Genomic DNA, 70491 nt, shown 5'->3' on the forward strand with positions numbered 1-70491 from the left:
CTGTCTCATTTGTAAACAGTTGTTATTGTTTAATTTGTTGTATTGTGTTCTTTACATTGTTTACTTCGAGTGCAAGCTGCAGCTTAACTGTATTCAAAATAATTAAAGTAGCATTTAAATTTGTGGCTTAGCAGCCTTCAACTTGGATAGGAGAAATAAATACTTAAATGAAGTCATTTACTGATTTAATCCCAAGGTTTTAGGGAGTTAAGTGCTTTCCGTGTAATAGTGAGATATTTTTTTTTTAATTGTGAACATCAGACTGGTACATGTTGCTAAGTTCTTCATTTGGCAAGTCCTTCCAGCAAGCACAGCTAAGAAATCTGTATTGCTTCTTTCTATGGATTTTATCTTGTTTCTCTCTGAAGTTAGAAGACAGGAAGAAATCAATGGCTTCTGACTATGATTTATTGAGAAAAGAGTAAAATTTACTTTTTTCACATCGTAGAGAGAATGGTAGTTGCCGAAAATTTCTGACTTCCTAATGGGTGCAAATATGAGTGGTGTTTAAAACATGAGTTATTTTTCTTCCTCTTTAGTTGACATAATGTTAGCAAATAGGTTTTGATATGGTTAAATTAGCTGTCACAAAAAGAATGAGGAAAAGGTATCCTGTTAATCATCATAAATTAAAATCCCTTCTCAGTTGACTGCAGAAGCTTATTATAAGATTGTTCACTTGGTGGACAGCATTTTTATGTGTAGTCACCTCTAATGACTCTGTGTCGTAGACTTTGTCAAGGCACACCCATGTATTAAATCATGCTGTACAGAAAAAGTTTTCAGGACTGAGATCTGATACCTGTATAACTTGTTAGCTAAACTATGTGAGCAGACTTTCTGCTTTTTTACTCCTCTCCAAGATGAATGCAAATTGCTGTATGGTTAACACTGGACTTTTACAAGAGAGTGCTGAAAAATTTATGGCTATTTTGGCAAGAATGAGTGAGTTTGACAATCCACCACGTGTCTTTCCATTTCGGGATATCCGGAGATTCCTCTTCCCTGTAATAGTCTGAGCTACTTTTCTTCCTGTTACTGGAACATTTGATGAAAAACCTTCTCCAGAGGTCTGCATGTCTTTTTCCAAGGAGAGAAAATGAAGTTGATTGTTAAGCTCCAGTGACAAGGATAGTCTTCTTGGGGGAGGGGGGGGGCTCTGAGTGACATGTAGCCAACCTTTTCTACATCTCCATTTTTCATGGTAGTTGTTTCTTCCTTACTAAGTTCAGTTTCTAGAGACTTCTGCTTTTTTTAGAAATTTCTCATTTTCACGGATGAGTCTTAGAATGGGGATATGTTCCTCTAGACCAGGGGTGGGGAACTACGGCCCTTTTATGACTTGTGGACTTCAACTCCCAGAATTCCTGAGCCAGCCATACTAACTCAGGACTTCTGGGAGTTGGTCCACAAATCATAAAAGGACCATAGTTCTCCACCAGTGGTGTAGACCTTCCACTTTTTCTTCCAGCAATCTGATCAGTCTGCACTTGGTGCACATATAATTGAGGTTTTCAGGCAGGAACACAAACACAGCACCACATATTGATGTGGTGACCCCACACCACCTCTTTCTCCATGACTTCATTACTATTAACAGTTGTGCAGATCCAAATAGATAGTTCCCTTGTAGAATTCCTGATTTAGATTCTTAGTTGTAAGATTTAGTGCACAGGTCACTAGCTTGATCCAATGAGATTTACATGTTGCTCACAGTGAGCTTGTCACACTCCAAAAATCTTCTTGTGGTATGCTAATGCTCCCAGTGAGCCAGTTCCCAGTGAATTTGCACTAGTCTATTGCTCACAGTGAGCTCCTCTTCACTCTCCTAGATGCCTCCAATGGTATGCAAATGCTCCCAGTGAAATACATATGCAGAAGCAATTTGCATTGTGAATATTTGAGGCTTTAGTTTACAACTATCAAACATAAGTTCTAATTCTATAAAACAACATTTTAGTTTAAAAATCATATTAATCTAAAATAATTATACCGGTAATTGTTTTTCTCGATAGCCATTCTCAGCTGAACTAGCAGTCTAGAGAAATAGTTTTAACTGTTTTAGATAGATGCATTTAGAAATGAAGAATAGATTGGTCTCATTAGTCTATCAGAACTAATATCCTATTAAAAGATTATGTAGTCACAGCATTCAGAGTTATATTTGCATCTGTTTAATGCTTATTTATTTATGTAGAGCATTTATATCACCCGTTCTGTTCCATTTGTACACCCATTGTTTTGTTTATACTCAAACATTAGAATGGGTATACAAAGATCACCCATCAACAAAAGCAAAAAACCAAAACAACACATAATACTACAAACTAACTTAAAAAAATATTGTGGCCAAAATATTCTCTGCTCATCCTGATCCAAAGACCTAAGGAAAAAGCCAAGTCTTGACTACCTTCTGGAAGCCTGCAGGATCAGGAACAATATTTATTTATAATTGTTTAATATTACTAATTATTCTGTTATTTATTTTTTATTATTTAAAACATGCTCTTGTGACGAATAAAAGCAAGCAATATTTATAATACTTAGAATTTTAGCATTTTTGGGTTTAGCTTGGTCTAGGACAGGGGTGTCAAATTGCCGGCCCACAGGCCGATTTCATCATACCAAAGCCACGCCCACCCCATTGTCAGCAATGCAAAAAGAGTCACGATACATTGCGATACATCACGTGATGTGGTGAGTTTGACACCTGTGGTCTAGGATGTTTCTAGTTTACCAGTTGAAACTATGATTGAGTCTGTCCATATGTTGCAAGATTAAGGTGTTTACATTGATTACTAATTGGTTTTCATAGATGCACTGTGCTAATCTAATGAGGACCCAGATTGTTGGGGGCAATTAAGCTGACTTTGTAATAATGCCGCTTGGGGTGTGTGAAAGCCCTAATAAGCAGGCATATACATAGAATGAAGGCTACTGCTAAGCTTGTAAGCCGCCCTGAGACTTCGGAGAAGGGCGGGATATAAATGGAATTAAAATAAATAAATAAAATAAATAAATAATCTTCTACCTGACTCTCGTACATGGTGGCTGTTACAATCCTTAACACTTGATATTATATTTGAGTCCTTTTTCTTCTTCTTGAACTACTGGGTCTTTTGATTTAGTTGGGGTGTTTTGGAGGGCTTTATGTTCTTAAGTAAATAAAAATAAAAAATCCAACTGACTGTGAGCATCCTAGACCACACTAAACCCAAAAAACTGCTAAGGAATTCCCTGAAGCCTGGTATTCAGACAAATCAGTTATAATCTCTACATAGAGATAAACCATATTTACACACTATTTAAAAGAGACATTAAAAAAAAAAGCTAAGAAGGAAACCAAAAGACCAGAGCACATTCTGTCCAGCAACCAACACTCAGATGAGCAGGGATTAACACCAGATTAATCATCTAGCACAGGGGTGTCAAACTCAATTTCATTGAGGGCCGCATCAGCATTGCAGTTGCCCTCAGGGGGCCGGGTGGGTATGGCCTGGGTGGGCGTGGCCTACTGGGTGGGCATGGCTAGAGTGCATATGGCCTACTGGGTGGGCGTGGCCAGCTCTACATTGTTCGCATCAAGAGTGCCTATGGAGGCCTGGGCAGGAGTGGGACAGATCTGAGGGTCTCTGGCAGAAGGAGGGTCTCTGGGCCAGGGCCCAGGCAGAGGGGGCTGTTTCCAGGATGGCTTCGTGGGCCGCATGAAACCACTTAGCGGGCCAGATCTGGCCCCCGGGCCTTGTGTTTTGACATGTCTGATCTAGCAGGATAACGTACTCTAATCAGCGTACTGCAAGGTGAAAACCACACATACAAATACTGGTAGGGCAAGCTACAGTATATACACAGAAAGCAAACCCCACAATCAAATAGCACTGATGATGTTACCTAATCAAGGAACATTTGCAAACAAACATCCAAGCTCAGAGAGCACCAGGAATTCCACCATAATGATTTAGTTCAGACTAGTTCATTTTGCTCTGCAGGGACCACTTGGGGAAATGTTTTGTTTCTCTACTTCTATGGAAGAAAGTAGAATGAGAATGCATTATTTCTACCAGTTAAGATATTTATATATCGTTGATTGCTTATGTTGATACTAAGGATGTGTAGACTGTTTAAAATCTAATTTGAAATACCTCATTTCTAGTGTAGAATACTCTTCTTGCAGAGGAAAATGAAAGTCTTGTGTGCTCAGTGGATTGTTCCAAACACTTTGTAACTGTATTGTTCTCAAAGACAATGAAAAACTCGGAACAGAATTCTACCTTTCATTTACAAAAAGGAAAAATGGGAGCAAAATTGTTCCAAATTGTCCTTCTCACGCTACTGTCAACAGGGCAGTATTTCACTTTCCACATCATAGTCCCAAACTCCAATATTCAGTACAAACATGCAGGAGCTGTAATATATGAATGCATAGATGTCAAGGACTGTAGGCTTGAAAGACTTTAGGTAAGATATATTACAGTCATGAGTGCATTACAAGAAATGAGCAATTTGCAAACAGTCCATATTGCTGCGGGATTTATTGGCCAGGTTTGTTGGATAGTTCCAGTTGTTGAATGAAGCTATGACTGGCAACTTAATCTCTTGCAAAGAAGCTGCTGTACAACTGAGAGGTTTTTTTTCCCTTTGCTGCAGAATTTCTTTTGAATGCAAGAGGGCTCACCTACAGAGTAGTTGACATTACAGGGAATAATCGTTCTAGAGCTCCCTTTGGATAGTTACTTAATGCTATAATCAGCAACCATTAACACAGTTCCTATATAAATAGGAAGTTGGAAAAGATGATATTCTGATTCATATTTAAGAATTTTAATACTAAGTTTGTGATTTAGTCAAATGTGGATTATTTTAATAAGATACATATGATCAAATATAAAAATATGTGTAGCAGTCTGTGAGAATTATATTTTATGTATCAGAACTAGGACTTTATTTGGTGTGTTTTTTTCCCTACTATTGCAACAGGCATCCCGGGCCCAAATCCTAGATAAAGCCACAGAATACATCCAGTACATGCGCCGGAAAAACCACACACACCAGCAGGATATTGATGACTTAAGGCGCCAGAATGCCCTGCTGGAGCAACAAGGTCAGTATGCCCAAGTTGAGGTCTTCATATTCATAGTTATGCTAAAAGTTATACTATCTCACAACAAAGCCCTCTATATGAGGTTTATGGATCAGCATCTAATTATCTGTTGAATAAAATGGTGTTGGTGTTTAAGAAGCTTAAAGTTTTTATATGTTGGCAGCATGTATAAGTTTTCATGCAGTCACTTGGTCTTTCTTCCCTGGAATGATACTTTATACAAGATAGAAGTGGACCAATAAGTTATCACCAAACAGCTCCTGGGCGTCCAGTCTGTGTGTGTGCATGCCTGTCATGCAGACATAAAAGTATTTCAGATCTATCCTTGCCCCGAAGAGGTTAATTTGAAACACTTGTAATAATAATTCAAGTGTAGAAACATATAACAAAAACTATAACTGTGCATAAGGGGTATTAAAAAAAACATTCAGTGGACGGTAGAGTGCTTATATAGAAATATTGTAGGGGAAAAAACCCAGGCATCATTCTGCACTCCAGATGCCACTACAGAAACAGCTTCCATTTTCTCTTCATGCAGGTTGGATTTGTTGCTTTTAGCATCAATCTCAAGTAGGCTGAGATTGTTTCAGTCCTCAAACAAAAACATTTTGTTTAAAAAAATAAAATACACAGACTTCCACAGCAAACTGGGCTATTTACCTATCTAAAGCTTGAGACTAGATTGAGTAAAGTAAATCAAGTATTACTACTGTGTGCAATTATTTCTATTTGCTGTCCTTTCTACAACTCTTGGGACTTCGGTAGAATGTGAAATTAATTATCCAGTGCTTATGCCAGATTATCCCATTTCATATCCTTAAGATGGATCCATTAATGCAGCATTTCATATCCTCAGTTGAATTGATATTTTCCATTCACACGCATAGCTTCTGTTCCATTGTTTCCTGGAACACCTAAAGCAGGGATTCCTAAACTTTTTGCCAAGACACTTCCCTTTAGTGTGCACACCTTCCCTAAAAATCCAAATTCCAAAATGAACTCAAATGAACAATGAAAGCACTATAATGAAACTTTGGGGAAAGCAGTTTTATTATATATAATGTACAAACATTTCTCCATAACATCTTATGAGTGAGCAAATTGTAATTGGTTGGGGGAAGGGGGAATAGGTATGCAAATGTTGAATAGAAAATGTCAATGCTATAGATTGGAAGTAAGAGGCGTTGTTATTAAAATAACTTCTAGAAAAGTGGCATTAAAGGGGCCAAGTGATTGCCCCCATATCGGTTACCTTGTACACTTTGCCTGCCTTTCCCACATCCATTTCCATATTCTTGGTCTTACCTTTTAGTTCGTGCACTGGAGAAGGCAAGGTCAAGTGCTCAGCTGCAGGCCAACTATTCCTCTTCAGACAACAGCCTCTACACCAATCCCAAAGGCAGCACCATCTCCGCCTTTGATGGCGGCTCTGACTCCAGTTCGGAGTCTGAGCTGGAAGAGCCTCAGAGCCGGAAGAAACTTCGTATGGAGGCCAGCTAGAAGAGGCCTTGGTTCCCGCTGCCATTAGACACTTGCTGGCTGCTTAAGGACTTTCCTTTTTCTTTAGTAGAGGCTCTCGGACTGCAGCTTCCTCTCTTCCTTGTCCCTTTCTGGCCCTTTTAAAGTTAACCCAACTCTGTGGCTTGGTAGTTTACCGTCTGGATGACTCCAGCCATAGCAGAATGCAATTCTGCCCTGTTGCTACCAGTTTCTTGTACCAGGAAAGCCCAGACCATTTGATTCAGCTGATGTCTCTGAGATTGCCTGGCATGTGTGGAGATAGTGAACTCTCCATTCTTCCACTAGAACTGCACCAGCCTCTGTTGCTTTTATCAAAATGTTGTTATTTATGATAATAAATCCAGATAGCCCCAGAAGAATCTTGGTCAAGGAAAGAAGCGTGCAGATGCATGCATGGATGGTCCTCCTTGCCTGAAGGGATGATGCAAGATTCATGGTGAGGCACAGAAATTCATTTCCTTGTTGTATTTTGGCAAATGACGAATTGGTATTTATTTCCTCCAGTGGAATCTCTGTCTGGCCAGATTCCTCCTCCTGCTACGGACATTGGTAATGTGAAGCTACAGATACAAACCATGTTAAATTCTTCCCTTTTCTGTTTTGAATTTCTCAGAAACGGAGCCAGCTTTTTTAATGTAAATACACACAAGCTTTGTTACTTGGTACTAATACATGCATTTAAAGTGTGGACCTGTTCTCTGGCAAATGGGCCAGTTTCCCATGTGAATTATGGAGGCCTAGGCTGTAAGCAAGCAACGGCCTCTTTGCGCGTAGGTGTGCGTGTGTACACACATATGCATGGATATGCACATGCATGTGTGTGTGGTATGTGTGATTTTTTTTTGTCTTCTTTCCACACTTGTTTGTGATGTTTTCTGAATTTAGTGTGTACAAATGTAGCTTGGTCTCTGTCCAGGTGTGAGTCTATTCCATGGAACTGAAGTATGTTGTACATACTGCCCAAGAATTGTCTTGCAAGTTAAGGCTTCCCTTTACTATAAGACTATAAATAAAAAAATATTTTATCCTTTTGAGTGGTACTGGTGTCTTTATGGAATGGTTGCAGTTCTCTTGTGTTCTCCGGTACTAAATGGTACTAAATACTTCACAGATTCCAAAACACAAGAAGCTAAATCTAAAGAGATTTTTTTTGGGGGGAAAAGATATTGGTTCTCATTTACTTAATATTTTTCTCACTTTTTTAACTGGGCTATTTCTCAAAATGGTTCACAATATTTATTTATTTATTTATTTTATTTGTATACCGCCCTTCTCCCGAAGGACTCAGGGCAGTACATGTTAAAAGACAAAATACAAAAATTAAAAAAGATTAAACAAAATGCCCACAACTCTTACAATAAGTTAAAACACATTTAAAAAGTAGGTTAAAACACATTAATAAAACCCAACCCCATCCCATCAGGCCAGGCCAGCTTGTTTGAAGAGGTAAGTTTTTAGTTCGCGCCGGAAGGAGCGGAGGTCAGGCGCCATCTGGAGCTCAACCGGAAGATGGTTCCATAAATCCGGCACGCCCACAGAGAACGCCCACCCCCTGGGGGCCACCAGTCGGCATTCTTTGACCGGTGGCACCCTGAGGAGGCCCTCTCTGTGGGAGCGTACTGGGCGGAGGGAAGTTGACGCCGGCCGCAGGTGCTCCCCAAGGTATTCCGGACCCATGCCATGTAGGGCTTTGTAGGTCATTACCAACACCTTGAATCTCACCCAGAAGACAACTGGAAGCCAATGCAGCTCGCGGAGCAGAGGTGTGACATGGGAGTGTCGGGAAACTCCCAACACAACTCTCGCGGCTGCATTCTGTACCAGTTGGAGCCTCCGAGTGGTCTTCAAGGGCAGCCCCATGTAGAGAGCGTTGCAGTAGTCCAGACAAGAGGTCACGAGCGCGTGAGTGACCGTACGTAAGGCATCCCGGTCTAAATAGGGCCGCAACTGGCGCACCAGGCAGACCTGGGCGAAGGCCCCCCCTAGTCACAGCTACTATATGGTCTTCTAAAGAAAGCTGTGAGTCTAGGAGGACTCCCAAGTTGCGAGCCCTATCTACGGGGGGTAATAACTCACCCCCCATAGAAAGAGATGGGATATTCACCAAAAGTAGCCAATGCACATACAGAACAATTCAGTAAACAAAAATTCAGTTTGGTGTCGCCAGGAGTAGGTGTCCAATAGTTTATAAAAAGTATTTTTCAGCTGGGCTCCAAGTTTCATCTTCTTTGCCTGTCTGGAAATTGTGTGGATTCATCAGTCCTCTTGCAGACCCCCAGAACACACACACATGGATAGGATCAAAGTTGTTTTGATTTTGTGGGGGAGGTTTAAGATGCAACATGTCTTAAGATTTCTTGCGTTTGCAAGAAACTATTACCAAAAAGAGTGACACAGAGAGAGATAATCCAGGCTTCATATATTTCGTTTCTCCACAGGTAACTCACAAAGTCGTTAGCCATATTCCTTGTGGTTTCTTTTTAATAAAGAGAAATTTTGTTTTTTCCATGTATTTTACTGGATTATTCGGCATTAGATCAGATATAGGATAACTGAGAACTTGATAACATTAAAAAAAAAGCTTTAGGAGTTTGCAGATTTATGACTGGAATTTTACAAATTTATAGTAGTGAGATCTGCAAGACTTGATCCCCAAACAAATGTTGCTAGATTACAACTTCCAGGAGAGTTTGGGCTAGACAGAGACAGTTTGGGCTAATGGTTAAGGCACCAGGCTAGTAACCAGGAGACTGTGAGTTCTGGTCCTGCCTAAGGCTTGAAAGCCGGCTGGGTGACTTTGAGCCAGCCGCACACTCAGCCCAGCCAACCACACAGGGATAATTATTGTGGGGAAAATAGGAGGAGAAACAGATATGATCTCCGTCTTGACTTATTTATAAAAATAATAAAGGTGGGATATGTGTACGTACATGCATACGTTTCTCTGTCTGTGTGTAACAATATATTGCAAGCCAGACCAGGTTCATGTGAGGCTATTAGGTCAGCACAATGTCATCCTTAGAACTAATACGTTTAGATTGCTTGAGGTTGTATCAGACCCTGTAGTGATTTTACAATTATTTAGAAAACTAATTTCATTTCAGTTGCTACTCTTGCTTTATTGCCACATTGCTTCTAAATAACCTATATTTATAATTTTGTGCCAGTATATCCCTTTTGGTTAATCCTGAAAACATAGGATATGGCTTCATTGATCTTAACTTTTTATTAGAAAAAAAGATAAAAGTCTACTGAAGGCTTTGTGAGTGTCTGAAAACCTGGAATCCAGGGAGAATTTATTGACTAGATACCATGATTCAAGGCTAGTGTTGAAATGCAAAAAGTCTTCACTTAATATACTATTGGTAAAAGTGTTGCTGGAACTAAAGAAAGTAACATGTAATTTCCATTAGTTTAAACAAAAGACATTTAGTGGGTATATTTAGTGGACAGGTATACACTGATAGATTCTGAGCTTTTAAAACAGGGAACATATCCACATTCACTAGTACTAACTTACTAGCTAGTCAGGTAATGAAGCCTCTGCAATTAAACAACCAGCTCAGAAAGCATCACGGAGTCCACAGTTCAACCCTGAGTTGCAAATATTCTTTTGCTGAGCTTTTAATCATTCCATTCTAATGGGAGCAGCCTAGAATGAGTTAATTCTTGTGCTGTGCCGGAAAGCTGGGTATTAAAGCTGGCTCTTATTGCATCTTTCGAATGCCACCCAGCAGCCCTGTTTAGGGTCACACGGACCTTTCTTTGGAAGGGTGGCCCTGAGATCCATCTTCACTGCCACGCAGAGGAATTTTCAAAAATTGAGGATAAAATCGCTCCGAATCTCAGTTGGACTCGTGCAAGTCCTGTGGAGATGCCCAGGGAAAGGACTTAATTATCTGGGAACAGTTTGATTCTGCTGGGCCTAAGGAAGTGAACAGGGTCCGGAGAAGCGCAAACCCTACTGCCTGTATATTAGATCCAGGCCCCTGCTGGGTAGTTAAGGCCTCTCAGGAGGTGACATGCAAGTGGGTCCAAGCAATGGTGAATTATTGATTCTTGTCTGAGGGTGTTTCTGGCTACTTCAAAGAGGTGCGTGCAGTTGTGTCCCATTTTCAAGATGCTATTGCTGGACTCCACCATTCTGGACAACTTTCATCCAGTATCTTTCTAGGAAATGTGGTTGAAAAAGTGGTGGCACTGCAGCTCCAAAGGAGCCTGGAGGAAATTGATTATCTGGACCCTTTTCTGTCGGCTTTCAGGTCCAGATATGGGACTGAAATTCCATTGGTCATGCCTATGGAGATCTCTGGCAGGAGCAGGATGGAGGTAGTGCATACATCTTGGTCTCCTTGACCTCTCAGCTGCTTTCAATACCATCAGTCATGGTATCCTTTTGGGCGGACTTAAGGAGTAGGAGATGGGCAGTGCAGTTTTGCACTGGTTCTCCTCCTTCCTACAAGGCTGTTTCCAATCAGTGTTAATAGGAGTGAAGTCCAGCCAATGGCCCCTCCTTTGTGAGATGCTACAGAGCTTGGTAGTCGCTCCACTCCTCTTTAACATCTACATGAAACTGCTGGGCAAGATCATCCGGTACCATGGGGCAAGGTATCACCAATATGCTGATGATACCCAGCTATATATCACTGTCCTGGGTGAAATGAGTGATGCAGTGGACACTCTTTTGCGGTGCCTGGAGGCTGTGAAACTCTCAGTGGGAAAAACAGATTTCAACTGAACCCTAAGTAAGATGTAGTAGTTGTGGGTGGGCCCCTCTGTGTACAGAATTTATCATCTTTGTTCTCAGATAGGTTGTACTATCCCAGACCCGGGGCATAGCCTGAAGGTCCTCTTGGAGTCATGACTCCTGCTTAAAGAGCAAGTGACAGTCATGACCAGGAGGGCCTTTGCCCAACTTCACATTGTACACCAGTCACGCTCCTTCCCGGACAGGGAACCTTTCCTCTCAGTCACTCATGCCCTGATCATCTCCCAATTGGACTATTGCAACGTGCTTTAATTTAATTTTTAATTTTAATTTTTTTACATGTATCCAGAAACGTCAACTGGTGCAGAATGTGGCTGCATGAGCTACACTGTGCACCCAGAGAAGGACAACACCTCTGCTCTGTGAACTAGATTGAATGCTAGTTTGTTTCCAGGTCTAATTCAAAGTGTTGGTTATTACCTATAATACCTCTATGGCAGTGATGGCGAACCTTTTAGAGACCGAGTGCCCAAACTGCAACCCAAAACCCACTTATTTATCGCTGGGTGCCAGGTGGGTATGGCCTACTGGGTGGGTGTGGCTGTGGTGGTCATGGAAGATTGGGTGGGTGTGGCCAAGGTGGGTGTGGTCACCTCAATGTCGCTCGTGGGGAGGAACACCTGTGTGGGGCAGCTGGTTGAAGAGGGCAGTTGCCACCTCTGAGGCATGGTGCGGGTGCCCACAGGGAGGGCTCTGAGTGCCGCCTCTGGCACCCGTGCCATAGGTTCACCACCACGGCTCTATGGCATAGGTCCAGGCTGCCTATGGAACCAACTTCACCCCATCACATCAGCCTGTCCCACTCGTTCAGGGAAGGAAGGCATGCTATATGCCCTGTCAAAGAGTTTCAACTGGCAGGGTCAAGGAAGAGGGCCTTCTCTGCCACTGCCACTGCTTTGTGGAACATCTTGCCCTCAGAGTTGAGGAAAGCCCCCAGTCTCTCAACTTTCTGCAAAGCCTTCAATACTTGGTTGTGTAGCCTTGTGTGGGGGACACAGGCCCACACAGCCATGGGGTTGGCTAGCCTCAGGAGAACCCTCCAGCCTTGTATTACAAACTCCTAGTCTCTCCACCTTGGAACTCTCAATTTTTTTGTATTTTTTTATATTTTTAAAAAATGTTTTAATCTTATTCAATTTTTAATGTTTTATTATATTGACCAATTTGTATACTGCACACAGTCTCTTTATGAGAGAGATGGGCAGTGATATAAATAAATAGAGATGGGCAGAGATAGATAGATAGATAGATAGATAGATAGATAGATAGATAGATAGATAGATAGATAGATAGATAGATAGATGATAGATAGATAGATAGATAGATAGATAGATAGATAGATAGATAGATAGATAGATAGATAGACAGACAGACAGACAGACAGACAGATAGATAAAGTCTTCCACAAGAGCAATTAAGGTGGCTCTAAATTAGGGAGATGATCTCTAAGGGGGGGGGGCAAGGCCATTTTTCAAAACTTTTTCTCATCATCCAGACAGAATCCAACAACCTTGGAGCAACATGTTTTGAGTTATAACAATGCTAAACATCTAGAGAAGTAGCCCCCACCTAACATTTTAATTGATATGAAGAAAAAATAGGTCTCACTTAGGAATGAAAAGCTGTGTTTTCACACATTACGCTATATTTCAGAGCATTCAAAATGAAGCATTAGTGGCTGTAACACTTCTCTTTTACTTCAGGTTTCCCACCAGTCTGATTATAATTTTTAAAAATGGGCCCCACTGGCATCTTCAAAAATAACAAAGCTGACTGGTTGTAGCTCTGGTTTATATTAATGTATTTCTTTGACCAAAAATCCTGTACAAAAAAAATAGGATTGCAGCCATAGGATCTTGAAGAGAAGGAAGCCAGCATGCTCATTTGCCTTCCAGTAAACAATTATTCTGTCAACAAAAGTACATATAGTCAAGCCTATGGTCTTCCCAGTTGCAATGTATGGCAGTGAAAGCTGGACCTAAAAAAGGCTGAACACCAAAGAATTGAGACCTTTGAACTATGGTGCTGGAGAAGACTCCTGTGAGTCCCTTGGACAGCAAGGCAATCAAACCGGTCAGTCCTAGAGGAGATCAACCCTGACTGCTCTTTAGAAGGCCAGATCCTGAAGTTAAAACTCAAATACTTTGGCCGCCTAATAAGAAGGAAGGACTCACTGGAGAAGAGCCTAATGCTGGGGAAGATTGAGGGCAATAGAAGAAAGGGAAGACAGAGAATGAGGTGGCTGGATGGAGTCACTGAAGCAGTAGGTGTGAGCTTAAAGGGACTCCAGAAGATGGTAGAGGACAGGAAGGCCTGGAGGAACGTTGTCCATAGGGTCGCGATGAGTCAGACATGACTTCGCAGCTAACAACAACAAAAACAATTATTTTGTTACAAATCTGGCTCATAATGGCAGCCATTTTGTTGCAGCATCTACAACATGGCAAAAATTCGGATATGCTACCACCCCTCCCCAGATGTTTATTTATGCTTTAAATTATATTTCCAAGATTAGAACATGGGATATGTACCATCCATTAATATACTTTTACCTTTGTGAACAAAACAATTCTTGACAAGTCTTCACATGTATTGCTCTGAAAAGTTTTTTTAAAATATTAATTTTCTTGCTTGTTTGTTTAATTTCTATAACCACCCACGTCAAACAAATGGCTCTGAGAGGAACATATAAAACATATCCTGAATTGCTCTGAAATATTATGTCTCTTCCTGAAACAGAATAAATAATGCAACTTACTCTAGTATCTCTGTGCAATGCATGTTTATTGCCCAGAGTCTATAAATAATATTTGGGATACTGGTGGTAATAAGGTAAAATAAACAATAAAATGGGTCATGTATCGGGGGATAGAATTTTCAGTTTTCTCCTGGATTATTGGTGACTGGGAGGGTTTTTTTTTATAAAAAAAGTGGTCACATTTTAACTGTATTTTAGCGTTTACAAGAACATCATGATCTTAGCTCACAGCTGCTTGTCGTATTTGGCAAAAAGGATTGGAAGACACAGGAGAGCACAAGGCTTGAAGTTTGGTCCTAGCTCTAGCTCAGTTTTTACTAATTGGGTGTCTGCCAAGGCGAGTTCCAATAATTCTGTTCCTCAGCCACTGGAGCTATACTTCTGGAAGGTATCAAGATTTCTCATGATCGTTGGGCTTTAATTAATGAGTTGATTTTCTTTATTCTGCTTGGGGCAAAGCAAATTACACAAGTATCTCCCAGAGCCAAAGCTGTTGTTGCAGCATTCTTGGTTCTAGTAGAAACTGACATTTCAAACAATTTGCTATTTGGACAAAAAGAACATGCAGAGAATCCAAAGTACATTCCTGGTTCAAGCCTGTTGTAATAATGAAAAGATGGGCATTTTCTGTTCAAAAAGGAGCAGCAAGCATGACAGCAGATGTGAATCCCAGTTTGCAATCTAGTAAAGCATCTGATTTTATCTAGAGGGAAGTTTTAATTGTCACTAAACTTTCCAGCTAAGCTAGTCAGACCTCTATGTATTTACTGTATAGAAGAAATTAGATGAAAATGTTTGTGTATTTTCAATAATGATTTAGAAAACTATTTGGGCAATTGTTTTATTTACATGCCTAACTTGTACAACTAAGGTGTCCTGTAGGAACCACATATGTTGGCATGACTCCTAGTGCCATAAAAGCAGATACCCTCTTAGCAACATCTCAGGAGGAAGCTAACAAAATATTGTAGCAAGCAAACGACTGCTGTCTCATACGTAACAGGAAGTTGCATAGGTTCCCAATTTTAATGTTACAGATTGCAGCTGTCCCTGGCCTGTTTTTCTAGAATATTATGTTTGCAGATTCCCTGGCTATAACCTTACAAGCACAGGGAAAAGGGGGCATCTCCAAGATTGTGTTCAAATTTTAGTATATTTAAACAATTTGCAGTAGATATAAGAACCAGCTTTTTAACTTTATTATAAGATCTAGTTATAAGCAGAAGTGAACGAAATGAAAAACTGTCAAGTTGCAACATTTGAGTTTTGCTTTTCACTTTTGCAGCTGAGTAATTAACCTTAAGTAGGGACGCGGTGGCTCAGTGGGTTAAGACGCTGAGCTTGTCGATGATCGGCAGTTTGGCGGGTCGAATCCCGAGTGCCGCGTAACAGAGTGAGCACCTGTTACTTGTCCCAGCTTCTGCCAACCTAGCAGTTCGAAAGCACGTAAAAATGCAAGTAGAAAAATAGGGACCACTACGGTGGGAAGGTAACAGTGCTCCGTGCACCTTTGGCATCTAGTCATGCCGGCCACATGACCATGGAGATGTCCTCGGACAAGCACTGGCTCTTCGGCTTTGAAACGGAGATGAGCACCGGCCCCTAGAGTTGGAAATGACTAGCACGCATGTGCGGGGGAACCTTTACCTTTACCTTAATTAACCTTATAGTTATTATAAAGTTATTAACTATATTTTTTATTCAGTGCAATTTTTTTCTCCCAGCTCTGTTACCACTATTGCCTTATCATTTCTTGTGTTCTAAAGTTGCAGAAGCCATGCTAAGTTTGTGAAAAGTACACAACCAGGAATTAGCATAGTTCAATGAAGCCCTGAAGAGTACAGTGACATCTCTCATCTATTGAGACAATTTATGAGCAAAAAGGCACAACAATCATTTCCCCTCCTAGCCTGATTGTCAGCAGATGGAAATTTGCCTTCTCCTGTAAGAATCCTGCCCAGGAAATACATGCAGAAATAGGGTATCAGAGATGCTAAGATTTTTATGCATAAAAATTTATATTAGGGATATTTCTACCCACCCCACCCCAACACCTTAAAAAACAGTATTGCTCTGCACAGAAACAACTGCTTAGCCTGGTGTTTTCAATAGGTCTACTCTTCCTATGCTTGTTAAGAATATTGATTTCAACAGAGAAGTTACATTTTCCTTTTCAGATCACCACAAAGCTATAAGAAAAGTAATATTCTCATCCTAAATTTATGTTAATTGCACTTTCTGCAAGCAATATCAAGTAACTTTAATAAAAACATTATTATGTGTGGTCCTTTGCATAATTTCAATTAAAAATACAACTAAGCAGCATTATTCTGTTTTTCTGGTGTGTAGCCTTGATAATACCTCAAGGGAATGGAGTTCCTCGTGCACATACATCAAAACCCCCACCCTTATTTTTTTTAAGCAACCTCTCACTGATGAGTCAGAACTATAGTTTAATACCAGTAGCTCTGAACTCCATTTCAAAAAGTAAAGGAACACTCCATCTGAGGCTTGTTAAGCACACTTATCATTCTAAGTAAATTATCTAACAATATATATTAAATTTCTAACATGAATAATCAATACAATTACAATAACTAAACAGTAATTAGGACTCTACAAAACACAGTGGCAACCTAAGCAGAGGGCAATTGTTCCATCTCCCCCCCCACTCTGCCTGGCACTCACTTTTTTAGAAGTTCCTGAAATCTAACATTTCTGACATTTTACATGAAAGACACCATTCATTGGTCATTATTTAATGGTTCTTCAATACAAAGCACAGCTTACTACAGTATACTGTATGTGAATGAGTATTGTTGCAGATCTTTACTCTCATAAGTAGTAAAAAGCTGCTGTCTTCTATTTTTTTAACAACCAACCATTAAATTGCCTTTTCATAGCTGCATGGAAGCTTCTATTACTGTCCAAAATCTTACCGGTAACTACTTATGTGGCTGCATGGAAACTACTTACAGAGGCCCACCTCCTTAAGTTATTGTACTTTAAGCTTATAAGATTTACTGAGTGAGGTATACTCAAGAAAGATGATACACTGTATTGCCACTCAAAATTAAGTTAGTATCCAAAAAGCTGAATTCCTGCATCCTGGATTATACAAATAAAGAAAATCTGCATGCATAGACATACAGCATGCAGTTGTTTAGAATCATTTACTTTTCCCAATTATGAAGAGGGATATATTTACTGATGCTTCAAACTTACCCTTTCCAGCTGCCCAGAATTTGCTTATCTTCAGAGATTTCACAAAACAACTGTTTTCAAGCATATCCTTACAGATATAGAAGATAGTACGGTAAGTTAAGAGATTTAAAAAGTCAACATTTTCACATTGTTAAATATACTTTCCTTTCCCCCCATTCTTATGCTGTTAAATCAGAAATATGAGTGTTTACATTTTTTCTGCTTTTTGCTCCCAATAAAGGGGGAAATAAATGATGTCTCAGATTTTGTTCCATTCCAGATCAACAATCTTTCCTGCTTTCAAAGGCATGTACCTTTTTCACCTTTCATTTATTGCAATTCCAACATTAGAGAAAGCATAGGATTCTGTCCATCCAAATGTAGATTAACTTTCCCTCACCTAAGTGCCTTCTAGATGTACAGATGAATTTTTAAATCCTAGCAAGCATATCCATCGCACAGAATGCCATGAATTAACATGTACAGTCCATATCTGAAGAACACCCAAACAGAAGATGATATTATGTGGTTTCTACTGGTTGTTGCAGAAAACAATTCTTCATGCTCCAGCTCCTTCACATCAATCTTCCATAGTGTTATATTTATACAAAATGTATTCGTGCTGTAGGACTCTTCTTGAGAAGCAGAATTCTACCAAACCAACCTAAGCTTAATCTAACCATCAAAGCCAGCAGCAGCATATATGCTGCTGTTCATATACAAGAAGAAAATTATTATTATTATTATTATTATTATTATTATTATTATTATTATTATTATTATTATTATTATTATTTAAATTTATATGCCGCCCTTCTCTTTAACGACTCAGGGCGGCTCACAACAATAAAAAATTAAAAAACATAGAATAAAAAGATTAAAAAAGAATTAAACAAAATAAAGAAATAAAGGACGATTTAAGCCGATAAAAACCAAATTTAAAAACCATGATCAGTCCAGACCCGCTTGGTGGAACAGCCATGTCTTCAGATCACAGCGGAAGGATCGAAGGTTGGGGCCGTCCGCAGCTCTGGAGGCAGTTCATTCCAGAGGGTCGGCGCGCCCACAGAGAAGGTTCTCCCCCTGGGGGTCGCCAGCCGGCATTGCCTGGCCGACGGCACCCTGAGGAGGCCGACTCTGTGGGAGTGAACCGGGCGATGGGAGGCTGACATTGGCAGCAGGTGGTCTCGCAAGTATCCCGGGCCTAAGCCATGTAGGGCTTTTTTTAATCATTTGCAAAAGTTCAATGGGAGCCACTAGAAAAAAATATATAATACAGTTTAACCTAGAATGCAGGTAAGTTGACTGAAAGTTCCAATGACATATGAGATGATATTTTAATACAGGTGGAATATTCGCCTGTTCCTACCATGTAGGACAAAAATATAATCCCAAGACGACTAAATGTAATTATTTTCTTAATGTATAACCCAGCACTAAAAGGGCTTTCAGGCAGCCTTCTGAATTAAAACACATTTACTGTGAAGAATTTTATTAACAGTCACAACTGTACAAACAATAAGAAAGGAATTAGTGTATATGCAGTGCATTTAAAAAGTATTCAGACTCTCTTCATTTTTGTCAATTTTGTTATGCTGCAGCCTGATTCTAGTTGTTGATATTCATTTTTTTCTCATTAATCTACAGTCAGTACCCCATAATGACAAAGTGAAAACAGAATTTTAGAAATGTTTGTAAATTTACCAAAAGGAAAAACTGAAATATCACATTGGCATATTTAGACCCTTCACTTAGTACTTTGTTAAAGCATCTTTAGCAGAAATTATAGTCTCGAATCTTTTTGGGTATGACACAAGCAGCTTTGCACACCTGGCTTGGGGAATTTTCTGCCATTCTTCTTTGCAAATCCTCTCAAGCTCAGTCAGTTTGGATGTGACTGTCAGTGGACAGCCATTTTCAGGTCCCTCCAGAGATGTTCAATAGGGTTCAAGTCAGGGCTCTGCCTGGGCCACTCTAGGACATTCACAGAACTGTCCCTAAGTCACTCCTGTTATCTTGGCTGTGTGCTTAGGATCATTGTCATGTTGGAAAGTGAACCTTCGGCCCAGTCTGAGGTCCTGAATATATCCCTGTACTTTGCTCCATTCAGCTTTCCCTCAACCTTGACTAGTTTCCCAGCCCCAGCTGCTGAAAACACCCCCACAGCATGATGTTCCCACCATGCTTCACTGTCGGGCTATTGGGCAAGTGATGAGCAGTGCCTGGTTTCCTCCAGACATATTTAGAATTGAGGCCAAACAGTTCAATCTTGGTTTCATCAGACCAGAGAATCTTTTTCCTCACAGTCTGAGAGTCTTTCAGACCTTTTGCAAACTCCAAGAGGGCTTTTGTGTGTTTTGCACTGAGGAGAGGCTTCTGTCTAGCCGTTCTGCTATAAAGTCCAGATTGGTGGAGGGTTGCAGTGATGATTGTCCTTCTGGAACTCTGTCCCATCTCCACACAGGATCTCTGGAGCTCAGTCAGAGTGACCATCAGGTTCTTGGCCACCTCTCTTACTAAGGTCCTTCTCCCCCGATTGCTCAGTTTGCCTGGGGAACCAGCTCTCGGAAGACTCAGGGTTGTGCCACACTTCTTCCATTTGAGAATTATAGAGGCCACTGAACTCTTAGGAATCTTCAGTGTAGCAGAAATTTTATTGTAGTCTTTCTCAGATCTGTGCCTTGCAATAATCCTGTCTCTGAGCTCTGCAGGCAGTTCCTGTGACCTCATGGCTTTTGCTCTGCTACAGAGCATATTGTCAGCTATGAGGCTTTCCATAGAGGGGTGTGTGCCTTTCCAAATCATATCCAATCAATTTAATTCACCACAGGTGGACTCCAATCTAGGTGTGGAAACATGTTAGCAATGAGCAAGAGAAATGGAAGACACTGGAGCTAAATTTCAAGTATTGTTGCAAAGGGTGTGAATATGTATGTCAATGTGATATTTCAGTTTTTTGTTTTTAATAAATTTATAGACATTTCTAAAATTCTGTTTTTACTTTGTCATTATGGTGTACTGAGTGTAGATTAATGAGGAAAAAACGAATGTAAAAAACTGTAGAATTAGGCTTTAGTATAACAAAACTGACAAAAGTGAAGGGGGTCTGAATACTTTCTGAATGTACTGTGTATGTATGTATGTATGTGTATGTATGTATATATATTATACACACATGCACAGGCACACGTACATACATATACTGTATATATCTTATAAAATGCATAAACATCATTGTATTATCAATCCCATTCCTGGACAGGTAATTAAAAAGGAAAATAAAGTCTTGCACCAAGCATTCCTATGAGTCTTTTTGCTCTAGGCAGAAAGAGACCTTTTATTAACAATGTTCAAGATCACAGTTTCCCAGTGTGGTCCAACATGTGATATAGAAATACATAGTGAGGATATGCACACACCATCTTGCTTGGTTTTCTTTCTCCTGATATATCCAATAGCTGTGAAACTCCTCTTCTGGCTAGAAATGTTTAGAATTCCTCAGGGAATGTAAATAGCCAGATAAAGAAACTGCCAGAGCAGGAGATCAATGTACCATCTCTGGCCAAGCCAGTATGCAGCTGATGATGAAGCTGCACACACACACATGCCCCTTCTTCCCACCCCCATGATGCTTAGCATAGTGCAAATGAAACAACAGAGCTGCTTTGCCAGATGCTTACGATAACAACATGCTGCATTGTTTCAAAAACAAAGCTGCTCCTTAATGAGAGGCCTTCCTGCATAAGTGAGCACCCAGCATGACCAACCATACACCATCAGTTATTCCATTCTAAAAAACTGGTATATTTTTGGTATGGCTAGCAAAGCTCTCTCAAAAGACACATACACACAAAAAGTAGAGCCCAAGGAAGTTAGCTTCATGGCTCAGTCCCACATCAGCCAAGATGGTATGCAGCGTTATGCGCCAAACATCAGGACAGTACACTGCCGAGTCTCTCTAAGGGCAGCGGAAAGGCTCAGTTAGTAAAAGTCTCTTCTCTACTTGGAATTGGCTTTTTCAGGAAGTGCATCACAGCTTGCATCACTTTGCCAGGGGAGATGTTGTAGACAGGATGGGTTGGCTGCTGTTTGGGAATGAAGAAAAGTAAAAAAAGAATTAACCACAATTCTGCTGGCTGTTGGTAGTTCTCATAACAAACAAACCAAAAGAAGAAGAACCCAGATCTGGACATTTAAATATGTTATATAAGACATTCAGTCGAGCAGATGCATTTCATTTTGCTTGATAAAAGCTTGGCCACAGAGCTACAGGGAGTCCTTGACTTATATCACAATTGAGTTCAGGCAGTCATTAAGCGAGTCTGACCCAGTTTATGACCTTTAAGTTTATGGTCTTTAAGTTTCCATTATAGGCTTTGTTTGTTGGGAGCCTCCTGAGAAGGTCCCAAATGGCAATTACATGTCCCCAGGATGCTGCAAACATGTAAATGTGAGCTAGTTGTCAAGCACCCAGATCATGATCTTGTGACCATGAGGCACTGCGATAATAAGTACAAGGGCCAACTGTAACTTTTTTCAGCACTGTTGTAACTTTGAGTAATGAGTTAAACAAATTGTCCTCCCTATATGTTAAGTCCCGAAGCCTCAATTCTGGACCATCGGAAAATTGCCTCAACTTTGCTCTGACCACTGAATAATGTATTGTGAGGCTCAGTTTTAAGTGAATCAATATCCTTAAGCTGTTTTCAAGGTATAGTATTGGGAAAAAAAGAGACATTCCTTTGGCTATGTCAACAACGCTTGCTTGCCTATCTCTACACAAAGAAATAGCAAGGTTCAGCAAACTCCTCTGCTTGCCATCTGGCTGGTGGGGAAGATTTTTCCTTCTGGTTACCAAGTTGGAAACTATGTGAGGATGAAGGGATAAACCTAGAGGTGACCTCATGTAAGCCTCCGTGAGCTCTGAAGAGGATGAGCATGGCATCACTTGTAACTAACGTTAGCACCTAAATATCTCAAAGGATTTTTTTTCCAAAATATTACCATCATGAAATGTTTCTCCAGAAGAGGAACGAGAGATACAGTAAATAAAGAAGACAAGAACCAAAAGAGATATTGGATGTGCTCCACATGGCACATCAGTATCAGCTTCTAAGTGATGGTTGAAAGCTCAAGGCCTGAAAAAATATAGGCAGAAGGCCCAAAAGTCTCACAAGTATCTTCTACTATAGAGAGCCTCCTCTCGCACTGTATTGTGGTTTGGTATGCTGGTCTGATAGCCGCGGATAGGAAGATGTTACAGAGGGTGGTGAGCACAGCACAAAACATCATGGGCTGTCCCCTGACACCACTGGATGTCATCGCCAGGGCTCACTGCCTTGGAAGAGTGAGAAAAATTCTCAGGAACAACTCACACCCTGGTCAGTACCTCTTTACTCTCTTACCATTGGGTAGGAGATACAGAAGTATAGCCAGCCATACCAACAGGCTGAAGAACAGCTTCTATCCATGGGCAGTCAGGCTCCTGAACGGGAAATAACTAAGTATGATTGACTTGTGAAGCCGGTGTGTTGTGCAATTAGCTCACATGGTGTAACGAGATGGTGGGTTTGTTGTCACTGTGAGTTGTGGTGGGGGTGGGGGCACGAAGGGATGCTCAGCCAATCTCACTGTACACATGTTGTACTTTGATAATAAAGGCTCATTCATTCATTATACCTTGAATCCAGGGAGTCCTTGACTTCGACCACAATTGAACCCAAAATTTCTGTTGCTAAGCAAGGTAGTTGTTAAGTGAATTCTGCCCCAGAGTTTACGTAAATCACTGCAGTTGTTAAGTCAGCAAAACGATTGTTAAGTGAATCTGGCTTCCCCACTGACTTTCCTTGTCAGAAGGTCACAAAAGTGTTGGTATGTCTCTGGGACATTGCAACCATCATGAACCAGTTGCCAAATGTCTGCATTATAATTGTGTGACCATGGGGATGCTGCAACAGTCATAAGTGTGGGAAAACAGTCATAGATCACTTTTTTCAGTGCCGTTGTAACTTACAACGGTCTCTAAATGAACCATTGTAACTTGACAACTACCTGTATGGTTCCTCTTCTTACCAAATTTTCACCAAAGCCAGCTAGACTAAATCTTTGAAATGTTTCTTCTTTCATTTCAGCCACTAAATACCGTTGCCTCAAACTGCAAGACTAAGGATGTGCTGCATGTTTTTTCAAATGTATTTCATAATGCTTGCTTTGATTTTGGTTGTTAAAAACCAATTCCTATGGTTCTGTCCATTACCTGCGTGGCATTTACTGCTGTTATCTGCCGAGGAACAGATGCTCTCCAGCAAAGAAAAAATTATGCCAGATTTCTGATGGGACTTTAATTGCAGTAAAATTAAGGTCCCTCATTTGTGGAACATTGAGGGATTTCTAACCTACCGTATTTTCCGGCGTATAAGACAACTTTTTAACCCATGAAAATCTTCTCAAAAGTTGGGGGGTTGTCTTATACGCCGGGTCGTCTTATACGCCGGAAAAAAAACAAATCAGTCGAGCGTCCCTGTTCTTGCAAAGCCGGGCCGCCCCGCGCAACTGAGCTAACTCCGGCGCAGCTCCGGGACACAGCTGGGCGGGAGCGTCGGGCGGCTCTCCCCACGCGAAGGCCGCGCTGCCCGTTGGCTCTTGGCCCGAGGGGAGGGCCTCATGCCCGCCGGACTCACCTGTCACCAGCACCGCTCTCCCCCCCACGGGGATGCGCTTCCGCTGGGCGGTGCTGTCGGAGACGAGCCAGCCTGGTGGCCGGGATCGGAGCTGCGCGCCGGACTAAGAGGCCGTTTCGTGAGGCGAGAGGGCGGCGGGAGGGGGGGGGAAGGAGGAGGAGGAGGAGGAGTCCCCAGACGTGGCAGCTCTTCCCGCCGCCCGTGGAGCGAGGTCGGTGTCCTCATCAGCCGCCTTTGCCTTGGCCAGAGGGATGCAGGGTGGGCACTTTAAGAGGCAGGCAGGCGCGGCGTCCCAGGCGGGGCATGGGCGCGGCAGGCGCTCTCCCGGTTTGGCAAGTTTCCCGGCAGGTGACCGAAGAGCAGCCTCTGCCGGCACTTACTCCAATGCGCTGCAACTAGGAGTGCGAGCCTCCGAGGACGGGAGAAGCAGCCGCTCGGGCACATCAGCGCAACCGAGACGAGCCAGCAGGCAGCCGCCGTGAGCGCAGCACTGAGGGGCAGTGGCAGGACGGCCTGGCCCAGCGCCTGCAGGACGGCCAACAGCCCCATGCGCAGCAGCAGCCGCCGGCTCAACAACAGGTCCGAGCGCAGGAGCCGCACCGCCAGGCTGCCCAGGAAAAGCAGCCACACCAAGAGGCTGCACGCCCAGTCCAGCTCCATGAGGGGCAGGGCGGGAAGCCGGCCGGGAAGAGGGACCGGGAGCCCGGGCCGAGCACGCCTCGGCCGACAGTGAGAGGGAAGTGGCACGAATTCTAAAAAAGAGGCTGCGGGTGGAGCTGCCCCGCCCTGCGCCCAATGGGAGAAGTTCAAGGCCTGGGGGGGAAGCAGGAGGGGCGCCGGCCGTGGCGGGGTGGCGGCTGCCCTCCGGCGCTGCCTGCCGCCCGGGAAACGCTGCGCCTCAGGGGCCGGCAGAAGCGCGGGAGCAGCGGGAGGGCCAGTCGGGCCTTCGCCTCCTCTGCGATGGACAGGGAGGGCAGGGCATGTAAGTATTTTCCGGCGTATAAGACGATAAACCTTGACAATCTTCTTAAAAGTCTTATACGCCGGAAAATACGGTAATGTGTAAGAGGCAGGGACTCTGCTGATGCAGGAAGAGTGGTACCTTCAATCTTGTTGATGCTAGAGCCAGCTGGGACTGAGCTTGTAGACATGGCTGTGGAAGGGAAACGAGGAGACACTTGCCCCACACAACATACCAGTATTCCGATTTTGCCTCATCCCCACTGATGTCTAAAAGTTGCCTCACAAGAGTATCAGTTTATATATATTGTTACATATTGGGGGTCTTATCTTGCACCAAGCCACATGTTTTAACATCACTAAGCCAGCTATCCTGCTTTGTACACACATAACATTAAACTGTGGTTTACAAGCCACATTATGGTTTGGTACATTGCAACAGCCTGATTTTAACTCACACCAAGGTCCCTGATACCTGCACATGATTATAATTAAGAAAGCTCTGCTAGGAGGCTTGAAAAATAATAATAATAATAATAATAATAATAAAAATCCTGGGCTTGTACGTGCATAGATATCAAGTCCAGTTGAGAGAGAGCTTACCAGACGGTTCTCTGGCACTCCTAGCACAACTTCATGTAAAAGATCTCCACTGCCAAAATGCTGTGCTACCGATAACCCACTCAGGCAGTAGCATGTATGGTAAAAATCTCGAGACCTGGATGGGAATCACACACAAGGTTGAGATAACAGAAACTGGAGAGTTTTTAATGCTACATGCACGTGCTTTTATGCAGAGTTCATTTTTGAAATTAGGAACAGAATATGTAGAAAATCAAGCCAACAGGCAAACTCTAGCTAGAATAAGACTCAAGGTGGGGACAGGCCCTTGGTCTCATCTTCAATACAGGTAGTTCTCAACTTACAACCACAATTGAGCCCAAAATTTCTGTTGTTAAATCAGACATTTGTTAAGTGAATTTTGCCCCATTTTACAACCTTCCTTGCCTCAGTTGTTAAGTGAATTGCTGCAGTTGATAAGTTAGTAACCCAGTTGTTAACTCAGTTCCCCATTACTTTGCTTGTCAGAAGGTTGCAGAAAGTGATTACATGATTTTGGGATACAGCAACGGTCATAAATATGAACCAGTTGCCAAACATCTGAATTTTGACCACATAATCCTGGGAATGCTGGAAAGGTTGTAACTGTGAAAAACAGTCATAAGTCACTTTTTTCAATGCCATTGTAACTTTGAACGGTCACTAAGTGAAGTATTCTAAGTCAAGGACTACCTGCACCTCCCATTAAGTCCATGGGTATCCCAAAGAAAGGCAGAAAGTTCTGAAGGATGATGGTAGAATTCCATCTCCTCAGAGTCTTTAGCTTTCACTTCTCAAGTCTTTTCGACCGCCAATGCATATATTAATCTGGCTACATTTATCTTCACAATAGAACCCAAGGCAAGTGGGAGGTGGGAAGTGGCTTTAAAGCTTGGTCGAGTTAAACAGGGTTCCCAGTAAGTTTGGGATGAGCTATTTCTCCTGTCAAGTTAAAGCAGAATTATGTCAACTTAAGCTAACTTAATTAAACGGATTGCTGAATTTTGCTGCTCTTGACAAAAAAGCATGGAAGCTGTACGTTTCAATGCAGATTATCCAAATTCCCCAATTCAGATTCTGATGCCAGTTCCTCCCCAACTCTAGCTTTCCAAGACACCTTCTCTGCCTATCATTTTAATGTCTCTCTATTATGCAAAGGGCTTTTAAGTTCCATCCTTAAGTACCAGCCGTTTTTGAAAATTCCAACTTCATCATTTCCAATAGCAAGAAAGATGCCCATCAAGAGTTATCCAGTACTAGAAGTTACTCACTTTCCTGGCTTGTCTAAAAGACCTCCTGCAGGACATTGGCAACACAACAAGATGTACTCTTGAAGGGCTTGTTGGTCAAACATCCAGTGTGTCATACTGAGAGCACGATCACCTAAGAGAAACACCACATCAATACAGAGAAACAGTTGAAAATAGCTCCTGCACACCATGCTAATGGGAATATACAAAGGGAATATATTGATTCAAGTTTAGTTCTATAGCATGACCCTATTGGAGAACTGCATTTCTTATCTAATTATTGTCTAGATTCACCCTTCCCAAACCTGAACACTAACCAAGAGTTTTAAGTTCAGCTCTTCAGATTTTTCTAGTCAACGCAGCCATTGCTGACAATTTTATTTTTTATTTATTTATTTTATTTTATTGAGATTTCTATACCGCCCTTCTCCCTAAGGGACTCAGGGCGGTTCACAGGGCACATATAAATAGCAATACAAAAATTAAAAGAAAATTAAACCAATGCCCAATTAAAATACAACAATGATAAAATAATAAAAACCAATAAAAAACCCATATACCCCTATCAGGCCAGACCAGCTAATTCGAATAAATGGGTCTTCAACCCGCGACGGAAGGATCGAAGGTCCGATGCCGTCCGGAGCTCAACCGGCAGTTGGTTCCATAATGCCGGAGCACCCACAGAGAAGGCCCTCCCCCTGGAGGCCACCAGTCGACATTCCCTGACCGGAGGCACCCTGAGGAGGCCCTCTCTGTGGGTACGCACAGGGCGGAGGGGAGTTGACGCCGGCAGCAGGTGGTCCTCGAGGTATCGCGGACCCATGCCATGTAAGGACATAACCAAGACCTTGAACCTTACCCGGAAGACAACTGGTAACCAATGCAGCTCGCGGAGCAAAGGTGTAACATGGGAGTACCGGGAAACTCCCAAGACAACTCTCGCAGCTGCATTCTGTACCAGTTGGAGCCTCCGAGTAGTCTTCAAGGGAAGCCCCATGTAGAGAGCATTACAATAGTCTAGGCGAGAGGTCACGAGCGCATGAGTGACCGTACACAGGGCATCCCGGTCCAGATAGGGCCGCAACTGGCGCACCAGGCGAACCTGGGCAAAAGCCCCCCTAGTCACGGCCACTATATGATCTTCCAGAGTAAGTCGTGAATCTAGGAGGACTCCCAAGTTGCGAGCCCTATCCACAGGGGGTAAAAGCTCACCCCCCATAGAGAGCGATGGAACATTTTGAATGTCCCGGGATGCCGGAATGTACAGCCACTCTGTCTTGTCAGGGTTGAGTTGAAGTCTGTTCCTCCCCATCCAGACCCGAACCGCCTCCAGGCAACGGGACATCACAGCAAGGGCATCACTGGGGTGGTTTGGGGTCGAAATGAAAAATTTTGGGAGTCAAAACTGTTTTGGAAGACAGGTTAGGTAAAGCTACTCAGATACAATGGACTCCAACATTTATTGTGCCCAGCCAGGCTTGGAGCTGTAGCCCAACATGAGAAAGACACCAGGTTGAGAATGTCCTCATGGCCCACTTATAAGGCTGAGTTGTAGCAAATCTGGCACCTCCTGAGTTTTTCTATTTCATCCTATTGAACTTTTAAGGAGATTCCGCAGGCAAGAACTAAGTTTCTAGCAGTTGCTGGCAGCTGCTGCTTTTGTCCTCTAGCCTTTCCAGTTATAAGTACTCAATAGATCATCCACCAGTCGTACGATGTGCTGCAAAGACAACCGAAGGATCCAGTTTCTAAGGAAATAATTAGACCCAAATGTGTACTAAACAAGAGACAGGTTGGAAAAGGGACAGAGCTAAAAATGTACTTTGCCAGACATGATATTTTTCAGGCGTTTCTGATCTTTTGCCTGTCAGGGGTCTGTTTCATTACATGCTTTCTAGCTTTATTGCGAAGTTGAAAGAAGAGTATTTCTCAGTTGCTACAAAATCAGAATGCCAAAGCTAAGATTATTCTGTGTTCTTCGTTCTTGAGCTTTCACTGAACTCCAGCATACTAGTCTGCTCCAAAGAAGAAATAAGTGTGCCCAGTGGGGAAAGCATGGGCAACATTTTGAAGTTCAAACTTACCTTTGGCATGCAAAGCTCGATGTAGGAGAGGCAGTAAACCGGCCTGCCAGAATGAGTAGCAGCCATCCACCAGCTTATTACAACGACCCTGAAATCCTCCTTCAAAACGCATCTGGCGGCTTGTAACCCAGTGCTGGCAGAGAAAGCAAGCAATCAGCACTCTTGCCCACCGCAATCAGAGAAGCTGTTACACACAATAGACCAAGGTTCTCCAAACGTGTCCACTTTAAGTCTTGTGGACTTCAACTCCCAGAATTCCCCAGCCAGTCATGCTGGCTAGGGAATTCTGGGAGTTGAAGTCCACAAGTCTTAAAGTGGACAAGTTTGGAGACCCCTGCAATAGACCCAACTTAGAGAGTCACAGACATTTGCATATTTTTTATTTCCCCTTCAGTTTAATACAACCTTATTTCAACCATGTACCCAGGTGGCCACCCTTAGTTATGAAACTGAAAGAAGAAAACAAAAAATAGACTACTCAATCAACATACTACAAATAATTTTATTTAACACTATTATGACATTGTAAGAGTTGCTATCCAGGAAAGCCATTGAGAAATAATGGTATAGCAAATATTCCCCACCCAATAATGGATAGGAGTGGTTTTCCCCAGAGTGATAATGGACAGGAACACTCACTGTTAATATTTTTATTGTTGTGATATGTTTTGTTATTCTTATTTTTAATAAAACAATAACATTATCTATCTAAAATAATATCTAATAAGTTTGGAAAGATGCTTGGAGCCTTTATGAAACTGAGTGAAATAAAATTTGCAGTACTAACGTGTTTTATTGTTTAGGGCTACTTGGTTTAATTTATTTTAATTTTTGTATATTATGTGTTGTATATAGTGTTTTAATTGCCCTGTACACCACCCCGAGTCCTTCGGGAGAGGGGTGGTATATAAATCCAAATAATAAATAAATAAATGAATACCAAATGTTGCGTATAAAACTTTTTAACTGAAATGCTGACATGAAATTCACACACATCTTTGCTAAAGCAATCTTCTACAATGGTATGCTGAATACAGATCCCATCATCACAGCCAGCACTCTTAGTGCTGGGACAAGCCGGGGACGATTAATTCGAAGGAGGAAGACTGAGAATTTGGGTACTAAACTAGCAAAATATTTTTACAGAGTTATGGATAAGACAGAGATTTGAAACATAAGAAGTAATGTCAGACCGTTTATCCAGAAGAAATATTTACACAATGCAAGCCCAATTATGCAATTTTATAATATGACAGGGATGTCCAAGTACTAGAGTTGGGCAGTAGTAAAAGATAAACTAAAAAAGGGAAAGGCAGGTCAGGGTTAAACGGGAAGCCTATTAGCAATGAATTAATTATGAATTAGACCCATCATTTATTTTTGAAACTGCAATATAGACTGGGACTTATGGATAGCCAATTAGGAAAGACCTACAAAAGACTGGTTTGGATATGGTGACTGCAGAAGGCTTATCATATGCACAAAGATGGAAAAACAATGCGATACCCACAACGGAGAGACAGTAAAGATGGAAAAATGTGATCTGATGACTTATGGATTTGCTAATTTAAAAAGGTTGAATAATGGGGAAATATGATGTAATTTTAAAGAGACAAGTGTGCAGATTTACTTGTAACTGCTGTAAAGGAGATATGGAGTCACTCCTTTATATATTTTTCTTTTCTTGTTTCAGTTTGATTTTCTCACTTTTCCCCTTTACTTATTTCTTCTTTTCCTTAAATTTAGTTTATATTACTTTGTTTTATATCTGAGGACATTTTAATAAAAATTATGAAACTGTAATTCAGATACATTTGATTTCTCTTCTGTTCTTTGAATAGCATGAAATAGATAAGCAAATCCGACAAATGGTTACTTACTAATAAACTTTTCAAATTCAAGACTTGTTCATTTTTGAGAATGACCAAGGCTGCCAGTCCACAAAACGTATATCCTCCATGGGCTTCCATCCCGGGGATGCCACCGATCCCGCCCTCCCAATTCTGACATCTAATTCAAAATTAAAACACAAAAGCAGGGGCTGTATTCTTGTTCCAAGATAGAAAATAAGATTAGTGTTTATCTTCTTTTCCTCATTTTGGAGCCTTGGTGGAGCAGTGGGCTAATGCCTCCTTAAGTAACACCAGCTGCCTGCAATTAGTGCAGGTTCGCGTCCCACCAGGCTCAAGGTTGACTCAGCCTTCCATCCTTCCGAGGTAGGTAAAATGAGGACCCAGATTGTTGGGGGCAATAAGCTGACTTTGTAATAATGCCACTTGGGGTGTGTGTGAAAGCCCTAACAAGCAGGCATATACATAGAATGAAGGCTACTGCTAAGCTTGTAAGCCGCCTTGAGTCTTCGGAGAAGGGTGGGATATAAATGTAATAAAAATAAATAAAATAAATAAATAAAGCTTAGAACAGTCTAAGTCTGTTAGATTGCAAACTAGGGGGTTCTTACCTTGCAATCCATTCTGCAGTTTTTTCAAAGAGAGACTGTGTAATAATGTTGGTAAGGGAAGCTACGGATGCAGCACAATAGGCACTCCTATGATTTAAATGAAAAGAATATTTAAAAGCTATAGGTGGAGAAAGAATATATATGGCTCTACTGTTGTAAGTAAGAAATCCTATATTACATTACAGTATTTACGACACACTCAGGATGCTATTGAAAAATAACATGTATCATAAACAGAACTTTTACTAATTCCTCCACTCTCAAAAAAGCATAATACATGCAATGAAATAGCTTTGGGTAGAGGGAAGGAGAGAGAAGTGGATAAAGATGGCAACTCTCTGCTGACAGGAGATTTACATCACTAACACAAGGAAGGAGACAATTGTTGGCAGGTTCCCATCTGTGCTGTGGGCAACCTCCCACTCTAAACTGAAAAAGTTCTCCAATTCTCAGAATACAGGCACGGGTGGGGGTGGGGGGGATGTGTTGAAGGGGGCATCATTAACAATTAGCTTCCTTCCTATACAGCTGAATGAAAAAGGCTTCTGTGAGCAAAGCAACATCAATTGGGCACTTTTTTAAAAGCACAACAGAATGGAAATTATACCAAAAGCTAAATTTGGACTTTACATTCACCCTTTCTCTTCATCAAGCTTAACCAACTGGTAATTTAATTTACATTTATGATTACAAAACATACTGTCTGGATAGTGATAGTAAGACAGAGAGGCCTCTCTTATATCTATCCCTCGAAATCTCATGGAGGGGAAGGTCCAAAGAAGTTATAGTCTTAAACAAATATGCAATCTTTTATTGGTTTTCCACACTGAATAGCATAAATCACAATTCTGTTTTAAAAGTGCTTTCTTTCTTCGATTTGCTGGACCAAGATAAAACCTGAGCATGTGTGCTTTTTTTTTTTCACAGCAGCATTGAGCTCATTTGAATTACAGTCACGGCAAAACAGCACTGTTTACCCTTACTGAGGGTGTTTCCGCAGAGCAGTAGCCAAGGCCTCAGTCTCTTACTTTACGTCTAGCCATGTCATTACCAACTTGTGCAGAATGTTAAATGCCCTTCAGGAGAAACCTCCCAGTAACTAACCGCTCCTGATTTGCATTTTGAGAAAGCAATGCATGGAAAGTTTTCGACGTACCGGACATCAACTTCTCCCCCTAGGTGCATGATGAAGGAGCCATCAGGCTGCTTCAGAGAATGCAGGTATTCCAGAAGCTTCTCTCTGAAAATGAGAAGCAGCTGATAAGGTGAGGAACTTCAGGAATATTTATCCCAATTAGGAGAAAATCAAAGTAGCAAGAATGGTTCAGAATCTCTCTACATCGACTCTTTTTCACTTTTTGGATGGCAACCACCCCATAACGTGCCCCCCTGCAGAACACGGGGCCCTTATCATCACTGCCTAAGGCAGAGTTTTCATTTCCTGCAAAATACCTGGATCCTTCACAACAGCTACCTTATACCACCACCACCCCAGGTGCTGTAATACTATATCTTTGCATATACTCTCTGTTATAGGACATATCAACAAAGGCCAATTCTGAGCACTGAATCAGGTCCATACACATTTTCTCTCCTTACAACTCATAGGCTCATTTATTTTAGGGCCCAACTGTGATCCTAGGAATGGCTACAGATAGTCCCCAACTTACAACCACTCATCTAGTGACTGAAATTACAACACCACAAAAAAGTGACCTATGACCATTTTTTTATACTTATGACCATTGCAGCATCCTCATGGTCATGTGATCAAAATTTGACACTTTGCAAATGGCGGCTATTTACGATGGTTGAAATAACCCAGGGTCACCTTTTGTAACCTTCTGATGAGCAAAGCCAATGGGAAAGCCAGATTCACTTAAACGTGAACTTGCTAACTTAACAACTGCAGTGATTCACTTAGTAACTGTGGCAACAAAGATCGTAAAATGGGGCAAAACTCACTTAACAACTGCCTTCCTTAGCAATGGAAATTTTGGGCTCAAATGTGGTCATAAGTCGAGGACTATTGGTATTTCTCTTCCTTTCTCCAACCTGTGCTAAAGAGCATCATTTTATACCTTTCTGAGCAATGCCATGTGTATCTTCTCAGAGTTACGCCTTGAAGATTAACTGTTCCTAACATGAATGTGTTCTCGACAAGTCTGTTTAATGTGCACGTAAATAAATATTCTACCAATAGACCTGATCGATATTTCTCCAAACTCCACTGTGGGGAGACTGTACAAAGGCAGTGGAAGAAATAAATAGCGATGGATCAAGCCATATGATGACACCACATAGATATGGGGGGAGGGGAGGGTTTCTGCTGTTCTTTTTAGAAGAAAAGTGAACCTAGTATATCAGATAGTAGTTCTCTGGCAATTGGAGAAAAATGATAATGTTTTGGACTCTCAATTGATTTAGATTAAACAACAGAATGATAGAATCAGATAGCAGGCCAGGCTAGAATGTGCTGCATCACCCTGCAGTAGGGACTTCACCCACGTAATTCGAAAACATGTGGAGAGGCACTGCTTTCCGTTTGTTTCCCACTGTTCGTCATAACCTATAAGTCTCAAGAGCCAATTTGGGCTACAACTAGTCTAATAGAAAAAAGGGCGGGAAGGAATGTAAACAACAGTAATGAAAGCAATGGGATGGGCTCTAGTTGCCAAACAGCATCTGTTGGCAAAGTCTGTAAGAGAAAACAGTTTCTTGCTCGCTCAACCAGTTGTCATTTCCCCTGCATTAAGTGAAATATGGAAGTCTGGAAGCATAGTAGCATCTCTTAGGGATACTTTAGACATCTTGTATCCTGAATGGAACTAACAATCTCTCGGATCCCCTTCTGAGCTATGATTTTACCTGTTGATAACACTGTATGCCTCTTCAGTGCCAATAATACACAGTGCATTCACAGCTGCATACGTTGGAGCAAGGTGCGGATGTTGGCCTGGTCCTCCTCCAAAGCCTCCATTTGGGCTCTGACAGCGGCTCAGGAATTGGCACACACTACACACCAAGGAAAGGCAAAAGCAAAGCTAATCTGTAACAAGCAGCAAATGCTAAGTTTTCTTAATAGTTCAGTTTTGCTATAACTCTCGCCAGTACACCTATTTCTGAAAACAGCTATTATTCAAGACTTTTCCAGATGTCTCCCTCCTGTCATATATCTCCATCATAAGGTAAATGAGGCGGGGGGGGGACCAGAACTTTTATTTTAACATCATGCCCATGCCACTATATTCCACTGACTAGTATTTTCAATTGATTGTATCAAATCCAAAAAAAAACACAACTGAGACACCACTTGGACACTGCAGCTTATGGTTGCTTTACAGTTTCTCCTGAAAATCAAATGCAGAAAAAGATCCCCAAGTGCATAAGGAGGGGAACATTTTGGTTTCTCTTCAAACTATATAATTTTTGCCTTCTACAGGAGGGGAAAATATCTGCAGAAAGAGGAAACCAGAGGAAAAAAATGTAGAAGAACTATCTTGAGCTCCTACAGGAGAGATGTACAGAGATTCAAGAACCAAAATATCTGCTCAAAGATTGTCTCTCATCAAGATTACTTAGCTAACTGCATTATTTCCACTATGGTTTCATTCTGGTCAAATACAATTTCTGAACTCTTTCTCTTAATTATTCAGAGCAACCTTATCACTTGCTGTGATCTAATCAGGTTTCAACAAGTAATAATCCTATAAATTAAACTGCCTTAATTATAGTTTGTCAAAATAGACCCAATTTCTTAGCAGAGTTCATGAAATTAAAATTACCGTAACCATGATTTAGGACCCAGACCACACAAGTTGCAGTTACTTTAAAACAATTCCAGTGAAGAAGAGATGATGTATACACCCAAAGCTTAAGATGACTCATCCTCATCATATTAAACCAGTTTAATTATTGACCAAATGCAGCCACAGCCTTGATAGACTGCAGTAGCTGGTCAAACATGGCTGACCTATGAAGCTAAGCAAGTTAACCTTGAATTGTAGTGGGGGTGGGAGGTGGGGGAAATTTCCTAGGAATTCCAGGGCCACTGAAAGATTGAGAAACTAAAAAATGCATCCCAGAGAAGGCAGTGGGAAACCATTTCCATAAGTCTGCCAAGGAAACTGTGCAATTATAGTTTCCGGGAGTCAAAATCAACTCAAGAGCATCTTTACCCTTTAAATTCATGGTTCTTATCAGTCTTCTTGTGTATCAAGGTTTTAGGTACAGTATACAATACTGCTAAAGGATTCTAATGGTGATGGGACTGAACATATGAGCAGCACTGAGGGATGGGAAATGTCCACCTTTTTCTGGAGCTCTAGGGCAGGGGTGTCAAACTCAATTTCATTGTGGGCTGCATCAGCATTGCGGTTGCCCTCAAGGGGCCGGGTGGATATGGTCTGGGTGGGCGTGGCCTACTGGGTGGGCGTGGCCAGAGTGCGTATGGCCTACTGGGTAGGCATGGCCAGCTCTACATCGTTTGCATCAAGGGTGCCTATGGGGGCCCGGGCAGGAGTGGGACAGATCTGAGGATCTCTGGCAGAAGGAGGGTCTCTGGGCCAGGGCCAAGGCAGTGGGGGCTGTTCCCTCACTGTTTCCAGGATGGCTTCGCGGGCCGCATGAAACCACTTCGCCCCGGGCCTTGTGTTTGACATGTCTGCTCTAGGGTCCTCAAAAATCTGTCGAAAATGATTGGTGGACCCTTCCAGGGCAGATTTTGAGAAGGACTAGGGAAAAGAGAGAAGAAAGCTCTACCATTTGTATGAAGTGGACTTAACAATCCACCAGTCAAGTGAGAAAATCTTGCCTCCTTGCTTTGGATCTCAGGCAGGCAATCTTTATCAGCTTTAATGTATAATATAATAACAATTGTACTTTTGCTATACTTGTTAAGTAGTCTGTAGGACTGCAATACTTTTAAACACAAAATATAAGAGATGAGTACATGTCTCCAAAGAGTGATTCAGGTTTTTTCTCCCTTTTCTTCTTGTAAACTGCAGAACTTTTCTTTGTCAGAAATGTGGCATATCTGACAGTTGCTTGGGAGGAAAAATAGTATTTGTTGTGCCTCTCCCCATACCTTGCAAATCTGCTCTCCCCATCAGCTTTTCTCTACATAACAGCTCTTGCTACCACCATTATCTAAGCCCATCACAAAAAGTACTAAAAGCTTCCACTCAAGAACAAATTTTAAGACATTATTGTTGAAGCAAAATGAATGAGACAATGCACTGCTGTATTTTTAAAATAATCTGGGACACCTGATGCATGGATAATGGGATGTTAACTCAGAAAGTCAGGTGCTCTGCCTAGCTGATGGAAGATTTCAGAATATCAGTGTCTGTAGTCATTTTTGGCCACAGAAATGTTAAATGTAGTAGAACAGAGCTCCACTTCATATTACACTTATCAGTTATTTCTCCTATGTGAACTGAGTTTTAACTTTAATACAATTGTTTACTGATAAGATACCAGTAATGTGTCTTACATATATCCTGCTTCTGCATAATCACTCTGTCTTCTTCACGCCAAATCTCATCCCAATTAAAATCTTACATCAGTCTAGTCCAGTGGTGGCGAACCTATGGCACGCGTGCCACAGGTGGCACGCAGAGCCCTCTCTGTGGGCACGCGCACCGTTGCCCCAGTCCTAGGCCTTCAACTGGATTTTATAAAAAATTTTCGCTTTAGGCCTCCACTGCTGTGTGCAAAAAAAAGGTTCAATCGATTCAATTTCAACTTCTTGCAGGGAAAAAAAAGATCTGGCAAAGTTGGAATTGATTGATTGAACTTTTTAGTCCCACCCAGTCTGCCGTTACCACCGCAGCCAAGCCCACCCAATGGGCCACACCCATCCAAATGGCCATACCCACCCAATGGGCCATGCCCACCCGACATCCGATGACAAATAAGTGGATTTTGGGCTGCAGTTTGGGCACTCGGTCTCTAAAAGGTTTGCCATCACTGGTCTAGTCATTCTTTCCATCTAATGAATGGAACTGCAGCTCATGAAAGCTTATGCCTTTTAATACAATGAGTTAATCAGAAAAAGTGCCTCCAGACTCTTTCTAATTTTAATTCAGGTAACTTTGTTGAGTAGCTTATTGGAAAACAGAATTATAGAAGCACAAAATTCAAAGCCCTGGTCAAAGTTCTCTTGATTTCTTCAGTAGAGGTTAACTGCAGTATTTTTAAAAATCTTCAATAAGGACTAGAAGCTTTTAAGGAAATCAATCTTCAAACTAGGAGGAGTTATCCTCTGTTGCTATAGCACATAGTGTACAATGTCCTCATAATACTAAAGAAAGAGTACATCTGATGAAATCAAACTTACTCTGATGCTACTGAATCTGGGATTGGTTCCCCCAAGAGCTCCAGGCTGTGCAGGATCCAATAGCACAGCCATGGGCGGCTGGCATCTAGACACTACAAAAGAAGAAAGCTACATTTGTTCAAATCTCACAGAACAAGCAGTAGTGTCATGGTTCCGACAGATGAAACTCTTCAAAGAACTTTGAGGCATTGTTTACCTTAAAGAATCTTTATTTGAGCAGCATAGCATCGGCATTAACATAATTGAAGCCAAAAACTGAGTTCCCCTCCCCTGAGCACATAGTATCAAAGCACAATTCCCTCCTCCAGTTAACAGTCATAAATCACATTCCCCAACTAGTTTAAAGCCCGGGCTTCCCCTCCAGCTCTCCAGCCTGCCAATTCTTTAGCATCTCTTATTTCAACAACCTTGGTTCTCAGGCTAGGTTCAGTGTTATTATGTCTAGGTAGACTCTCATGCACATTTCCCCCCTCCCCAGCATCATCTAACTCTAAAAGCAAAAGAAGAAAATGGCTGCATCTCCATCTGTTGTCAATGCAAAAACATCCAATGTTAGCAGCGTTGACAAGTAGTACATTTGCCTCAAATGAGGGACAATTTTGTGTAGAAGATTAATCAGAACAGAAGTACTTGAAAGCAAACAACCCATCTAAAAGGCAAAAGAACTTCAACTTAGGAGGATTTCAACAACACTAAAAAAATCATTGTGATTTGTTTAGCAGTATCCTCATGGTAACTGTTCTGTACCAGCCTGCTACCGGCCCTGCAGAAAAGGCAGGGACAACCCCTTTTACAAGAAGGCAAGAGGCTGGAATTACGCCTGCCAAATTTATTGCTACAAAAACAAATAGAACAAGACACAAACCAAGAAACAGGAGCTTTTCAAGCGGTTGCCTTCAGCAAACCAGCCCTCCCACGCATTCCCCCTTAAATACAGTTCAGGGCGTGGCTTCTCTCTGCCTCCTTCCGAGGAGCCCCATTGCCTTCCTCTGTTTACTCCTGATTGACTGCCTCCTGCATCGGGCGTCCTTGAACAGGGCCAGCTGTGGGTCATCTTCATCCACGCTGTCAGGCTCACACAGCTGGGTCTGCGTCGTGACCAGATGAGAGGGGCCTGGCTGAGGATTCTCATCAAGCTCTTCAACACCCCCCTCCTCCTCCTCCTCCTCTGAGTCATCCGACCCAACTGCCGAACCCACAGGCTGACCCTGAATCACAACAGTAACCTCTCTTTTTATTTCTTACTGTCCAGACAAAGCAGTTAAATAGTTAATAGTTAATCCATGGAGCTTCCCTTCAGTCTGGTGCTCTAGAGCAGTGTTTTTCAACCACTGTTCCACGGCACACTAGTGTGCCGCGAGATGTTGCCTGGTGTGCCGTGGGAAAAATTGAAAAGTAATTATAAAATACTTTCTTTGTGTTTATTTGATTCCTATTCAAGAGAATTACTTTATATATAGTCAATATAGGCACAGAGTTAAATTTTTTAACATTTTCTAATGGTGGAGTGCCTCGTGATTTTTTTCATGAAACAAGTGTGCCTTTGCCCAAAAAAGGTTGAAAAACACTGCTCTAGAGACTGTAACTCCTAGAATTCCACGGTTTTTCTAGGAGCAACAATCCTAAACTGCAATAAAGCTTGGAATCCTAGAGGGAGTTGGTCCTCTAGCTAAAGGAGCTAAAAGGGAACAAGGCCAGCCAACAGAACTTAATCTGTCTTCCTCTAACCCACTTAATATTCAGGTTCCTGAGAAATAGTAAAGGCAGAAGAAAAGAACAAGGAAAACACCAAGGACAATACAGCCCATGGCCAAATCTGTGATTAGAAACCAACAAACTGGAAACATAATAAATAAGGAAAAAAGTATACATTTGGTTCAAATTGCAGAAATTACCTCATAGGCATCTGTCAATTGCCTGAGTCCTCTCTTCAAGTAGTGGAAATGTTTTTCTTGTTGCAAAACATACCTGATTGATTGAGCAAAACATATACAGTTTAGCAAACTTATGGAGTACCATCTGAGCAATGAACAGACTTGCTTGTCATTCAACTAATTAAAAAGATAAAGAATAACCTGTATTTTCCAGAAATATATGGAATGTGCTGTGTTTGTATTTATGGATGTGCTCTTTCAGCAACTACCAGGCCACATCACACAAAATGAATCCTGGCTTACCAATACACAGGTAACTTAATCTTTCTATGAACAAGCAAAACAAGTTTGGATTTAAATCAAGAATCTGTTCTTATTCTTACTGGAATAAGTCTGGCCTCCGGCTCATACATCACACTGAGCATGTTGTGATAGTTATCCATGTTTGTTAACTGTACTCTTTTGAGGAAGAAGCTAAGGGATCCAATCTGAACAGCATATACTACTACACTAATCAGTCATAGCCATATGGCTTGTCATTATGTGCAAATGCCCTCACAATACACTTAATGCTATGTTAGATCAAACCAAGATCCATATAATGAGCATTCTGCTCAGCATCCAAATCTCTGCTCAGACCAGAAGTAAGCAGTCTTTTCAGGTTACTACAAGCACATTTACAAGCATAGTTTTGGTATCTTAAAATTGAAATGGCAGCCAGTTAAATACATTCACTTATTCCCTGGTCATCTCGAGTTTGGACTACTGCAATGAATTCTACATGGGACTATCCTTGAATAATATTCAGAAGCTATAGCTGGCAAAGAATGCAACTGTGTGGACGTTTTAGGGGCTTCTAGAGTGGCCCATGTAACACTGCTTTTGCATGAGCTGCACTGGTTACCGATTGGTTTTGGGTTCAATCCAAAGTATTATTTATTACCTTTAAAGCCATTATGGCATGGGTTTAGGCTACCTGAGGAAATAATAAGAAGAAGAAGAAGAAGAAGAAGAAGAAGAAGAAGAAGAAGAAGAAGAAGAAGAAGAAGAAGAAGAAGAAGAAGAAGAAGAAGAAGAAGAAGAAGAAGAAGAAGAAGAAGAAGTTGTTGTTGTTGGAAGGGACCTTTGAGGTCATCTAGTCCAACCCCCTGCTAAGGCAGGAAACCCTATACCATTTCAGACAAATGGCTGTCCAGTCTCTTCTTAAAAACTTCCAGTGTTGGAGCATTCACCACTTCTGGAGGCAGGTTGTTCCACTGGTAAGTTGTTCTAACTTTCAGGAAGTTTCTCCTTAGTTCTAGGTTGCTTCTCTCCTTGACTAGTTTCCATCCATTGCTTCTTGTCCTGCTTTCAGGTGCTTTGGAGAATAGCTTGACTCCCTCTTCTTTGTGGCAGCCCCTGAGATATTGGAACACTGCTATCATGTCACCCCTCACCTTTCTCTTCATTAAACTACACATACCAAATTCCAGCAACCGTTCCCTATATGTTTTAGCCTCCAGTCCCCCAATCATCTTTGTTGCTCTTCTCTGTACTCTTTCTAGAGTCTCGACATCTTTTTTACATCGTGGTGACCAAAACTGGATGCAGTATTCCAGGTGTGGCCTTACCAAGGCATTGTAAAGTGGTATTAGTACTTCACGTGATCTTGATTCTATCCCTCTGTTAATGCAGCCTAGCACTGTGTTGGCTTTTTTGGCAGCTGCAGCACACTGCTGGCTCATATTTAAGTGATTGTCCACTAGGACTCCAAGATCTCTCTCACAGTTACTACTATCGAGCAAGGTACCACCTATACTATACCTGTGCATTTGATTTTTCCTGCCTAAATGTAGAACCTTACTTTTTTCACAATTAAATTTCATTTTGTTAGATAGTGCCCAGTGTTCGAGTCTGTCCAGATCCTCCTGTATCTTAAGCCTATCTTCTGGAGTATTGGCTATTCCTGCCAGCTTGGTGTCATCTGCAAATTTGATGAGTTCCCCATCTATCCCTTCATCCAAATCGTTGATGAAGATGTTGAAGAGCACTGGGCCCAGAACAGAGCCCTGGGGCACCCCACTACACACCTCCTTCCATGTAGATGCAGTTCCATTGAGGACCACACGCTGAGTACGGCCTGTCAGCCAGCTACAAATCCATCTGGTGGTGATGCTTTCTAACCCACATTTTTCTATCTTATCAAGTAGTAGGTTGTGATCTACTTTATCAAATACCTTACTGAAGTCCAAGTAAATTATATCTACAGCATTCCTGTGGTCCACTAGTTTTGTCACTTGGTCAAAGAATGCAATAAGGTTTGTCTGGAATGATCTGTTTTTGACAAACCCATGTTGGCTTTTAGTGATAACTTATTTTATTTATTCATTTTATTTTATTTTATTAGTTTTGTATACCGCCCTATTCCCGAAGGACTCAGAGTGGTTTACAGGGCAGCGTATAAAAGACAATATAAAAAGATAATATAAAATTAAAATGAATTAAATTAATTAAAGCCCAACAATTAAAACAATATTAAAAAGCTAAAACCCCTTCAGTACAGGCCTGATAGATCGAAAAGCCAGGTTTTCAGGTCCCAGCGAAATGAACGCAGATCGGGGGCGGTCCGGAGTTCCATAGGTAAATCATTCCAAAGGGCAGGCGTGCCCACAGAAAATGCCCTCCCTCTGGTTATCACCCGCCGGCACTCCCTAACCGGCGGCACCCTAAGGAGGCCCTCTCTATGGGAGCGCACAGGACGATGGGAAGTTGATGCTGGCAGCAGGTACTCCCTAAGATAATCTGGACCCATGCCATGTAGGGCTTTATAGGTCATCACCAGCACCTTGAATCTCACCCAGAGGGCAACTGGAAGCCAATGCAGCTCGCGGAGAAGAGGTGTTACACGGGTGTATCGGGAGACTCCCATCACAACTCACGCGGCTGCATTCTGTACCAGCTGAAGCCTCCGAGTGGTCCTCAAGGGCAGCCCCATGTAGAGAGCGTTGCAGTAGTCTAACCGGGAGGTCACGAGCGCATGAATAACTGTGCGTAGGGCATCTCGGTCCAGATAGGGCCGCAACTGGTGCACCAGGCGAACCTGGGCAAAAGCCCCCCTGGTCACGGCTCCTATGTGGTCTTCTAAACTGAGCCGTGAATCCAGGAGGACACCCAAGTTGCAGGCCCTATCAACGGGGGGTAACACCTCACCCCCCATAGTTAACGATGGACAAAACTGGTTCTCCCAAGATGCCCGTATGTACAGCCACTCAGTCTTGGCGGGATTGAGTCGAAGCCTGTTCCTCCCCATCCAAACCTGGACCGCCTCCAGGGCATCACTGGGTTGGTTCGGGGTGGAAAGAAAAAGCTGGGTATCATCAGCGTACTGATGATACCCCACCCCAAAACCACGAATGATCTCACCCAGTGGCCTCATATAGATGTTGAACAAGAGGGGAGAGAGAACCAACCCCTGAGGAACTCCACAAACGAGAGGCCTCGGGGCGGATCTCTGCCCTCCCATCAACACTGACTGCGAACAGCCCAGAAGGTAGGAGGAGAACCACTGTAAAACAGTGCTCCCCAACCCTCTGAGATGCCGCAGTAGGATACCATGGTCGATGGTATCAAAAGCCGCTGAGAGGTCTAATAGGACTAGGACAGAGGAACAACCCCTGTCCCGGGCCCGCCAGAGATCATTAACCAGTGCGACCAATGCCGTCTCCGTGCTGTACCCGGGCCTATAGCCCGATTGGTACGGGTCTAGATAATCAGTTTCCTCCAGGAACAAAGGGAGCTGATGCGCCACCAAGCTCTCAACAACCTTCGCTAAAAAGTGAAGGTTGGAGACCGGACGATAGTTATTCAAAATAGCCGGGTCCAGAGCAGGCTTCTTGAGAAGGGGCCTCACCACCGCCTCTTTCAAGGTAGTAGGGAAGGTACCCTCTCTCAAAGAAGCAGTTATTACTGCCTGGAACCAGCCTCGTGTCTCCTCCCAAGCTGAATATACCAGCCAGGAGGGGCATGGGTCCAATAAACACGTGGTGGAACTCAGTCTCCTCATGGTCCTGTCCACCTCATCCGGGGTAACAGGATTGAACTCACTCCAAATGACATTCTCAAGACCGCTCGATTCCTCCCCATCAGTCTCTGCCCAGTCAGAGTCCAGACCAGCCTGAATCTGAGCGATTTTGTCCGCAAGATGATGACTAAACTCCTCGGCCTGCCCCTGCAAGGGCTCCTCCCTCACCTCCCGATTAAGGAGGGAGCGAGTCACCCTAAACAGGGCGGCTGGGCGATTATCGGCGGACGCGATGAGGGCAGTAAAGTAGTTAGACTTCGCCGTCCTCATCGCCGTGAGGTAAGTCCTCGTAGCGGCTCTCAACCGCAATCGGTCACATTCAGAATGGCTGGATCTCCAACAGCTCTCCAGACCCCGTCTCCGACGCTTCATCTCCTGGAGCTCCACAGAAAACCATGGAGCCCAACGGGATCTGCGCCGGATCAGGGGTCGCAAGGGTACAACACGGTCAAGCGCCTCGGTGGCCGCCCTTTCCCAGGCCTCCACCAAGGCATCGACCGGGCTGTGAGTGAGGGAGATAGGTATAGACCCAAGCGCCATCTGGAACCGTTCCGGATCCATTAGGCGCCTGGGGTGGAACCACCTATTCACATCAAGGTGTTCGCTGATTTGTTGTTTGATTATCTTTTCCAGAATCTTCCCAGGTATTATTATTATTAATTTTATTTGTATACCGCCCTTCTCCCGAAGGACTCAGGGCGGTGAACAGGGCAATACATATTAAAAAACAAGATACAAAAATTAAAAACAATTTAAAAAAATGCCCATGAATAAATTAAAACACATTAAAAAGTAGGTTAAAATAGATTAATAAAACCCAAACCCATCCCATCAGGCAAGGCCAGCTTGTTCGAAAAGGTAGGTTTTGAGATCGCGCCGGAAGGAGCAGAGGTCAGGCGCCATCCGGAGCTCGACTGGAAGATGGTTCCATAAATCCGGCGCGCCCACAGAGAACACCCTCCCCCTGGGGGCCACCAATCGACATTCTTTGACCGGTGGCACCCTGAGGCCCTCTCTGTGGGAGCGTACTGGGCGGAGGGAAGTTGACGCCGGCCGCAGGTGCTCCCCAAGGTATTCCGGACCCATGCCATGTAGGGCTTTGTAGGTCATTACCAACACCTTGAATCTCACCCGGAAGACAACTGGAAGCCAATGCAGCTCGCGGAGCAGAGGTGTAACATGGGAGTGTCGGGAAACTCCCAACACAACTCTCGCGGCTACATTCTGTACCAGCTGGAGCCTCCAAGTGGTCTTCAAGGGTAGCCCCATGTAGAGAGCGTTGCAGTAGTCCAGACGAGAGGTCACGAGGGCGTGAGTGACCATACGTAAGGCATCCCGGTATAGATAGGGCCGCAACTGGCGCACCAGGCGAACCTGGGCGAAGGCCCCCCTAGTCACAGCTACTATATGGTCTTCTAGAGAAAGCTGTGAATCTAGGACTCCCAAGTTGCGAGCCCTATCTACGGTATTGAGGTCAGGCTGATAGTATCTAATTTTTTCCCTTTTTTGAAGATGGGAACTACATCAGCTCTCTTCCAGTTCTCTGGTAGGTCCCCAGTGCTCCAGGATCTTTGAAAAATATAGTTCAGTGGTTCTGAGATCACGTCTGCCAGTTCCTTGAGAACCTTGGGGTGTAATCCATCTGGTCCTGGTGATTTGAACTCGTCTAGGCTGGACAGGTGTTCACTTACCATTTTGTTGCCTAGCTTAACTTGCGTTTCTATTCTGTTTTTTATGGCACTGGTTTTGCTAGGTTGGACTGTTTTTTCCCTTTGTGTAAAGACAGATGCAAAAAACGAGTTAAATAGTTCTGCTTTCTCCCTGTTGCTTGTCACCTTCTTGCCACTTTCCCCCACTAATGGACCAATCATTTCCTTAACTTTTTTCTTGTTTCTTATATGTTGAAAGAAGCTTTTTTTGTTATTTTTGACTTTGGTCGCAAGCCTTAGTGCATTTTGAGTCTTAGCTTCCCTCACTTCATCTTTGCAGGCACGGGCTGTTTGCTGATATTCTGCCTTAGTTATGTGCCCCTCTTTCCACTTCTTATACTTGTCCTTTTTATCTTTCAGTTTATCAGAGAGTTCTTTATGCAGCCATGCTGGTTTCTTTTGGAAGCTGTTATTTTTCTTCTTTGTTGGTATTGTGCTAGACTGGGCCTTTATTATCTCACTTTTCAAAATTTCCCAAGCTTCTTGAGTTGTTTTCCCCTTTAGGATTCTCATCCATGGAATTCTTCCCAAGGTCTCTCTAAGTTTATTGAAATTAGCTCTTTTAAAGTCCAAGACTCTAGTTTGGCTGTATTCTATTGCTTGTGCTTCCATAATGTTGAATTCCAATATTGCATGATCACTTCCCCCCAAGGTTCCTGTGGCTTTGACACTTTCTATCATTTCATCTCTGTTAGTGAGAATTAAATCCAATATGGCTAATCCCCTAGTTCCCTTCTCTACTTTTTGGGAGAGAAAGTTGTCTGCTAGGTTTGTCAGTAATCTGTTAGATCTTCCACTTGGTGCAGAGTTTGTCTCCCAGTTGATAACAGGGTAATTAAAGTCCCCCATTACTATTGTGATGCGCTTCCTACATACCTTAGTTAACTGACTAGCAAAAAGTTCATCTATTTCCTCTGCTTGGTTGGGCGGCCTATAGTATACACCTATGGCAATGTCATTTTTCCCCCCTTTTATATTGACCCAAATACATTCAAGTTTACAGTTTTCATCATTGTTGTGCTCTATTTCTGTAGAGATAAAGTTATTTCTTATATAGAAAGCAACTCCACCTCCTCTTTTGTTTAGTCTATTTCTTTTAAATAATTTAAATCCCTCTAGCTGTGTATTCCATTTGTGGGTTTCGTCCCACCATGTTTCTGTAATGGCAACAATATCATATCCACCCTCATTTACCTGAATTTCTAGTTCACCCTGCTTACTGTTCATACTCTGCGCATTGGTGTACAGACATTTGAGTCCTTTATGACTGACCCTGTGTTTACTTGCTACATAACTTGTGTGGTGCCTAAGTTCCCCTATTTTCTTAGATTGCCGGGGACAGTGATGTTCTGTATCAATTAACTCACTGTCCCCGTTGTTTAGTTTAAATATTCCTTCAGAAAAGCTTTGAATTTATTGCCAAGTAACTCAGTCCCTTTCTTGGATGGATGCAGACCATCTCTTTTGTACATTTTTTCATTGGACCAGCTACAGACATCGTGACTAATATAATCAAAGCCTTCTCCTTTACACCACTCCTTTAGCCACATATTAAATTCTGCTATACGCTGGCCTTTTCCATTTTGCTCCTTATACACTGGTAAGACCTCTGAAAAAGTGAGCCTACAGCCTATTCTGCTGAGTTCCTGCCCCAAGCTCTGGAAATAATTCTGTCTAGTCCCAATGGAATTGGCCCCCACCCCCACCAGCAGAAGGAACTGTATGGCTGGGTTCAGAAGAACAGCCTTTTCTGCTGTGGCTCATGGCTTCAAAGTGCCCCTTGAGATGAGATGAGATCTGGCCCCACCCACTTGGCCTTCCAAAAGGACCTAAAAACCTGGCTTTGCCAATTGGCTTGGGGCAATTAGTGCTGTTTCTATGTTGTAAGCCACCCTGGATCACTAGACAGTAAGACGGGTGGCATACAAATTTAATAATACACGCAGGACATATATACACCGTGTTTCCCTGAAAATAAGACCCACCCTGAAAATAATCTTAGCCTGATTTTTTGGGGTGGGCCTAATATAAGCCTTATCCAAAAACTAAGCCCGGGGAGGTAGGTGTAGCCAGCACAAGCGGCGGCAAGTGTGCAGGGGTCATTGATGACCGGCAGTAGCTGCAGCCCACTGGCCCCTTAGAGCAGCACAGGCAAGTCCAGAGAGGAGGCAGAGGTGAGGGAAGAGGCAGGCGATCTGAACACGCTGCACACTTTTCGTCCAGAGGGAGACTGGAAGCTTCATTTGCTTGCAAATGGGGCAGTTGGAAAACAACCACCCCAGTTTCCAGTCTCCATCATTTCTCTGTCTGGGCGAAAAGTGTTTGGGCGCCTATGGGGCATTTGAAAATGGAGCAAATCACTTGGTTTCCAAGCGCCCCATAGACACCCAAACACATTTTGCCCAGACGGAAAAATGATTGAGACTGGAAGCTTTGTCGGCTTGCAAATGGGGTGGTTGGAAACGAAGTGAATCCCTCGGTTTCCAACTGCTCCATTTGCAAGAAGATGAAGCTTACAATCTCCCTCTGGGCGAAAAATGTTTGGGCACCTATGAGGTGCTTGGGGCAGCTCCACCCCCTCCCCCATCATCTTGCCTCGTTTCAGTGGCATGGCACAGTGGGCTACGTGGCCTCCTGCTGCAAGCAGCTACAGAAACGGGCCAGTGGCTACTCAGGCTCCTACTGGATTGGGCTGTTGGTGCAGCAAGGCAAGGCAAGTGCCAGGAAAAAAATAAGACATCCCCCCAAAGTAAGATCTGCTCTTCTTTTGGAGGGAAAAAAATATAAGACCATGTCTTATTTTTGAGGAAACAAGGTATATACTGTACATAGATACATACGTACATACTGCAGATATCACTCTCCTGACCTCTAATTAGATGCACAGAGATCTTTGCTATCAGCCCATTCTAGTGTTTTTCCCCTTTCTTTTGAAAAGCAATTTCTAAGATATAATACAAACAATAAAACACATTTGCCATGCAGCATGAAGGCTGCACAGGTCCATCTTAATCTTTAACAGGATTTGTTATTCCTGAAAACTAAGGAGTTGTGTGGAGCTAGTAGCTACCTTCTTAGTACCTCAGGTGAGGGGCACTGAACATAAAGGCTCCAGTCACAGTTACTCTAGCATGAATCCACTGACATTTGTCTATTACTCCTTCAAAACATATCTAAAATAACAACCATTATGGCCCAGAATGCTATAAGTAACATGCACCTGAAAAAGGCCTAAACTGATGGGTCTATCCATTTGGCCACAACACCTAATCACAACAGCACTATAGTTAAGAGGTTATTTCCTGCTACTTTCCAGCGTGGCTTGCTGTGTTATAGCCTTTGTCTCTTGAGTGTCTATGGAAACACGGATAAATTTAAAGACATTTCTAAAATTCTGTGTTTGTTCACTTTGTCATTATGGGGTACTGAGTGTAGATTAATGAGAGAAAAAAATGAATTTCAACAGCTGTAGAATCAGGCTGCAGCATAACAACATTGACAAAAGCGAAGGGGGTCTGAATACTTTCCGAATGCACCGTACGCGATTGAAAGAGACACATGAACGTAATGGGCAGGTCACTGAAAGGTGGGTCAAAGTAATACTGTGGGTTCAGGCAAAGGTCTTCTAGAAAAAAGATTCCTACAGAGCGAAAATTTCAAATAATAATATAAAGACCAAGAAAAGTACGTACATGTGTAAACCCAAAATGACCCCCCCACCCACCCCCCAAAAGTCAGTGAAGTGCATGATTTCATAAGCTTTTTATTTTGTCTGTTTCTAGGGGGGGGAATGGGGGGGCAAAGCCACAATTCCTAACTATGTAAAGGTGTAAAACGTATAAGAAACAGCACTGGAAAAGAGATAGAGAAGAGGACGGGGAAACTACGGAGTGGGGTTTCCTCCCCTCCCCTCTGTTATTTGCATTGGAAGAAAAGCTCCCATTCAGAACAGCAGAATGTCATCCAACACAAAAACAACAGGGATGACTTCATGATATTTCTCTAAGGTCTAATGAATGGAACGCCATACAATATTCCACAAGTGGGCATTAAAGCTGCATACACTTGTATATGCTTGAATATTTAGATAAGCAAACATAGAAGCCTTTCCCATCTGCCCCATGACTGCCCCCACTTGCATTCTTCCTCCACAAGGGCCGTCGTAGGGTTGGGAGATAACCTGCAGGTATGAAAATAAGTGCAGGAAATTGCTATGAAAGGAACAAATCCCTCTAAACCAGGGGTAGGCAACCTCGGCTCTTTTATGACTCATGGACTTCAATTCCCAGAATTACTGAGCTGACTCAGGAATTCTGGGAGTTGAAGTCCATGAGTCATAAAAGAGCCGAGGTTGCCTATCCCTGCTCTAAACAGATAAGCAAGCCAGCACAATTCAAGACCCAAAATCCCTTACAGTTTAGGTGTGTGTTTTTTTTTAACTGTATACAGAAGAAAAAGAACATGAATACAATAACTTACTGGGTGTCATGATGATTTCTCTTGTAAACATCAAAAACCTCTTGAACAATATCCTCCACTTTTGTCTGCAGCATGCCAAGGGGACAGAGAAGATTCGCAGAAAACATGGAAAAAGAAAGCACCAAAATTAGCACAGAAATTTTTATGTGAAATTCTCTAATGTGCGCAGAGTGAGCTCCAAAGGAGGTCAGCCTTCATATTGCAATACAATGATGTCATAGCATAACATCTCATTAAGTGCTTTAATGATTTTAAATGCACCCAGGAAAAGTCTTTTGTACTCCAAACTCCTCTCCACTGGGGCAGAAGACACTTTCCACGCTGGTGCGCTGCTGCGCTGGTGTCAACATGGCTTTCTATAATCTTCATTAATACTTCCAGGATCAAACTATTTGAGGAACCCTATGATGTCTCATCTCCACTGTGGAACACAACAGCAGAAAAAATGCTAGCAGTAAATTCTTATAGGAGCACTAAAATGCGTTACGCAGCATATATTTTACTTGAATATAATGGCAGAAGATATTTAAAATATTAATAGTAACATTGGTAGCAGCTAGAAACATTAAGTGAAGAATGCTCTCAAGCAGAACAAATGACTCTTCAAACTAATAATAATGACGCAGTCTTTTGTTCCTTTAGAAAGGGGCAAAGAAGTTCAATTTTTGGAATTTCTATTATATTATTGGTTGTTCAACAGAGCAAACTTACAAAGAAGTCCTTCCACAGCAAACTAAAGAGGCTCCAGAGCAGCTAGTTGCCAGTGGGTTTTCTTGCCTCTACTGAACAAGTTTGCTGGCATCCCCTCAACATGGTAATATTTTTTTTTATTTATTTGTATCTCACCATTATTTTTATAAATAATTCAAGGCAGCAATCACATCAACATACCTTCCTCCTCTTATTTTCCCAACAGTAACCCTGGGAGGTGGGTTGGGCTGAGACAGAGTGACTGGCCCAAGGTCACCCAGCTGGCTTTCATGGCTAAAACAGGATTGAACTCATGGTCTCTTGCTTTCTAGCTTGGTGCCTTAATCACTAGACCAAATTGGCCACAGCACACGTTACAATATCATACATATTACTGAATCAGATGCTAGCTGTTCTGCTGGTGAAAAGCACTTTATGGTAGGTGATCACCAAAATTAAAATCTAGAGCAAGGGTGTGAAACTGCTGGGCTGCGGGCCGGATGCATCATAGCGAAACCGTGCCCATCCCATTGCCGGCAATGGCAAAAAAAAGTCACAGTACATCGCAACATGTCATGTGATGTTGCGAGTTTGACACCCCTGATCTAGAGCCTAAAAGAGGAAATGAGATGAGCAATCAAAGAGGCAAGTTATTTATATTCTATTACAAGGCTCCAGGATTCTTCAAAAATTCTGTAATTCTAGTTCTTGGTGAATGGTTAAAAAAATACCTATGAAGTTTCTAATGAAAAAAAAACTGTTGGACATTGGGATCTAAGCTCTCTGAGATGCATAACATGGGGTTAGAGAAACAGAACAGGGGAAACTCAATGTCAGCTCTCCAAAGTAAACCAAACTGAGAAACCAAAGACACAATAGCTATTACTACTTTTACCATAAGTTGATAATAACAGAATCTTGCAAGTCTGAATGCATCCCATTCCCCCACCCCCTTATATTTGTGAGAATTTGGGAGGAACATGTCTGAGACACTTTCTCAAATTCGGTCCTCTCACCTCTCCAACATCTATATGAAGCCGCTGGGTGAGATCATTCGTGGCTTTGCAGTTGGGTATCATCAGTACGCCGATGATATCCAGCTTTTTATTTCGACCCCAAACCACCCCAGTGATGCCCTCGACGTGATGTCCCGTTGCCTGGAGGCGGTCCGGGTCTGGATGGGGAGGAACAGGCTTCGGCTCAACCCTGACAAGACTGAGTGGCTGTTCGTGCCGGCATCCCGGGAAATTCAGATTACTCCATCTCTTGCCCCCCGTAGATAGGGCGCACAATTTGGGGGTCCTCCTAGACTCACAGCTCTCTTTAGAAGAGCATATTGGAGCTGTGACCAGATTCGCCTGGTGCGCCAGTTGCGGCCCTATCTGGACCGGGATGCCTTGCGTACACTCGTGCGCTCGTGACCTCTCGTCTGGACTACTGTAATGCTCTCTACATGGGGCTGCCCTTGAAGACCACTCGGAGGCTCCAACTGGTGCAGAATGCAGCCGCACGAGTTGTCTTGGGAGTCTCCCGATACTCCCATGTTACACCTTTGCTCCGCGAGCTGCATTGGCTGCCGGTTGTCCTCCGGGTGAGATTCAAGGTGTTGGTAATGACTTACAAAGCCCTACATGGCATGGGTCCGGATTACCTACGGCAACACCTGCAGCCGGCGTCAACCTCCCTCCGTCCAGTGCGCTCCCACAGAGAGGGCCTCCTCAGGGTGCCTCCGATCAATTATGTCGATTGGTGGGCCCTAGGGGGAGGGCGTTCTCTGTGGGCACGCCAGACCTGCGGAACCGCTTTCCGGTTGAGCTCCGGATGGCCCCCGACCTTCGCTCCTTCCGGTGGGATCTGAAAACTTATTTATTTGAGCAATCCGGCCTGGTTTGATGGGTTAAGGGCTGGGTTTTTAATATGGTTTTAATTACTGTTCATATCGGGCATAATATTTAATTGTTTTTTTAACTTTTGTACTTCGTTTTTAATATTTATTGCCCTGTACACTGCCCTGAGTCCTTCAGGATAAGGGCGGTATAAAAATTTAATAAATATAAATATATATAAATATAAATTACATTTCTCCCCTGGACACAGATTTTTTTTATCTGACCATTGTCTTAATTGCAGCTCTTCTGCCTGTTCCTCAAGTTGTTCCTTACTGCACTGACTGACCAGAGTAGAGAAATGGTAAATAGATAGGAGAGAAAACATGCCATTCAAAACTTGGATGATATAGATTATGAAAGGCTTCACAATTAGGGCACGCAAAAGCCATACAGAGATATGCACATCCCAATTTTCATTGCTTAAAATAATAGCCAGCCTTGCTTTCCCAAACACAGGTTAGCCAAAACCAACAAAAATATTTATGAGTGTCCGTTGCCAGTTCAAGCAATATATATCTTCTGGGAAAGCTCAAATTGCATTCTCCAACTGGTCTTAATTGTGTCCAATTAAACAAATGCTCTGTTCACATTTCTCTACAGGTTTGCCTTGGAGTAATTTCTTGCCTTAATTTTTTTAAAAAAATATTCTCTTCTTTCATGGAATGATCTCCTGGAATGATGACAGTGATTCTACCTCAGAAATATCTCAGGCTTCTAGCAACAAATCTCAAATCCAATTGTCATTCTGGCCTCCAGAGAAGGGCAACAAGAGCAACTAAACTCAGCTGTAGGCCATGGAATCCAAACATACTGGATAATACAGAATTGTTTTGACAGCTATGTGTATCCTGACTTAAACATGTTTCTCTTCAGGGATTTAAGAAAGATGCTTGGCTGCTTCAAGTTTCTCTATGAATACAGATTCCAAGGTTGAGATTGTGCATCTTTTAAACAGCAGAATAAATTTAAATTTGCAAAAAATACGTTAACCAATTTCTGTTCTCTAATCTTTTCTTTTTTCATGAGGAGAATCATCTTAAATTCAAGGACTTCTGCTTCCTTTGGGATTAATACAGAAATTTAATTTAATTTAATTTAATTTATTAATATTTCTATACCGCCCTTCTCCCTGAGGACTCAGGGCGGTGTACAGGGCAAGAATAAAACACAGAAATGTACAAAAATTAAAAGATAATTAAATGCATGCCCGATTAAAATACAATAGATACATAGTAAAAACCCCAATAAAAATGATAAAAAACCCCACCAATCCCCCCTCAGGCCAGGCCGGCTTGCTCGAACAAGTATGTATTCAGATCGCGGCGAAAGGAGCGCAGATCGGGCGCCGTCCGGAGCTCAACCGGTAACTGGTTCCATAGCTCCGGGGCGCCCACAGAGAAGGATCTCCCCCTGGGGGCCACGAGACGGCATTCTCTGACCGGTGGCACCCTGAGGAGGCCCTCTCTGTGGGAACGCACAGGGCGCAGGGAGCTTGATGCCGGCAGCAGATGTTCCCTGAGGTACTCCGGCCCCATGCCATGGAGGGCTTTGAACACCATTACTAGCACCTTGAATCTCACCCGGAAGACAACTGGCAACCAATGCAGCTCACGGAGCAGAGGTGTCACATGGGAGTATCGGGAGACTCCCAACACAACTCTCGCGGCTGCATTCTGTACCAGTTGGAGCCTCCGGGTGGTCCTCAAGGGAAGCCCCATGTAGAGAGCGTTGCAGTAGTCTAGACGAGAGGTCACGAGCGCGTGAGTGACCGTACATAAATCATCCCGGCTTAGATAGGGCCGCAACTGGCGCACCAGGCGAACCTGGGCGAAAGCCCCCCTAGTCACGGCCACCATGTGATCTTCCAAGGTAAGCCGCGAATCTAGGAGGACTCCCAAGTTGCGAGCCCTATCTACGGGGGGTAATAATTCACCCCCCATAGAAAGAGATGGAATATCCGAATAGACCCGGGATGAAGGTATGCAAAGCCACTCGGTCTTGTCGGGGTTGAGTCGAAGTCTGTTCCTCCCCATCCAGACCCGAACCGCCTCAAGGCAACGGGACATCACGTTGAGGGCATCACTGGGGTGGTTTGGGGTAGAAAGAAAAAGCTGGGTATCATCAGCGTACTGATGATACCCAACTCCAAAGCCACGAATGATCTCACCCAGCGGTTTCATATAGATGTTGAACAGGAGAGGCGAGAGGACCGACCCCTGAGGAACTCCACAAACGAGAGACCTCGCGGTCGACCTCTGCCCTCCTGTCAACACCGACTGCGAGCGTCCCTGGAGATAGGAGGAGAACCACTGTAAAACCGTGCCTCCCACTCCCAATCCCCTGAGACGCCGCAGCAGGATACCATGGTCGATGGTATCGAAAGCCGCTGAGAGGTCTAATAGGACTAGAACAGAGGAATGACCCCTGTCCCGAGCCCTCCAGAGATCATTCACCAGCGCGACCAATGCCGTCTCCGTGCTGTGCCCGGGCCTGAAACCCGATTGGTACAGGTCTAGATAATCCGCTTCATCCAGGACCAAAGGGAGCTGATGCGCCACCACACTCTCAACAACCTTCGCAAGAAAGCGAAGGTTGGAGACCGGACGAAAGTTGTTCAATACATCTGGGTCCAAGGCAGGCTTCTTGAGGAGGGGCCTCACCACTGCCTCTTTCAAGACGGCAGGGAAGCTACCCTCACTCAAAGAAGCTGATATAACTGCCTGGAACCAGCTGCGTGTCCTCTCCCGGGCTGCATAAACCAGCCAGGAAGGGCACGGGTCCAATAAACATGTGGTGGAGCTCAGTCTCCCCATAATCCTGTCCACTTCCTCCGGAGTCACAGAATCAAACTCCTCCCAAGTGATATCGACAAGACCACCCGCGTCCTGATCGCCAGACTCTGCCCAGTCGGAGTCCAAACCGGTCCGAATCCGAGTGATTTTGTCCGACAGATAATTGTTAAACTCCTCGGCACGACCCTGCAAGGGTTCCTCCCTCACCTCCTGATTAAGGAGGGAGCGAGTCACCCTAAACAGAGCGGCCGGGCGATTATCTGCGGACGCGATAAGGGTAGCGAAGTGATTGGACCTCGCCACCCTTATCGCAGCGAGATAAGACCTAATATGGGTTCTTAGTCGCAATCGGTCGGATTCGGATCGGCTGGACCTCCAACCGCTCTCTAGGCCCCGTCTCCGGCGCTTCATCTCCCGGAGCTCTGCGGAGAACCATGGAGCTCGACGGGATCTGCATCGGGTCAGGGGCCGCAAGGGTACAACTCGGTCAAGAGCCTCAGTGGCTGCCCTTTCCCAAGCTTCCACTAAGGCATCTGCCGAGCTGTGAGTGGGGGAGGCAGGTGGGGACCCCAGCGCTGCCTGGAATCTCGCGGAATCCATTAAGCGTCTGGGGCGGTACCATCTAACTGGTTCCACACACCCACGGTGGGGGGTGGCAAAACGGAAGACCAGCCGCAGGAGATGATGATCGGTCCATGACAGGGGCATAATAATTGGAGAGCCCCCACCAAGATCATCTAACCACCGACCAGATAAGAAAACTAGGTCAAGGGTGTGGCCTCCCTCATGAGTCGGTCCTGAAATTACTTGCGTCAGGTCCATGGCCGTCATGGAAGCCATGAACTCCCGAGCCAACTCAGATGATCCTCCCAGAGATGGTAGATTGAAGTCCCCCAAAACTATAAGTTTCGGGAACTCAACCACCAACCCAGAGAGGACATCGAGAAGCTCAGGCAGGGCTGCTGCTGCGTGACTAGGCGAAAGGTACACCAGCAGCAAGCCCAACTGCGCACCAGGGCCGCATCTCAAGAAGAGAGACTCACACCCGACTATCTAAATAATATTAGGACTCAGATCTACCAACTCAGGTTTTTAACATAGTCTTTAAAAGCATGAGTCCATTTACCCATCTGTCCAGCATATGTTTGCCTTCAGTCTGGTGCTTCTTAGGTGTGCAAAAATTGCATTTCTCTGATGTGGTGAGAGCTAAGCTTACTAATCAGCACCTAACAGCAGTGCAGTCCAGATGTTCTATACCCATGGTGGCGAACTTATGGCACGTGTGCCACAGGTGGCACACAGAGCCCTCTCTGTGGGCACGCGTGCCATTGCCCCAGCCCTAGGCCTTCAGCTGGGTTTTATAAAACCTTTTAGCTTTAGGCCTCCACCACCGTGTGCAAAAAAAAAAAAAAGTTCAGTCAATTTCAACTTCTCGCGGGGAAAAAAAATCTCATAAAGTTGGAATTGACTGATTGAACTTTTTAGTCCCACCCAGTCTGCCATTACCACCGCAGCCATGCCCACCCAATGGGCCATGCCCACCCAATAGGCCACTCCCACCCAATGGGCCACACCCACCCAGCACCCAACGATACATAAGTGGGGTTTGGGTTGCGGTTTGGGCACTCAGTCTCTAAAAGGTTCGCCCTCACTGTTATATACCTTCCCTAACCCTGCTTAATTCCACAAATGAATGAGAGCTCGTATGTGCCAAGCATAAATGCTCTAATTTTAACTTCCGACTCCCTTCATTCTCAAGCTTGAAAAGTCTTCAGGAACAAACTATTATAATATCACCACCAAACTAGATTTTATTACCCAAAAGATACTCTGAACATGGAATAATGTATACTTTACAAAAAAAAAGTTGAAAATAAATTAGAATCTTTTGCCCATTCTAAATTTCTATCAGTTACAAAACCTTTTAAAACAGTATGTGTAGTATATATGTACGACAGCAAAATTAAGTGTATTTGTAGGCAAAATACTTCTTTCCCATGATTATATTTCATATATCTAATGAGATGGTCTATGACCTGTTAAAGCTTTTGATAATAAAGTGGTTCATTTGTAAGGCTTCACAAGACACTGTTATTTAACATGTTTTATTTATTTTCTGGAACAGACTAATCTAGAAGGACAGCTATGCTGGTCTGTTATAACAAGTGCACAAAGAATCTTGTAAGATCAATAGACTTATTGTGTTATAAAAGCTTTTGTGGGCTACAAAAGTACAGTATACAACACAATAAATCTTCTATACTTAAAACACATCAAAAGGATTTTTTTGCACTGATTTATTGATATAACTGCTATGAAGCAGTTATGTTACCTTTAAGAAAAGGCAAGCAACAGAGTCCTAACATACTAATAGCTTTTAAAAGGATGTAACTCTTAGGAGTATCTTCCATTCCTGGAAAAGAATTACAGGTGCAGATAATGCTGGATTTAAATTTTGCCCATTACTTAAGTACACATATTTAAAACATATGGTTGAGTTCTTACAATTCGGAGACCTAGAATAGTTAGAGCTTATAACCTGCTGATCACCAAAATTCATGCTATTATCTTCCTCTCAATGACCTGATTATCAGGTGCAGTAAGCTGAACTTCCACACTTTGAATCTATTTCCTTTTAATCATTTACTACGTTTCCAATCCATTCCCCCCAACTTAAAACTCTAAGGCATAGCTCAACATGTACACCAAGGAACAGGAATGTCTTTGTATTAGTTACTTCTAAGTATCACCTCTACAACCTAACAGCTTTAGCCACTGTTCAAAACTCTTATCTTCCCTGAATGTTCCACCAAAGTTCATAGCTAGGAATACAGAGATAGTTTCTTTATGTGTGTTGTTTAACCCTCGTATCAAATATCCTAAACTAAATTCATAGAAGTACTGACAGCCAACTAGACCTACCACTTATTATGGGACGGATTGGAAAGACACTGCCACAGTAATCAGGTACTGGTAGAAATAGCTGCTTAACAAATAATATGTTTTATAGCCTGATGTGTGAAGTTACATGATTTTTCTTCCCTTCTTTAACAAAATAGTTTTGTTTTGACAATTAGTTTGTGAAACTTATGGAAGAAGTTAATATTTAGACTCCAGGGATTTTGAAGCTTTGCTAATCTTCCTTTAGATTTAAAATGTTCTAAATAAGTTCTCTTTTTTGCAACATCTTCAAATAAAAGCATCTGTGGCATAACTGCAGGAATGGAGAAAAGGTCATTAAAGGAGGGACTTGAATGAAATGCAAAATTTTTATCCAATGTTTCTGAATGACCACTATCTGTACTTTCCACATTTCATTCTGCTCTCTCCTTGACTATTTTCATCTGCCTCTAATGCTGCTCTATATGAATGGGCATTCTTATCTCAAGGAAACGAATGCATTCTGTACCTTATGAGTGGTAGGTCCGCATAAACTGAAGGTATAAACAAAGTATTATTTGATGTTTCTAGTGTAACAAACTAACATAGTTATCCAAAAAGTACAGCAAATTTGGGAAAATGCAGAAAACATCATTGTGTAGTGTGTGTGTGTGTGTGTGTGTCTGTGTCTGTGTGTGTGAATTTACAACATTTAGCATTAACCATTATGTCCACCAAAATGTTTCCCGCAGTTTCTCAACAAAACTGTTTTCTGGATCTTATAAACTGATTTTCTAAGGAAGAAAACAAGGAAATCAAATATAGGGGATGTGTTCACCCAAGCACATTTTACTGGTTTACTGAATTAACCGGGTTTTCAGAACCTACTGGACAATTACCACTATAGGTAAATTCGCAACATGATGAACCATAAATCAGCCCACTACGTTTCAAGTGTCTGGTACTGCCCAGTACCTCCCCAGGCAAACACAGTCGGAGAAAACATTGGATGAACCTTTGGAAACTACACATGGCACCTGGCATGAACTTCCCTATGCAATAGGCAGCCAGCAATGAACTCGTACGGTCAACGGAGGGTAAACCCAAAGACGCGCCCCGCAGCACTGATAGCTCTGAGACGCCGCGAGGAAAGCGCCCCGCGGCATGCTGATCTACTCCGATAAAGCCAACCGGTTCCATGAAGCCGCACACAAAGCACCCTGGGAGTTGTAGTCTCACTGCAAGAGAAGCGGGGGCCGTGTCCAGTCCCACCTGCTCCGCCGAAGTGAGGGTCCGAACTCCGTCATCGTCCAGCCGCTCCCGATACGCGTCCCCGCTCCCGCCACACTGATGGTGACTTCTCTCGGCGCCGCTGTGGTGGGTGGAAGTTCCTCCTGCCGCCGCCGCCACCGCCGCCATGCTCTTAGAAAAGGGCTCAATCCGCACGCACAATTCCGGTTACCCGAATCCGACCGAGAGGCAACGGGCTAAAAAAACCCAGCTACGGTAGCTCGGAGGGGACAATGGTCTCAACGCGCAGCTATGCTTTAGTTTTGCTGACCTTGCTTTCAGGCGCTTGTGGAATCGTTATGGCTCGTTATCGACCTCACGTGGCGTGTCGCTTGATCTCTCCACTCAAGTGGGGTCCAAATATTAGGTTAGAAACAATAAACTACCTCACTGGGCTGCGTGGCCCGGATCGAAATTCTTCCTTTTTTATGACCTGTACTGTTTTTTTGTTTTGCTAGATGAAAAAAAGAGGATATAGATCTACAAAATGTAGAATATTGGATAGGCTTGGTTTCCCGAGTAAGCCACATTGGCTTACATCACATAAACCATATTATAGCCTAGCGTGCTTAACTTCACACGGTATGCTAACCTTTATTATATTTCATTTTGGTTTTATGTGCTGAGCAAATCCAGCCAATTATATTTTATTCAATAATCCAGTTAAATCTAATTGAGTATGATGCAAAATTCATATACTTTATGCCAACATAGCATATAACCCATAACTATGTGTGTTGTGTGAGAAAAGAAAGAAAATATTTGTTTATCCATGCAATCCTAGTGAAGCAAATTATGGTTAAGCTGTATTGTATAAATGTAAAGTATAAGTCCATTTATTAGCTTGATTAGAAGAGTATTGTTCCCTTTGTGCAGGCTAATTTATATTAAAAGGAAGAGGAAAAATCAAATTACTTAGGATTTAATTGTTTAACATGTTTTTGCTGGCACAGTTGTTATGCTCAGTAGATTAGGCCTTATGTAAACATTTAAGCAGGCTGTTTTGTGATACATCTCCTTCCTGGTATAGACAGGTGGCACATGGGAAGAAATCCACTTGTTCCAGTTGTAAAATTCCAGTTTTGTAGCTCTTTAAAGCTCACCTTGCTCCCTGTCTTTAGGCAGATGGGAACAAGGGATTATTTCATGTAGATGTAGTTTTTTTTCAGAATAGGGTAACCTTGTTTGATATAGATAAGGAAGCAACAGAGTTCCAATGATATGTCAAGTGATAGAAATATAATTTTGTCAGTTATAAGAAATGCATTTTATATGTCCAATGAATCAATGAACCTTTATTGTCAAAGTACAACCATGTATACACTGAGATTGGCTGAGCCTCCCTTCATGCCCCCACCACCACAACTCATAGTGACAACAAACCCACCATCTTGTTACACCAAGTGAGCTAATTGCACAACACATTGGCCTCGCAAGTCAATCATACATGTAATTATAAAATTATTTCCCGTTCAAGAGCCTGACAGCCCATGGATAAAAGCTGTTCTTCAGCCTGTTGGTACGGCTGGCTATACTCCTGTATCTCCTACCCAATGGTAGGAGAGTAAAGAGATACCGACCAGGGTGTGAGTCGTCCCTGAGAATTTTCCTCAGTCTTCCAAGGCAGTGAGCCCTGGCGATGTCATCCAGTGGTGTCAGGGGACAGCCCACAATGTTTTGTGCTGTGCTCACCACCCTCTGTAATGCTTTCCTATCCGCGGCTGTCAGGCCAGCATACCAAACCACAATACAGTGCGAGAGGACGCTCTCTATAGTAGACCGGTAAAAAAAGGTCATTAGCCATTGTTCTACCCTGTTCTTCCGCAAGACCCTGAGGAAGTGGAGTCTCTGTTGGGCCTTTCTGGCCACCTGGGTTGTATTAACTTTCTGGGTAAGAGCTTCACAGAGGTAGACTTCCAGGAATTTAAAGGAGGAAACTCTCTCCACACAGCCCCCCCCCCGCCACCCGATGTAAAGTGGGGCAGGTTCCTCTCTTTTCCTCCGGAAGTCTAGCACCATCTCTTTTGTCTTGCCTTTGTTCAGGTGCAAGTTGTTCTCTGAACACCATATGGATAGTTTTTGTACCTCCCCCTGTATGCTGTTTCATCTCCACCTGTAATGCCCTGATTTTACAGTGACTAAAAATGTATTGACACTAATATTATTATCCTTGGTATATTATGCTTGCTTCCATCCACCTGGTATTTTCAAGATATGTTGGACTTTTAATTCCTTTTAATTCCCACACATAAGGGAGGAAAGGAAATATAGTCCTACAAACATAGATTATGCTCATGTATACTGTGGCAGACAGCTGCTCACCTATTATCAGAAGGATAAGTAAGCTTGCTTATTTGTTGAGTTTTAATGCGTACACTGTTCATTTTTATGTGTTCTTCCCCAAAATGTAATTAGTAAGGGATGCCAGAAGAAAGGATAGATGGACAGATGCTGGGGAGCATGGCACTAATAGCATTAAAAACCAACATAAAATACATTTGAAGCTGGAAAGCAATTATGGAGGATCCAAAACACAAGACAACAACGTGGGAGTGCTAAAGAATGAGAGAGAAGACAATTCCAGAGAAGCCAAATAAACTATTTTCACTAAAGAAGACGTGGCAGATGCCAGTCCCTGAACTGATAACTTTAGAAATGAAATGTGATCTGGCAGCACTATTACAAGACCTAAAGTTTTCACTATAATATTACAGAATAGTGTATTTGCTCATCCTCCAATATTATCTTTGTGCTCAAATGTCATTGTATTTGACATTTGACAAAATTGCTATTTCTTATACAAATCTGACATCAGAGAAACCAGTATCTTACAAGCAGTGAGTAAACATTTCACCTCCCCAGGACACTGACTTTAATCTGACTAACTTTGAAAAAACAATTACAAAGGTGAGTTGTATCAAGAAACATTTAAACTAAAATTCATCATTTATCAAAGATTAAACAGAGAAACATTTATTACATATTGATAATATGTAGATGTGATTGTTTGTAAACCTAATTGCTAGTTTTTAGTGATCACTAAACATATTCTCTGTGTAGTATAAAGTGTCCAAGTTGCACTCAACCTCTGATCACTTCATGAATAAATCCAGTTAGTTTTCTTGGCAAATGAACAGAAGAGCTTTATGATTTTGGGGACATTTTCACTTTAACTTTAGCTACAGTGCTAATGTTCTAACCTAGCCAAGTACTAGTATCCTAACCAAATGCTAACCAGGCCCAACTCTTTTTGATTTTTTTTATTATTACATTTATATGCCATCTATCTTGCTAACCAAAGTGACTGGTTTTTTTTTTAATTTTTATCTTCTGAATCCAGAAAACTCAATAAAATGCTGCCATAGCCACTGATTTCATAATCACACCTATGTAATGTTTTACAACTTTTAATTGGGCAAAATGGTACCTCAAAGAGCAAAACCTTTTGAACACTGGAACCTCAAAGTGGCTAACTTACAGAATTCATCCAAAAATCAGGATCCCATGAATCCTGTGAAACTGAAATTTGGCAAATTTTGTAAAATGTTTATATAAAATAAAAGTATCATAAAGCATTTAATGACATAATACAAGTGTCATAAAATATTTCCTGTGATTAACTCATGTTTGACTATGCTATACAGTTAAGATGGGCTACTTTCAATAGATGCATCTCTGAATATCTCCATAAATATTTGAGAACTTTTCAAGTACTATACATTAGAAGCTCTGCCATTATTGAAGGCATAAAGCAGGGGTGTCAAACTCAATTTCATTGTGGGCTGCATCAGCATTGCGGTTGCCCTCAAGGGGCCGGGTGGATATGGTCTGGGTGGGCATGGCCTACTGGGTGGGCGTGGCCAGAGTGCGTATGGCCTACTGGGTGGGCATGGCCAGCTCTACATCGTTTGCATCAAGGGTGCCTATGTGGGCCCGGGCAGGAGTGGGACAGATCTGAGGGTCTCTGGTAGAAGGAGGGTCTCTGGGCCAGGGCCAAGGCAGTGGGGGCCGTTCCCTCACTGTTTCCAGGATGGCTTCGCGGGCCACATGAAACCACTTCGCGGGCCGGATCCGGCCCCCGGGCCTTGTGTTTGACATATCTGGCATAAAGGAAACTGGTAAGGAAATATCTCTGAAATGACGACCCAAGGGATCAGAGGTATGTGGAGTGTTATAATAAATTTGTAAGATGTTATCACATGACTCATTTTTGCTACAGAAGACTTCATGACTACCTTACTGTGACATATTGATAAGTTGAAATTCTCCTTACCTTATTCGGTAGGAAAAAAGTTATACACATCCATCCATTATATGTGACTGGGATATGCAAACTGATCATAGGATGATTTTTATCACATTTAAATTTAACTCTTAACATCATTTGGCAAAATAGGATTGGTTTTTCAAAATCCAAATTAAGGTATTTTCACCAATGCTAACCTCAGAATTATTAGTGTTTTCATGTATAATTTTAAAATTTATAGGGATTTGGCAGTACCTAATACTGAGCCTACAGGTTAGATTGACTACAAACTGAGGAAATGATATAGAAAATAAATTAGAATTGTGATTTATTTCAGTTTAGTACAGTACATCTTTCTACAAAGATGACGATTTGACTAGGAAATGAGAAATATTTGGAAAACAGTGAAAGCTGTTTTAGGGTTTATGTGTGGATTTATTTAGCAGTGTCAGATGGGTGTTTTCAGATGTTAAATGTTAATACTATACCCCTTTTCAGCAAGTAAATGATCTTGAATTTCCACATAAGCAAGAAAAGTAAGTTAAATTCAAGTTTCACTGCATCATGTCAAATAGATCCTCTTAATACAGGTTGAGATTTCTTTATATCTCAAAGTGCAAACTATTATTATTATATAATTTTTACCCACTCTGATTCCTCTTTATCAGTCTGAGATGTGTCATTCAGAAATAACAAAATAGCCTTGTAAGAATGAGGTGTCTTGTTCAGCAGCCTATGAATCACAATGAATTGGTGTTCTCTAAATTTTCTGTGCTGGTGCAGAGACCATGTTAAATGATGACCCAGAAGATACATAAGGTTAGATACACTAAGCTTCACACAGCATGCTCCTGTTTGCAATGGAAGTCAGATTGTGTTTCCATAGCAACAACACAAGTTAGTTAGATTCAAAGGAAGAGCATACATGTGTGTGATTAAGGAGTTTCCTATCCAGAATGGAAGTCCTTACACTGATCCTCTTCTAATATATAAGTACCTGATATCAACTGGGAGACAAACTCTGCACCAAGTGGAAGATCAAACAGATTCCTGACAAACCTAGCAGACAACTTTCTCTCCCAAAAAGTAGAGAAGGGAACTAGGGGATTAGCCATATTGGATTTAATTCTCACAAACAGAGATGAAATGATAGAAAATGTCGAAGCCACAGGAACCTTGGGGGGAAGTGATCATGCAATATTGGAATTCAACATTCTGGAAGCACAAGCAATAGAACACAGCCAAACTAGAGTCTTGGACTTTAAAAGAGCTAATTTCAATAAACTTAGAGAGACCTTGGGAAGAATTCCATGGATGAGAATCCTAAAGGGGAAAACAACTCAGGAAGCTTGGGAAATTTTGAAAAGTGAGATAATAAAGGCCCAGTCTAATACAATACCAACAAAGAGGAAAAATAACAGCTCCCAAAAGAAACCAGCATGGCTGCATAAAGAACTCTCTGATAAATTGAAAGATAAAAAGGACAAGTATAAGAATTGGAAAAAGAAGCACATAATTAAGTCAGAATATCAGCAAATACCCATGCCTGCAAAGATGAAGTGAGGAAAGCTAAGGCTCAAAATGAACTAAGGCTTGTGACCAAAGTCAAAAATAACAAAAAAAGCTTTGTTCAACATATAAAAAACAAGAAAAAAGTTAAGGAAATGATTGGTCCATTAGTGGGGGAAAGTGGCAAGAAGGTGACAAGTAACAGGGAGAAAGCAGAACTATTTAACTCGTTTTTAGCATCTGTCTTTACACAAAGGGGAAAAACAGTCCAACCTACCAAAACCAGTGCCATAAAAAACAGAATAGAAACGCAGGTTAAGATAGGCAAGAAAATGGTAAGTGAACACCTGTCCAGCCTAGACGAGTTCAAATCACCAAGACCAGATGGATTACACCCCAAGGTTCTCAAGGAACTGGCAGACGTGATCTCAGAACCACTGAACTATATTTTTCATAGATCCTGGAGCACTGTGGAACTACCAGAGGACTGGAAGAGAGCTGATGTAGTTCCCATCTTCAAAAAAGGGAAAAAATAGATCCAGGAAACTACAGACCTATCAGCCTGACCTCAATATCTGGGAAGATTCTGGAAAAGATAATCAAACAACAAATCAGCGAACACCTTGATGCAAACAAAGTCATCACTAAAAGCCAACATGGGTTTGTCAAAAACAGATCATGCCAGACAAATCTTATTGCATTCTTTGACCAAGTGACAAAATTAGCGGACCAGAGGAATGCTGTAGATATAATTTACGTGGACTTCAGTAAGGCATTTGATAAAGTAGATCACAACCTACTACTTGATAAGATAGAAAAATGTGGGTTAGATAGCATCACCACCAGATGGATTTGTAGCTGGCTGACAGGCAGTACTCAGCGTGTGGTCCTCAATGGAACTGCATCTACATGGAAGGAAGTGTGTAGTGGGGTGCCCCAGGGCTCTGTTCTGGGCCCAGTGCTCTTCAACATCTTCAGCAACGATTTGGATGAGGGGATAGATGGGGAACTCAATTTGCAGACGACACGAAGCTGGCAAGAATAGCCAATACTCCAGAAGATAGGCTTAAGATACAGGAGGATCTGGACAGGCTCAAACACTGGGCGCTATCTAACAAAATGAAATTCAATGGTGAAAAAAGTAAGGTTCTACATTTAAGCAGGAAAAATCAAATGCACAGGTATAGTATAGGTGGTACCTTGCTCAATAGTAGTAACTGTGAGGGATCTCGGAGTCCTAGTAGACAATCACGTCAATATGAGCCAGCAGTGTGCTGCAGCTGCCAAAAAAGCCAACACAGTGCTAGGCTGCATTAATAGAGGGATAGAATCAAGATCAAGTGAAGTACTAATACCACTTTACAATGCTTTGGTAAGGCCACACCTGGAATACTGCATCCAGTTTTGGTCACCACGATGTAAAAAAGATGTTGAGACTCTAGAAAGGGTACAGAGAAGAGCAACAAAGATGATTGGGGGACTGGAGGCTAAAACATAGGGAATGGTTGCTGGAATTGGGTATGTGTAGTTTAACGAAGAGAAGGGTGAGGGGTGACATGATAGCAGTGTTCCAATATCTCAGGGGCTGCCACAAAGAAGAGGGAGTCAAGCTATTCTCCAAAGCACTTGAAAGCAAGACAAGAAGCAATGGATGGAAACTAATCAAGGAGAGAAGCAACCTAGAACTAAGGAGAAACTTCCTGACAGTTAGAACAATTAACCAGTGGAACAACCTGCCTCCAGAAGTGGTGAATGCTCCAAAACTGGAACTTTTTAAGAATAGACTGGACAGCCATTTGCCTGAAATGGTATAGGGTTTCCTGCCTGAGCAGGGGGTTGGACTACATGACCTCCAAGGTCCCTTCCAACTTTATCATCATCAACAACATCCTCCTCCTCCTCCTCATTATTATTAATTATAAATAAGCACCATTTCAAAGGGGTTTATTTCACAATATAATTCCCCAGAATTATACTGTGCAAACTGTAGACCCTAACTGCATACTCAAGAGTTAGGGATCAATCATCTATCCTTATTTAAGGATTGCAACAGTGCTTAGTTTTTTGCATTGTACGTTGCTAAATGTAGATTTACTTATGTGGCATTTAACTTATAGCTCTTATGCTCATAAAATATATAATGAGAATTATATATACTGAGAAGCAAAACATCTTCAAGGGGAAAAAAAACAAAATTCAGTTGCCTTTTGAAAAAAGCTGCCTTTGGAACCTTTGGGGAAAAAAACACCTGAGACTGAGAATTATGGGTCTAATGTTCACCTTGCTTTATGATAAACAGCAAAATGTATTAGATTTGCTAAGCATTACAGAATCTTAATCTTAAAGAAGTATTAATAAAGATAATATTTGTATCTGTAGGGCCATTTATTCTTGAAGGAAAATCTCCCTGTACCCAAGGAACGTCATCTGCAGGGACCACAAGGGTTGGTCATCCCTGCCACTACCATTTTCTCTGGAACAACATTCTCCCCAAGTTCAGGTTGGCCCCAAACCATTTGGCCTTTCAAAAATGTTAAAATGTTGCTTTTTCAGGTAGGTTTTAGGATCTGTTGTGCTGTAAGAAAAGAATTATTTTTATTTGGATTATTTTTTGGTATTTTGGTGGGAAGCAATTTGCTTGACTTGTACTCAGCTTACAACCATAGTTGTAATTTGTGCTAAGCAAGACAGTCAAAATTGTGCTAAGCAAGACTTTTGTTAAATTCCTTTCTTGCCATGGTTAAGTGAATTACTGCAGTTGTTAAGTTAGTAACATGGTTAAGTGAATCTGGCTTTCCCATTGACATTTCTTGTCATAAAGTTGCAAAATGTGATCTCATGATGTCAGGACATTGTAAAAGTAATAAATACATGGTAGTTAACAAGTATCTTTTCAATCACTTGGCCACAGGGTTGTTGAAATGGTTGTAACTGTGAAAAATGGTCATAAGCCACTTTTTCAGTGCCATTATAATTTCAGATTGTCATTAAATGAATGGTTGTAAATTGACAACCTGTACTGATTGTATATTCTTTCAATCCTGTTACTAGAATTAAGAACGTAAATTGCTCCACGTTTGTTGTAACGAGAGCAGCAAATGAACCTGTTTTTCTAAAGAGGTGAATAAATAAATAAATCTGAAGGGAAGTAATTAAGTCTACTTTCTAGAAGAGGAGAGGCAAAAATCTATGAAATCTCAAGATGGAACTTCCTTAACTACATCACTGAATGCTGTAATATATTGACACCTAAATTTGATTGCTCTCTACTCTGACAAAATGCCTAAGGAAAGCTTGACATAATAAAACCAGCTAGGTGGTCAGTCCTAGAGGAGATCAATCCTGACTGCTCTTTAGAAGGCCAGATCCTGAAGCTAAAACTCAAATACTTTGGCCACCTGATGAGAAGGAAGGACTCACTGGAGAAGAGCCTAATGCTGGGAAAGATCGAGGGCAATAGAAGAAAGGGACGACAGAGAATGAGGTGGCTGGATGGAGTTACTGAAGCAGTAGGAGTGAGCTTAAATGGACTCCAGAAGATGGTGGAAGACAGGAAGGCCTGGAGGAACGTTGTCCATAGGGTCGCGATGAGTCGGACACGACTTCGCAGCTAACAACAACAAGGTGGTTTTAGGTGCCACCACTTGAGATCTTATAATTCATCCTTAAATATGTATTTTTTCTATATTTTATATACTTAGTACATTTACATCCTGCCAGTTTTCCAGAAGGACCCAGATTGTTGGGGGCAATAAGCTGACTTTGTAATAATGCCGCTAGGGGGGGGGGGCGAAAGCCCTAAATAAGCAGGCATATACATAGAATGAAGGCTATTGCTAAGCACATTGATTTGTGCTTAGATTGTAAGTCTTCGGAGATTAAAATAATAATAAAAAAAAGCTGAAGACAGCAGGTTTGTCTCTCCCACTCCTTTTTCCTTTTATATTGTAATTATTTCAAAATAATCAGATGAAGTACACTGAGAGATATTGGCTAACTTCAATGTATCACACCAAGTAATAACATGGTTTGACTTTGCCTTAGCATGTTGTGTGAACCCAGCTAATTTTGGTTTATCAAGTCAATCATAGTTTATCAAGTCAATCATAGTTAAGCAGGTCATGAACCCAATCAATTTCTCAATCCAACACTTGGCCATTACATCAAGATATAATCCTATAATTGCATGTGCCTAACTATAAAGTTTATGGCCATATATAAAAACTACAGTTGTTCCGAGGGTGGTTATTACACTATCAGAAACAGCAGAGCGCTAGTGTGCTGCATTATAGTATGTTCCAATAAGCAGTTTTAGATCAAGGACCAAATCCTGGTTGACATTATCTGAAACTGATATGTCAGAGTATTAATATCAACCCCCAATGTTTTGAACAATTATTCTTCAGCACGTGCTGCAAAGAAAGTATGATTGTAACCTATTAAAAGTGAATTGAGTCTACCAACAGTGGCCAAGTTAATGAAATTCAAGCAAAGTCTTAGCCTTCCAGCAAAAAAATACAAAAATTCTCTCTCTCTCTCCCCCTCCCTCCCTCCCTCTCCCTCTCTCCAAACCCTGCTTAGCACTTATCCTTCTTCTAAAAAGTTCCGTTTTGCCCAACAGGCTAAACCAGGGGTCTTCAAACTTGGCCCTTTTATGACTTGTGGACTTCAACTCCCAGAATTCCTCAGCCAGCAAAGCTGGCTGAGGAATTCTGGGAGTTGAAGTCCACAAGTCATAAAAGGGCCAAGTTTGATGACCCCTGGGCTAAACTGTGGTTTGACTACAACGGCAGAACTTGACTGAGATAATAGTGGCCATTACATTTAGTACCACTTTTGTCCCCACTTCCCCATCCAGCCAGAACGGATGAAGCTTCTGGTATGAGAAGCGAAACGTCTTCTTCTTCTTCCTCAAAGGGGGAAAAAAAAACAGCCCCATTGCCTTTCGAAAGAGCACCTTTCAGATACATACAGCCACGGTTACCCTTCCTCGCCCTTCTCCGGCAATTTGAGGCAGCCGGCGGCATAAAACTCCGCCCAGTCGAACGTTCTCACCTTCCGCCTCCCTTCCTTCCCCGCCTTTTTTTCGCCGCTCGTCAGCACGCGGGCCAAATAGCCGGATCTCGAAGCCGGGGACGCGGGGAGGGCCGCGTCTCAGTTCCGCGCGCCCGAAGAGCTCCCTGCGTGGGTTCTCGTGTCACCCCACACACACACACACACACACACACACACACTCCAATAGGAGCAGCTGCTGCTGCTGCTGCTGTTGTAGCGCTTTCCCCTCCTCCCTGCTTAGGCGCGCTTGGAGGAGAGGTGATTTTTACTGCCGGCGGCGCCAGCCAACCG

General features: G+C 42.5%; 2 protein-coding genes across 5 annotated transcripts in view; one reads left to right on the top strand and one right to left on the bottom strand.

The window, feature by feature from the left end:
* MAX (MYC associated factor X) overlaps positions 1-7646 on the top strand; it is a 19948-nt gene extending 12302 nt beyond the window's left edge. The window contains exons 3-4 of one of the 2 annotated variants that reach the window (XM_083368037.1): positions 4978-5101; positions 6414-7646. In XM_083368037.1, coding sequence (XP_083224163.1) covers positions 4978-5101; positions 6414-6601 — 312 coding nt within the window. In that variant the 3' untranslated portion in view covers positions 6602-7646. Of the gene's footprint in view, positions 1-4970; positions 5102-6413 lie in introns of both variants that reach the window. The other variant, XM_083368036.1, reaches the window with a different exon arrangement.
* A 10091-nt stretch (positions 7647-17737) lies between these two features.
* LOC310642765 (protein farnesyltransferase subunit beta-like) lies at positions 17738-59688 on the bottom strand. 3 transcript variants are annotated; one of them, XR_014492957.1, is made up of 13 exons: positions 59373-59688; positions 49850-49914; positions 39623-39695; positions 37728-37819; positions 34256-34402; positions 32544-32627; positions 31388-31474; positions 30807-30936; positions 28927-29059; positions 26864-26975; positions 25596-25710; positions 21200-21437; positions 17738-18608 (listed from the first exon to the last, which is right to left on the bottom strand). XR_014492957.1 is itself a non-coding variant. In XM_083366665.1 (12 exons), exons 1-12 carry the CDS (start codon positions 59517-59519, stop codon positions 21330-21332), a joined length of 1293 nt encoding a protein of 430 aa, XP_083222791.1. In that variant the 5' UTR covers positions 59520-59688; the 3' UTR covers positions 18643-21329. The 3 variants fall into 3 exon arrangements, 2 of the variants coding, with proteins under 2 accessions (XP_083222791.1, XP_083222792.1); XM_083366665.1 differs by lacking the exon at positions 17738-18608 and having other exon boundaries at positions 18643-21437; XM_083366666.1 differs by lacking the exons at positions 17738-18608; positions 34256-34402 and having other exon boundaries at positions 18643-21437.
* Between the last annotated feature and the right edge of the window lie 10803 nt (positions 59689-70491).

Source organism: Vipera ursinii (genome assembly GCF_947247035.1).
Source record: "Vipera ursinii genome assembly, chromosome: 1".
Taxonomy (NCBI): domain Eukaryota; kingdom Metazoa; phylum Chordata; class Lepidosauria; order Squamata; family Viperidae; genus Vipera; species Vipera ursinii.

What these genes read in the sequence shown, in the direction of transcription:
- LOC310642765 (XM_083366665.1), bottom strand. Translation starts at nt 59,519, where the DNA reads ATGGCGGCGGTGGCGGCGGCGGCAGGAGGAACTTCCACCCACCACAGC. An exon ending in CCAGATTCAGTAGCATCAGA is followed by an intron (nt 34,403 to 37,727) that starts GTAAGTTTGATT and finishes CTTGGTGTGTAG; the next exon opens with TGTGTGCCAATTCCTGAGCC. An exon ending in TCGAGCTTTGCATGCCAAAG is followed by an intron (nt 26,976 to 28,926) that starts GTAAGTTTGAAC and finishes TGTTTCTCTTAG; the next exon opens with GTGATCGTGCTCTCAGTATG.